The sequence below is a fragment of the Aquarana catesbeiana genome, linkage group LG13 (genome assembly GCF_042186555.1).
Source record: "Aquarana catesbeiana isolate 2022-GZ linkage group LG13, ASM4218655v1, whole genome shotgun sequence".
Lineage (NCBI taxonomy): Eukaryota > Metazoa > Chordata > Amphibia > Anura > Ranidae > Aquarana > Aquarana catesbeiana.
The window spans coordinates 216,156,211-216,228,299 of NC_133336.1; the positions used below are offsets into that span (position 1 = coordinate 216,156,211).

Genomic DNA, 72,089 nt, shown 5'->3' on the forward strand with positions numbered 1-72,089 from the left:
GTCGGTGCCTGGAGCTGGAAATGGCAGTCAGTGCCAGTCTGTGCCCGGTGCTGGTGATGGCGGTCGGTGCCAGTCTGTGCCCAGCGCTGGTGATGGCGAGCGGTGCAAATCTATGCCCAGTGCTGGTGATGGCGGTCGGTGCCAGTCTGTGCCTGGGGCTGGTGATGGTGGTCAGTGCCAGTCTGTGCCCGGTGCTGGTGATTGTGGTTGATGCCAGTCTGTGCCCAGGGCTTTTAATGGCGGTTGTTGCCAGTCTGTGCCCGGGGCTGGTGATAGTGGTCAGTACCAGTCTGTGCCTGGGGCTGGTAATGGCAGTCGGTGCCAGTCTGTGCCTGGGGCTGGTGATGGCGGTCAGTGCCAGTCTGTGCCTGGGGCTGGTGATGGCGGTCAGTGACAGTCTGTGCCAAGGGCTGGTAATGGTGGTCGGTGCCAGTCTGTGCCTGTGGCTTATGATGGCGGTCAGTGCCAGTCTTTGCCCGGTGCTGTGATGGTGGACAGTGCCAGTCTGTGCCCAGGGCTGGTAATAGCGGTTGTGCCAGTCTGTGCCAGGGGCTGGTGATGGTGGTCGGTGCCAGTCTGTAACCGGTGCTGGTGATGGTGGCCGTGCCAGTCTGTGCCCAGGGCTGATGATAGTGGTCAATACCAGTCTGTGCCTGGGGCTGGTAATGGCAGTCGGTGCCAGTCTGTGCCTGGGGCTGGTGATGGCGGTCGGTGCCAGTCTGTGCCTGGGCTGGTGATGGCGGTCAGTGCCAGTCTGTGCCCAAGGCTGTTAATGGCGGTCGGTGCCAGTCTGTGCCCGGGGCTGGTGATGGCGGTCAGTGCCAGTCTTTGCCCGGTGCTGGTGATGGTGGTCAGTGCCAGTCTGTGCCCAGGGCTGGTAATGGCGGTCGTGCCAGTCTGTGCCTGGGGCTGGTAATAGCGGTCGGTACCAGTCTGTGCCCGGGGCTGGTGATGGTGGTCAGTGCCAGTCTGTGCCCAGGACTTGTAATGGCGCTCTGTGCCAGTTGGGGGGGCTGGTGATGTCGGTTAGTGCTAGTCTTTGCCCGGTGCTGGTGATGGTGGTCGGTGCAAGTCTGGGACCGGTGCTGGTAATAGCGGTCGGTGCCAGTATGTGCCCAGGGCTGGTGATGGCGGTCTGTGCCAGTCTGTGCCTGGGGCTGGTGATGGCGGTCAGTGCTAGTCTTTGCCCGGTGCTGGTGATGGTGGTCGGTGCCAGTCTGTGCCCGGGGCTGGTGATGGTGGTCGGTGCCAGTCTGTGCCTGGGGCTGGTGATGGCGGTCAGTGCCAGTCTTTGCCCGGGGCTGGTGATGGTGGTCGGTGCCAGTCTGTGCCCGGGGCTGGTGATGGAGGTTGGTGCCAGTCTGTGCCCGGTGCTGGTGATGATGGTTGGTGCAAGTCTGTGCCCAGGGCTGGTGATGGCAGTCTGTGCCTGGCGCTGGTGATGATGGTCGGTGCCAGTCTGTGCTCAGCGCTGGTGATGGTGATCGGTGCCAGTCTGTGCCTTGGGCTGGTGATGGCGGTCAGTGCTAGTCTTTGCCCGGTGCTGGTGGTCGGTGCCAGTCTGGGCCCGGGGCTGGTGATGGTGGTCGGTGCCAGTCTGTGCCCGGGGCTGGCGGTTGGTGCCAATCTGTGCCCGGGGCTGGTGATGGCAGTCGGTGCTGGTCTGTGCTCGGTGCTGGTGATGGTGGTCGGTGCCAGTCTGTGCCTGGAGCTGGTGATGGCGGTCGGTGCCAATCTGTGCCCGGTGCTGGTGATGGCAGTCGGTGCCAATCTGTGCCGGTACTGGTGATGGCGGTCGGTGCCAATCTGTGCCCGGTGCTGGTGATGGCGGTCGGTACCAGTCTATGCCCGGGGCTAGTGATGGCGGTCAGTGCCAATCTGTGCCCGGTGCTGGTGATGGCAGTCGGTGCCAGTCTTTGCCCGGTGCTGGTGATGGCGGTCGGTGCCAGTCTGCGCCAGTGCTGATGATGGCGGTCATGCTAGTCTGTGCCTGGTGCTGGTGAAGGCGGTCAGTGCCAGTCTGTGCCCAGGGCTTGTGATGGCAGTCAGTGGCAGTCTTTGCCCAGTGATGGTGGTCAGTGCCAGTCTGTGCCCAGGGCTGGTAATGGTGGTCGGTGCCAGTCTGTGCCCGGGGGTGGTAATAGTGGTCGGTGCCAGTCTGTGCCCAGGGATGGTGATGGCGTTCGGTGCCGGTCTGTACTCAGTGCTGGTGATGGCGGACGCTGCAAGTCTGTGCCTGGGGCTGGTGATGGCGGTCAGTGCCAGTCTTTTCCCGGTGCTGGTGATGGTGGTTGGTGCCAGTCTGTGCCTGGGGCTGGTAATAGCGGTCGGTGCCAGTCTGTGCCCGGGACTGGTGATGGTGGTCGGTGCCAGTCTGTGCCTGGGGCTGGTGATGGCGGTCAGTGCCAGTCTGTGCCCAGGGCTGGTGATGGCAGTCGGTGCCTGGAGCTGGAAATGGCAGTCAGTGCCAGTCTGTGCCCGGTGCTGGTGATGGCGGTCGGTGCCAGTCTGTGCCCAGCGCTGGTGATGGCGATCGGTGCAAATCTATGCCCAGTGCTGGTGATGGCGGTCGGTGCCAGTCTGTGCCTGGGGCTGGTGATGGTGGTCAGTGCCAGTCTGTGCCCGGTGCTGGTGATTGTGGTTGATGCCAGTCTGTGCCCAGGGATTTTAATGGCGGTTGTTGCCAGTCTGTGCCCGGGGCTGGTGATAGTGGTCAGTACCAGTCTGTGCCTGGGGCTGGTAATGGCAGTCGGTGCCAGTCTGTGCCTTGGGCTGGTGATTGCGGTCGGTGCCAGTCTGTGCCTGGGGCTGGTGATGGCAGTCAGTGCCAGTCTTTGCCCAGGGCTGGTGATGGTGGTCAGTGCCAGTCTGTGCCAAGGGCTGGTAATGGCGGTCGGTGCCAGTCTGTGCCTGTGGCTTATGATGGCGGTCAGTGCCAGTCTTTGCCCGGTGCTGTGATGGTGGACAGTGCCAGTCTGTGCCCAGGGCTGGTAATAGCGGTTGTGCCAGTGTGTGCCAGGGGCTGGTGATGGTAGTCGGTGCCAGTCTGTAACCGGTGCTGGTGATGGTGGCCGTGCCAGTCTGTGCCCAGGGCTGGTGATAGTGGTCAATACCAGTCTGTGCCTGGGGCTGGTAATGGCAGTCAGTGCCAGTCTGTGCCTGGGGCTGGTGATGGCGGTCGGTGCCAGTCTGTGCCTGGGCTGGTGATGGCGGTCAGTGCCAGTCTGTGCCCAGGGCTGGTAATGGCGGTCAGTGCCAGTCTGTGCCTGGGGCTGGTGATGGCGGTCAGTGCCAGTCTTTGCCCGGTGCTGGTGATGGTGGTCAGTGCCAGTCTGTGCCCAGGGCTGGTAATGGCGGTCATGCCAGTCTGTGCCTGGGGCTGGTAATTGCGGTCGGTACCAGTCTGTGCCCGGGGCTGGTGATGGTGGTCAGTGCCAGTCTGTGCCCAGGACTGGTAATGGTGGTCTGTGCCAGTCGGGGGGCTGGTGATGGCGGTTAGTGCTAGTTTTTGCCCGGTGCTGGTGATGGTGGTCAGTGCAAGTCTGGGACCGGTGCTGGTAATAGCGGTCGGTGCCAGTCTGTGCCCAGGGCTGGTGATGGCGGTCTGTGCCAGTCTGTGCCTGGGGCTGGTGATGGCAGTCAGTGCTAGTCTTTGCCCGGTGCTGGTGATGGTGGTCGGTGCCAGTCTGTGCCAAGGGCTGGTGATGGTGGTCGGTGCCAGTCTGTGCCCAGGACTTGTAATGGCGCTCTGTGCCAGTTGGGGGGCTGGTGATGTCGGTTAGTGCTAGTCTTTGCCCGGTGCTGGTGATGGTGGTCGGTGCAAGTCTGGGACCGGTGCTGGTAATAGCGGTCGGTGCCAGTATGTGCCCAGGGCTGGTGATGGCGGTCTGTGCCAGTCTGTGCCTGGGGCTGGTGATGGCGGTCAGTGCTAGTCTTTGCCCGGTGCTGGTGACGGTGGTCGGTGCCAGTCTGTGCCCGGGGCTGGTGATGGTGGTCGGTGCCAGTCTGTGCCTGGGGCTGGTGATGGCGGTCAGTGCCAGTCTTTGCCCGGGGCTGGTGATGGTGGTCGGTGCCATTCTGTGCCCGGGGCTGGTGATGGAGGTTGGTGCCAGTCTGTGCCCAGGGCTGGTGATGGCAGTCGGTGCCTGGAGCTGGAAATGGCAGTCAGTGCCAGTCTGTGCCCGGTGCTGGTGATGGCGGTCGGTGCCAGTCTGTGCCCAGCGCTGGTGATGGCGAGCGGTGCAAATCTATGCCCAGTGCTGGTGATGGCGGTCGGTGCCAGTCTGTGCCTGGGGCTGGTGATGGTGGTCAGTGCCAGTCTGTGCCCGGTGCTGGTGATTGTGGTTGATGCCAGTCTGTGCCCAGGGCTTTTAATGGCGGTTGTTGCCAGTCTGTGCCCGGGGCTGGTGATAGTGGTCAGTACCAGTCTGTGCCTGGGGCTGGTAATGGCAGTCGGTGCCAGTCTGTGCCTGGGGCTGGTGATGGTGGTCAGTGCCAGTCTGTGCCTGGTGCTGGTGATTGTGGTTGATGCCAGTCTGTGCCCAGGGCTTTTAATGGCGGTTGTTGCCAGTCTGTGCCCGGGGCTGGTGATAGTGGTCAGTACCAGTCTGTGCCTGGGGCTGGTAATGGCAGTCGTGCCAGTCTGTGCCTGGGGCTGGTGATGGCGGTCAGTGCCAGTCTGTGCCTGGGGCTGGTGATGGCGGTCAGTGACAGTCTGTGCCAAGGGCTGGTAATGGTGGTCGGTGCCAGTCTGTGCCTGTGGCTTATGATGGCGGTCAGTGCCAGACTTTGCCCGGTGCTGTGATGGTGGACAGTGCCAGTCTGTGCCCAGGGCTGGTAATAGCGGTTGTGCCAGTTTGTGCCAGGGGCTGGTGATGGTGGTCGGTGCCAGTCTGTAACAGGTGCTGGTGATGGTGGCCGTGCCAGTCTGTGCCCAGGGCTGATGATAGTGGTCAATACCAGTCTGTGCCTGGGGTTGGTAATGGCAGTCGGTGCCAGTCTGTGCCTGGGGCTGGTGATGGCGGTCGGTGCCAGTCTGTGCCTGGGCTGGTGATGGCGGTCAGTGCCAGTCTGTGCCCAGGGCTGTTAATGGCGGTCGGTGCCAGTCTGTGCCCGAGGCTGGTGATGGCGGTCAGTGCCAGTCTTTGCCCGGTGCTGGTGATGGTGGTCAGTGCCAGTCTGTGCCCAGGGCTGGTAATGGCCGTCGTGCCAGTCTGTGCCTGGGGCTGGTAATAGCGGTCGGTACCAGTCTGTGCCCGGGGCTGGTGATGGTGGTCAGTGCCAGTCTGTGCCCAGGACTTGTAATGGCGCTCTGTGCCAGTTGGGGGGGCTGGTGATGTCGGTTAGTGCTAGTCTTTGCCCGGTGCTGGTGATGGTGGTCGGTGCAAGTCTGGGACCGGTGCTGGTAATAGCGGTCGGTGCCAGTATGTGCCCAGGGCTGGTGATGGCGGTCTGTGCCAGTCTGTGCCTGGGGCTGGTGATGGCGGTCAGTGCTAGTCTTTGCCCGGTGCTGGTGATGGTGGTCGGTGCCAGTCTGTGCCCGGGGCTGGTGATGGTGGTCGGTGCCAGTCTGTGCCTGGGGCTGGTGATGGCGGTCAGTGCCAGTCTTTGCCCGGGGCTGGTGATGGTGGTCGGTGCCAGTCTGTGCCCGGGGCTGGTGATGGAGGTTGGTGCCAGTCTGTGCCCGGTGCTGGTGATGATGGTTGGTGCAAGTCTGTGCCCAGGGCTGGTGATGGCAGTCTGTGCCTGGCGCTGGTGATGATGGTCGGTGCCAGTCTGTGCTCAGCGCTGGTGATGGTGATCGGTGCCAGTCTGTGCCTTGGGCTGGTGATGGCGGTCAGTGCTAGTCTTTGCCCGGTGCTGGTGATGGTGGTCGGTGCCAGTCTGGGCCCGGGGCTGGTGATGGTGGTCAGTGCCAATCTGTGCCCGGTGCTGGTGATGGCGGTCGGTACCAGTCTATGCCCGGGGCTAGTGATGGCGGTTAGTGCCAATCTGTGCCCGGTGCTGGTGATGGCAGTCGGTGCCAGTCTTTGCCCGGTGCTGGTGATGGCGTTCGGTGCCAGTCTGCGCCAGTGCTGATGATGGCGTTCATGCTAGTCTGTGCCTGGTGCTGGTGAAGGCGGTCAGTGCCAGTCTGTGCCCAGGGCTTGTGATGGCAGTCAGTGGCAGTCTTTGCCCAGTGATGGTGGTCAGTGCCAGTCTGTGCCCAGGGCTGGTAATGGTGGTCGGTGCCAGTCTGTGCCCGGGGGTGGTAATAGTGGTCGATGCCAGTCTGTGCCCAGGGATGGTGATGGCGTTCGGTGCCGGTCTGTACTCAGTGCTGGTGATGGCGGACGCTGCAAGTCTGTGCCCGGGGCTGGTGATGGCGGTCAGTGCAAGTCTTTTCCCAGGGCTGGTGATGGTGGTTGGTGCCAGTCTGTGCCTGGGGCTGGTAATAGCGGTCGGTGCCAGTCTGTGCCCGGGACTGGGGATGGTGGTCGGTGCCAGTCTGTGCCTGGGGCTGGTGATGGCAGTCAGTGCCAGTCTGTGCCCAGGGCTGGTGATGGCAGTCGGTGCCTGGAGCTTGAAATGGCAGTCAGTGCCAGTCTGTGCCCGGTGCTGGTGATGGCGGTCGGTGCCAGTCTGTGCCCAGCGCTGGTGATGGCGATCGGTGCAAATCTATGCCCAGTGCTGGTGATGGCGGTCGGTGCCAGTCTGTGCCTGGGGCTGGTGATGGTGGTCAGTGCCAGTCTGTGCCCGGTGCTGGTGATTGTGGTTGATGCCAGTCTGTGCCCAGGGATTTTAATGGCGGTTGTTGCCAGTCTGTGCCCGGGGCTGGTGATAGTGGTCAGTACCAGTCTGTGCCTGGGGCTGGTAATGGCAGTCGGTGCCAGTCTGTGCCTTGGGCTGGTGATTGCGGTCGGTGCCAGTCTGTGCCTGGGGCTGGTGATGGCAGTCAGTGCCAGTCTTTGCCCAGGGCTGGTGATGGTGGTCATTGCCAGTCTGTGCCAAGGACTGGTAATGGCAGTCGGTGCCAGTCTGTGCCTGTGGCTTATGATGGCGGTCAGTGCCAGTCTTTGCCCGGTGCTGTGATGGTGGACAGTGCCAGTCTGTGCCCAGGGCTGGTAATAGCGGTTTTGCCAGTCTGTGCCAGGGGCTGGTGATGGTAGTCGGTGCCAGTCTGTAACCGGTGCTGGTGATGGTGGCCGTGCCAGTCTGTGCCCAGGGCTGGTGATAGTGGTCAATACCAGTCTGTGCCTGGGGCTGGTAATGGCAGTCAGTGCCAGTCTGTGCCTGGGGCTGGTGATGGCGGTCGGTGCCAGTCTGTGCCTGGGCTGGTGATGGCGGTCAGTGCAAGTCTGTGCCCAGGGCTGGTAATGGCGGTCGGTGCCAGTCTGTGCCCGGGGCTGGTGATGGCGGTCAGTGCCAGTCTTTGCCCGGTGCTGGTGATGGTGGTCAGTGCCAGTCTGTGCCCAGGGCTGGTAATGGCGGTCATGCCAGTCTGTGCCTGGGGCTGGTAATTGCGGTCGGTACCAGTCTGTGCCCAGGGCTGGTGATGGTGGTCAGTGCCAGTCTGTGCCCAGGACTGGTAATGGTGGTCTGTGCCAGTCGGGGGGCTGGTGATGGCGGTTAGTGCTAGTCTTTGCCCGGTGCTGGTGATGGTGGTCGGTGCAAGTCTGGGACCGGTGCTGGTAATAGCGGTCAGTGCCAGTCTGTGCCCAGGGCTGGTGATGGCGGTCTGTGCCAGTCTGTGCCTGGGGCTGGTGATGGCGGTCAGTGCTAGTCTTTGCCCGGTGCTGGTGATGGTGGTCGGTGCCAGTCTGTGCCCTGGGCTGGTGATGGTGGTCGGTGCCAGTCTGTGCCTGGGGCTGGTGATGGCGGTCAGTGCCAGTTTTTGCCCGGGGCTGGTGATGGTGGTCGGTGCCAGTCTTGGCCCGGGGCTGGTGATGGCGGTCGGTGCCAGTCTGTGCCCGGGGCTGGTGATGGAGGTTGGTGCCAGTCTGTGTCCTGTGCTGGTGATGATGGTTGGTGCAAGTCTGTGCCCAGGGCTGATGATGGCAGTCTGTGCCTGGCGCTGGTGATGATGGTCGGTGCCAGTCTGTGCTCAGCGCTGGTGATGGTGATCGGTGCCAGTCTGTGCCTGGAGCTGGAAATGGCAGTCAGTGCCAGTCTGTGCCCGGTGCTGGTGATGGCGGTCGGTGCCAGTCTGTGCCCAGCGCTGGTGATGGCGATCGGTGCAAATCTATGCCCAGTGCTGGTGATGGCGGTCGGTGCCAGTCTGTGCCTGGGGCTGGTGATGGTGGTCAGTGCCAGTCTGTGCCCGATGCTGGTGATTGTGGTTGATGCCAGTCTGTGCCCAGGGATTTTAATGGCGGTTGTTGCCAGTCTGTGCCCGGGGCTGGTGATAGTGGTCAGTACCAGTCTGTGCCTGGGGCTGGTAATGGCAGTCGGTGCCAGTCTGTGCCTTGGGCTGGTGATTGCGGTCGGTGCCAGTCTGTGCCTGGGGCTGGTGATGGCAGTCAGTGCCAGTCTTTGCCCAGGGCTGGTGATGGTGGTCAGTGCCAGTCTGTGCCAAGGACTGGTAATGGCGGTCGGTGCCAGTCTGTGCCTGTGGCTTATGATGGCGGTCAGTGCCAGTCTTTGCCCGGTGCTGTGATGGTGGACAGTGCCAGTCTGTGCCCAGGGCTGGTAATAGCGGTTGTGCCAGTCTGTGCCAGGGGCTGGTGATGGTAGTCGGTGCCAGTCTGTAACCGGTGCTGGTGATGGTGGCCGTGCCAGTCTGTGCCCAGGGCTGGTGATAGTGGTGAATACCAGTCTGTGCCTGGGGCTGGTAATGGCAGTCAGTGCCAGTCTGTGCCTGGGGCTGGTGATGGCGGTCGGTGCCAGTCTGTGCCTGGGCTGGTGATGGTGGTCAGTGCCAGTCTGTGCCCAGGGCTGGTAATGGCGGTCGGTGCCAGTCTGTGCCCGGGGCTGGTGATGGCGGTCAGTGCCAGTCTTTGCCCGGTGCTGGTGATGGTGGTCAGTGCCAGTCTGTGCCCAGGGCTGGTAATGGCGGTCATGCCAGTCTGTGCCTGGGGCTGGTAATTGCGGTCGGTACCAGTCTGTGCCTGGGACTGGTGATGGTGGTCAGTGCCAGTCTGTGCCCAGGACTGGTAATGGTGGTCTGTGCCAGTCGGGGGGCTGGTGATGGCGGTTAGTGCTAGTCTTTGCCCGGTGCTGGTGATGGTGGTCGGTGCAAGTCTGGGACCGGTGCTGGTAATAGCGGTCGGTGCCAGTCTGTGCCCAGGGCTGGTGATGGCGGTCTGTGCCAGTCTGTGCCTGGGGCTGGTGATGGCGGTCAGTGCTAGTCTTTGCCCGGTGCTGGTGATGGTGGTCGGTGCCAGTCTGTGCCCGGGGCTGGTGATGGTGGTCGGTGCCAGTCTGTGCCTGGGGCTGGTGATGGCGGTCAGTGCCAGTCTTTGCCCGGGGCTGGTGATGGTGGTCGGTGCCAGTCTTGGCCCGGGGCTGGTGATGGCGGTCGGTGCCAGTCTGTGCCCGGGGCTGGTGATGGAGGTTGGTGACAGTCTGTGCCCTGTGCTGGTGATGATGGTTGGTGCAAGTCTGTGCCCAGGGCTGATGATGGCAGTCTGTGCCTGGCGCTGGTGATGATGGTCGGTGCCAGTCTGTGCTCAGCGCTGGTGATGGTGATCGGTGCCAGTCTGTGCCTGGGGCTGGTGATGGCGGTCAGTGCTAGTCTTTGCCCGGTGCTGCTGATGGTGGTCGGTGCCAGTCTGTGCCCGGGGCTGGTGATGCTGATCGGTGCCAGTCTGTGCCTGGGGCTGGTGATGGCGGTCGGTGCCAGTCTGTGCCCGGGGCTGGTGATGGCGGTTGGTGCCAGTCTGTGCCCGGTGCTGGTGATGATGGTTGGTGCAAGTCTGTGCCCAGGGTTGGTGATGGCAGTCTGTGCCCGGTGCTGGTGATAGCGGTCGGTGCCAGTCTGAGCCTTGGGCTGGTTATCATGGTCAGTGCCAGTCTTTGCCTGGTGCTGGTGATTGTGGTCAGTACCAGTCTGTGCCTTGGGCTGGTAATGGCAGTCGGTGCCAGTCTGTGCCAGGGCTGGTGATGGTGGTCAGTGCCAGTGTGTACCCAGGGCTGGTAATGGAGGTCAGTGCCAGTGTGTACCCAGGGCTGGTAATGACGGTTGGTGCCAGTCTGTGCCCGGGGCTGGTGATGGTGGTCAGTGCCAGTCTTTGCCCGCTGCTGGTGATGGTGGTCAGTGCCAGTCTGTGCCCAGGGCTGGTAATAGCGAATGTGCCAGTCTGTGCCTGGGGCTGGTAATAGCGGTCGGTACCAGTCTGTGCCCAGAGCTGGTGATGGTGGTCAGTGCCAGTCTGTGCCCAGGGCTGGTAATGGCGGTCTGTGCCAGTCGGGGGCTGGTAATGGTGGTTAGTGCTAGTCTTTGCCCGGTGCTGGTGATGGTGGTCGGTGCAAGTCTGGGACCGGTGCTGGTAATAGCAGTCAGTGCCAGTCTGTGCCTGGGACTGGTGATGGCGGTCTGTACCAGTCTGTGCCTGGGGCTGGTGATGGCGGTCAGTGCTAGTCTTTTCCTGGTGCTGGTGATGGTGGTCGGTGCCAGTCTGGGCCCGGGGCTGGTGGTCTGTGCCAGTCTGTGCCCGGGGCTGGTGATGGCGGTCAGTGCCAGTCCTTGCTCGGTGCTGGTGATGATGGTTGGTGCCAGTCTGTGCCCAGGGCTGGTGATGGCAGTCTGTGGCAGTCTGTGCCCGGCGCTGGTGATGGTGGTCGGTGCCAGTCTGTGCTCAGCACTGGTGATGGCGATCGGTGCAAATCTGTGCCCGGTGCTGGTGATAGCGGTCGGTGCCAGTCTGAGCCTTGGGCTGGTTATCGTGGTCAGTGCCAGTCTTTGCCTGGTGCTGGTAATTGTGGATGATGCCAGTCTTTGCCCAGGGCTTTTAATGGCGGTCGGTGCCAGTCTGTGCCCATGGCTGGTGATAGTGGTCAGTACCAGTCTGTGCCTTGGGCTGGTAATGGCAGTCGGTGCCAGTCTGTGCCGGGGCTGGTGATGGCAGTCGGTGCCAGTCTGTGCCTGGGGCTGGTGATGGCGGTCAGTGCTATTCTTTGCCCAGGGCTGGTGATGGTGATCAGTGCCAGTCTGTGCCCAGGGCTGGTAATGATGGTCGGTGCCAGTCTGTGCCCGGGGCTGGTGATGGTGGCCAGTGCCAGTCTTTGCCCGCTGCTGGTGATGGTGGTCAGTGCCAGTCTGTGCCCAGGGCTGGTAATAGCGGTCGTGCCAGTCTGTGCCTGGGGCTGGTAATAGCGGTCGGTACCAGTCTGTGCCCAGGGCTGGTGATGGTGGTCAGTGCCAGTCTGTGCCCAGGACTGGTAATGGCGGTCTGTGCCACTCGGGGGCTGGTGATGGTGGTTAGTGCTAGTCTTTGCCCGGTGCTGGTGATGGTGGTCGGTGCAAGTCTGGGACCGGTGCTGGTAATAGCAGTCAGTGCCAGTCTGTGCCCGGGGCTGGTGATGGCGATCTGTGCCAGTCTGTGCCTGGGGCTGGTGATGGTGGTCAGTGCTAGTCTTGTGCTGGTGATGGTGGTCGGTGGCAGTCTGTGCCCGGGGCTTGTGATGGCGGTCGGTGCCAGTCTGTGCCTGGGGCTGGTGATGGCGGTCAGTACCACTCTTTGCCCGGGGCTGGTGATGGTGATCGGTGCCAGTCTGGGCCCGGTGCTGGTGATGGTAGTCGGTGCCAGTCTGTGCCCAGGGCTGGTGATGGCAGTCGGTGCCAGTCTGTGCCCGGTGCTGGTGATGATGGTTGGTGCCAGTCTGTGCCCAGGGCTGGTGATGGCAGTCTGTGGCAGTCTGTGCCCAGCACTGGTGATGGTGGTCGGTGCCAGTCTGTGCTCAGCGCTGGTGATGGCGATCGGTGCAAATCTGTGCCCGGTGCTGGTGATAGTGGTCGGTGCCAGTCTGAGCCTTTGGCTGGTTATCGTGGTCAGTGCCAGTCTTTGCCTGGTGCTGGTGTTTGTGGATGATGCCAGTCTTTGCCCAGGGCTTTTAATGGTGGTCGGTGCCAGTCTGTGCCCGTGGCTGGTGATAGTGGTCAGTACCAGTCTGTGCCTTGGGCTGGTAATGTCAGTCGGTGCCAGTCTGTACCGGGGCTGGTGATGGCAGTCAGTGCCAGTCTGTGCCTGGGGCTGGTGATTGCGGTCAGTGCCATTCTTTGCCCAGGGCTGGTGATGGTGGTCAGTGCCAGTCTGTACCCAGGGCTGGTAATGGTGGTCGGTGCCAGTCTGTGCCCAGGGCTGGTAATGACGGTCGGTGGCAGTCTGTGCCCGGGGCTGGTGATGGTGGTCAGTGCCAGTCTTTGCCCGCTGCTGGTAATGGCGGTCGGTGCCAGTCTGTCCCTGGGGCTGGTGATGGCAGTCGGTGCCAGTCTTTGCCCGGTGCTGGTGATGGTGGTCGGTGCCAGTCTGTGCCCGGTGCTGGTTATCATGGTCAGTGCCAGTCTTTGCCTGGTGCTGGTGATTGTGGATGATGCCAGTCTTTGCCTGGTGCTGTTGATTGTGGATGATGCCAGTCTTTGCCCAGGGCTTTTAATGGCGGTCGGTGCCAGTCTGTGCCCGTGGCTGGTGATAGTGATCAGTACCAGTCTGTGCCTTGGGCTGGTAATGGTAGTCGATGCCAGTCTGTGCCGGCTGGTGATGGCGGTCAGTGCCATTCTTTGCCCAGGGCTGGTGATGGTGGTCAGTGCCAGTCTGTAAACAGGGCTGGTAATGGTGGTCGGTGCCAGTCTGTGCCCAGGACTGGTAATGACGGTCGGTGGCAGTCTGTGCCCGGGGCTGGTGATGGTGGTCAGTGCCAGTCTTTGCCCGCTGCTGGTAATGGCGGTCGGTGCCAGTCTGTCCCTGGGGCTGGTGATGGCAGTCGGTGCCAGTCTTTGCCCGGTGCTGGTGATGGTGGTCGGTGCCAGTCTGTGCCCGGTGCTGGTTATCATGGTCAGTGCCAGTCTTTGCCTGGTGCTGGTGATTGTGGATGATGCCAGTCTTTGCCTGGTGCTGGTGATTGTGGATGATGCCAGTCTTTGCCCAGGGCTTTTAATGGCGGTCGGTGCCAGTCTGTGCCTGTGGCTGGTGATAGTGATCAGTACCAGTCTGTGCCTTGGGCTGGTAATGGTAGTCGATGCCAGTCTGTGCCGGGCTGGTGATGGCGGTCAGTGCCATTCTTTGCCCAGGGCTGGTGATGGTGGTCAGTGCCAGTCTGTAAACAGGGCTGGTAATGGTGGTCGGTGCCAGTCTGTGCCTGGGGCTGGTAATAGCGGTCGGTACCAGTCTGTGCCCAGGGCTGGTGATGGTGGTCAGTGCCAGTCTGTGCCCAGGACTGGTAATGGCGGTCTGTGCCAGTCGGGGGCTGGTGATGGTGGTTAGTGCTAGTCTTTGCCCGGTGCTGGTGATGGTAGTCGGTGCAAGTCTGGGACCAGTGCTGGTAATAGCAGTCAGTGCCAGTCTGTGCCCGGGGCTGGTGATGGCGGTCTGTGCAAGTCTGTGCCTGGGGCTGGTGATGGCGGTCAGTGCTAGTCTTTGCCCGGTGCTGGTGGTCGGTGCCAGTCTGTGCCCGGGGCTGGTGATGGCAGACGGTGCCAGTCTGTGCCTGGGGCTGGTGATGGTGGTCAGTGCCAGTCTTTGCCCGGGGCTGGTGATGGTGGTCGGTGCCAGTCTGGGCCCGGGGCTGGTGATGGCGGTCGGTGCCAGTCTGTGCCCAGGGCTGGTGATGGCGGTCGGTGCCAGTCTGTGCCTGGGGCTGGTGATGGCGGTCAGTGCCAGTCTTTGCCTGGGGCTGGTGATGGTGGTCGGTGCCAGTCTGGGCCCGGGGCTGGTGATGGTGGTCGGTGCCAGTCTGTGCCCGGGGCTGGTGCTGGCGGTCGGTGCCAGTCTGTGCCCGTTGCTGGTGATGATGGTTGGTGCCAGTCTGTGCCCAGGGCTAGTGATGATGGTTGGTGCCAGTCTGTGCCCAGGGCTAGTGATGGCAGTCTGTGGCAGTCTGTGCCCGGCGCTGGTGATGGTGGTCGGTGCTAGTCTGTGCTCAGCGCTGGTGATGGCGATCGGTGCAAATCTGTGCCCGGTGCTGGTGATAGCGGTCGGTACCAGTCTGAGCCTTGGGCTGGTTATCATGGTCAGTGCCAGTCTTTGCCTGGTGCTGGTGATTGTGGATGATGCCAGTCTTTGCCCAGGGCTTTTAATGGCGGTCGGTGCCAGTCTGTGCCTGTGGCTGGTGATAGTGGTCTGTACCAGTCTGTGCCTTGGGCTGGTAATGTCAGTCGGTGCCAGTCTGTGCCAGGGCTGGTGATGGCAGTCGGTGCCAGTCTGTGCCTAGGGCTGGTGATTGCAGTCTGTGCCATTCTTTGCCCAGGGCTGGTGATGGTGGTCAGTGCCAGTCTGTACCCAGGGCTGGTAATGGTGGTCGGTGCCAGTCTTTGCCCAGGGCTGGTAATGACGGTCGGTGCCAGTCTGTGCCCGGGACTGGTGATGGTGGTCAGTGCCAGTCTTTGCCCGCTGCTGGTGATGGTGGTCGGTGCCAGTCTGTGCCCAGGGCTGGTAATAGCGGTCATGCCAATCTTTGCCTGGGCCTGGTAATAGCGGTCGGTGCCAGTCTGTGCCCGGGGCTGGTGATGTGGTCAGTGCCAGTCTGTGCCCAGGGCTGGTAATAGCGGTCATGGCAGTCTTTGCCTGGGGCTGGTGATGGCGGTCGGTGCCAGTCTGTGCCCGGTGCTGGTGGTCGGTGCCAGTCTGTGCCCAGGGCTGGTAATAGCGGTCATGGCAGTCTTTGCCTGGGGCTGGTGATGGCGGTCGGTGCCAGTCTTTGCCCGGGGCTGGTGATGGTGGTCAGTTCCAGTCTTTGCCCGGGCTGGTAATAGTGGTAAGTACCAGTCTGTGCCTGTGGCTGGTGATGGCAGTCGGTGTCAGTCTGTGCCTGGGGCTGGTGATGGCGGTCAGTGCCAGTCTTTGCCCAGGGCTGGTAATGGCGGTCGGTGCTAGTCTGTGCCTGGGGCTGGTGATGGTGGTCAGTGCCACCCTTTGCCCGGTGCTAGTCATGGTGGTCGGTGCCAGTCTGTGTCCAGGGCTGGTAATAGCGGTCATGCCAGTCTGTGCCTGGGGCTGGTAAGAGTGGTAGGTGCCAGTCTGTGCCTGGGGCTGGTGATGGTGGTCAGTGCCAGTCTGTGCCCAGGACTGGTAATGGCAGTTGGTGCCAGTCTGTGCCTGGGGCTGGTGATGGCAGTCAGTGCCAGTCTTTGCCCGGTGCTGGTGATTGTGGTTGGTGCCAGTCTGTGCCCGGGGCTGGTAATAGCGGTCAGTGCCAGTCTGTGCCCGGGGCTGGTGATGGTGGTCGGTGCCAGTCTGTGCCCGGGGCTGGTAATAGCGGTCAGTGCCAGTCTGTGCCCGGGGCTGGTGATGGTGGTCGGTGCCAGTCTGTGCCCGGGGCTGGTAATAGTGGTCAGTGCCAGTCTGTGCCTGGGGCTGGTGATGGCGGTCAGTGCCAGTCTTTGCCCGGGGCTGGTGATATTGGTCAGTGCCAGTCTGGGCCCAGGGCTGGTAATGGCTGTCAGTGCCACTCTGTGCCCAGGGCTGGTGATGGTGGTCGGTGCCAATCTGTGCACGGTGCTGGTGATGGTCAGTGCCAGTCTGTGCCCAGGGCTGGTGATGGCAGTCAGTGTTTGGGGCTGGAGATGGCAGTCAGTGCCAGTCTGTGCCCGATGCTGGTGATGGCGGTAGGTGCCATTCTTTGCCCGGGGTTGGTGATGGTGGTCAGTGCCAGTCTTTTCCCTGGGCTGGTGATGGTGGTCTGTGCCAGTCTGTGCCTGGTGCTGGTGATGATGGTCGTGCCAGTCTGTGCCCAGGGCTGGTGATGGCATTCAGTGCCCGGGGCTGGAGATGGCAGTCAGTGCCAGACTGTGCCTGGCACTGGTGATGGCGGTTGGTGCCAGTCTGTGCCCAGCGCTAGTGATGGCGATTGGTGCAAATCTGTGCCTGGTGCTGGTGATGGCGGTCGGTGCCAATCTGTGCCGGTGCTGGTGATGGCGATCGGTGCAAATCTGTGCCTGGTGCTGGTGATGGCGGTTGGCGCCAGTCTGTGCCTGGTGCTGGAGATTGTGCTCAATGCCAGTCTGTTCCCAGGGCTTTTAATGGCGGCCAGTGCCAGTCTGTGCCCAGGGTTGGTAATGGTGGTCGGTGCCAGTCATTGCCTGGGGCTGGTGATGTTGGTCACTACCAGTCTTTGCCCGGTGCTGGTGATGGTGGTCGGTGCCAGTCCGTGCCCGGGGCTGTTAATAGCGGTCGGTGCCAGTCTGTGCCCGGGGCTGGTGGTCAGTGCCAGTCTGTTCCCAGCCTGGTAATGATGGTCGGTGCCAGTCTGTGCCTGGGGCTGGTGATGGCAGTCTGTGCCAGTCTTTGCCCGGTGCTGGTGATGGTGGTCGGTGCCAGTCCGTGCCCAGGGCTGGTGATGGCGGTCACTGCCAGTCTGTGCCTGGGGCTGGTGATGGCGGTCAGTGCCAGTCTTTGCTCGGGACTGCTGATGGTGGTCGGTGCCAGTCTGTGCCCGGTGCTGGTGATGATGGTCAGTGCCAGTCTGTGCCCAGGGCTGGTGATGGCGGTCGGTGCAATTCTGTGCCCGGTGCTGGTGATGGCGTTAGGTGCAAGTCTTTGCTCGGGGTTGGTGATGGTGGTCAGTGCCAGTCTTTGCCCTGGGCTGGTGATGGCGGTCAGTGCCAGTCTGTGCCCGGTGCTGGTAATGATGGTCGGTGCCAGTCTGTGCCCAGGGCTGGTGATGGCAGTCAGTTCCAGGGGGCTAGAGATGGCAGTCAGTGCCAGACTGTGCCTGGCACTGGTGATGGCGGTCGGTGCCAGTCTGTGCCCAGCGCTGGTGATGGCGATCGGTGCAAATCTGTGCCTGGTGCTGGTAATGGCAGTCGGTGCCAGTCTGTGCCCGGTGCTGGTGATGGCGATTGGTGCAAATCTGTGCCTGGTGCTGGTTATGGCGGTCAGTGCCAGTCTGTGCCTGGGGCTGGTGATCGTGGTCAGTGCCAGTCTTTGCCCGGTGCTGAGGATTGTGCTCAATGCCAGTCTGTGCCCAGGGCTTTTAATGGCAGCCAGTGCCAGTCTGTGCCCAGGGCTGGTAATGGTGGTCGGTGCCAGTCATTGCCTGGGGCTGGTGATGGTGGTCAGTACCAGTCTTTGCCCGGTGCTGGTGATGGTGGTCGGTGCCAGTCCGTGCCCAGGGCTGGTAATAGCGGTCGTGCCAGTCTGTGCCCGGGGCTGGTGGTCAGTTCCAGTCTGTTCCCAGCCTGGCAATGGTGGTCGGTGCCAGTCTGTTCCTGGGGCTGGTGATGGCAGTCAGTGCCAGTCTTTGCCCGGTGCTGGTGATGGTGGTCGGTGCCAGTCTGTGCCTGGGGCTAGTAATAGCGGTCGTGCCAGTCTGTGCCCGGGGCTGGTGATGGCGGTCAGTGCCATTCTGTGCCCAGTGCTGGTAATGGTGGTTGGTGCCAGTCTGTGCCCGGGACTGGTGATGGCGGTCAGTGCCAGTCTTTGCCTGGGTCTGGTGATGGTGGTCAGTGCCAGCCTGTGCCTGGGGCTGGTCATGGTGGTCGGTGCCAGTCTGTGCCCAGGGCTGGTGATGGCAGTCGGTGCCCTGGGCTGGAGATTGCAGTCAGTGCCAGTCTGTGCCCGACGCTGGCGATGGTGGTCGGTGCAAATATGTGCCCGGCACAGGTGATCGCGTTCGGTGCCAGTCTGTGCCCAGGGCTGGTGATGGCGGTCTGTTTTAGTCTATGGCCGGGGCTGGTTATGGCAGTCAGTGCAAGTCTGTGCCAGTGCTGGTGATGGAGGTTGGTGCCAGTCTGTGCCCGGTGATGGTGGTCAGTGCCAGTCTGTGCCCGGGGCTGGTGATGGCGGATGGTGCCAGTCTGTGCCCGGCGCTAAAAGTGTGGATGGGCCCTGCAGGACGTCGGCAGCGGGGAGTGGGCAGTGCAGGCGCCAGGCTGCCCTCCTTATCTCCTGGGGAAGTCTGCGACTAGGTAAACAGAGGGAAGGAAGTCAGAGAACAGATACCAGGACTGGACGTGGGACGTAACCCCTTGTGAGCCGACCGCCATCTTTCTGGAGTCCGACCGCCACTCATCGTCATTCCTCACCGATCTATCATCATTCTCGTTATCTGTTCTTATTCTGTATGTATGGACTCTGCTCAGTACTACTTCTCTTGTCCTGTATGTCGGTGTAATTCTCAGTATCTATTCTTATTCTGTATGTATGGACTCTGCACAGTACTACTTCTCTTGTCCTGTATGTCGGGTGTAATTCTCGGTATCTGTTCTTATTCTGTATGTATGGACTCTGCACAGTACTACTTCTCTTGTCCTGTATGTCGGGTGTAATTCTCAGTATCTGTTCTTATTCTGTATGTATGGACTCTGCACAGTACTACTTCTCTTATCCTGTACATCAGGTGTAATTCTCGGTATCTGTTCTTATTCTGTATGTATGGACTCCGCACAGTACCACTTCTCTTGTCCTGTATGTCGGGTGTAATTCTCTTTATCTGTTCTTATTCTGAATGTATGGACTCTGCACAGTACTACTTCTCTTGTCCTGTATGTCGGGTGTAATTCTCAGTATCTGTTCTTATTCTGTATGTATGGACTCTGCACAGTACTACTTCTCTTGTCCTGTATGTCAGGTGTAATTCTCGGTATCTGTTCTTATTCTGTATGTATGGACTCTGCACAGTACCACTTCTCTTGTCCTGTATGTCGGGTGTAATTCTCAGTATCTGTTCTTATTCTGTATGTATGGACTCTGCACAGTACTACTTCTCTTGTCCTGTATGTCGGGTGTAATTCTCAGTATCTGTTCTTATTCTGTATGTATGGACTCTGCTCAGTACCACTTCTCTTGTCCTGTATGTCGGGTGTAATTCTCGGTATCTGTTCTTATTCTGTATGTATGGACTCTGCACAGTACTACTTCTCTTGTCCTGTATGTCGGGTGTAATTCTCGGTATCTGTTCTTATTCTGTATGTATGGACTCTGCACAGTACTACTTCTCTTGTCCTGTATGTCGGGTGTAATTCTCGGTATCTGTTCTTATTCTGTATGTATGGACTCTGCACAGTACTACTTCTCTTGTCCTGTATGTCGGGTGTAATTCTCGGTATCTGTTCTTATTCTGTATGTATGGACTCTGCACAGTACTACTTCTCTTGTCCTGTATGTCGGGTGTAATTCTCAGTATCTGTTCTTATTCTGTATGTATGGACTCTGCACAGTACTACTTCTCTTGTCCTGTATGTCGGGTGTAATTCTCGGTATCTGTATGGACTTCCCCTGTATTCTCGGTATCTGGAGGTGGGAATGGGGGGGGAGGGGGCGGTGGGCGGTGAGGGGGACGGACAGGAAGACGGGGGGGTCTCGGTGGATGTCTCTCGGCTCTCTCGGTCACAGGACATTAGGAGTCGGGGGACGGAGGACGCGGTGCTGGTGGTAGGTGACGTCCTGCAGACTCGGGGGGTCAGTATGGGGAGATTTGGGGGTTCTGTATAGGGGGGGACGGGGGGGGTTATATTTCTGCTTCTTTTATTTCTGTATATCTCTTACTGGCTGCAGACACCCCACATACTCCACCACTGTACCCCAATAATATGTATAGATTTATGCTGACCCCTTTACACCCCGTACATCAGTGTACCCCTCTATTATATAACCTGTACCCCATTAACACTGACCCTCCACTCCAGTGTACCCCTATATTATGTAACCTGTACCCCATTAACACTGACCCACCACTCCAGTGTACCCCTCTATTATATAACCTGTACCCCATTAACAATGACCCACCACTCCAGTGTACCCCTCTATTATGTATAACCTGTACCCCATTAACACTGACCCACCACTCCAGTGTACCCCTCTATTATATAACCTGTACCCCATTAACAATGACCCACCACTCCAGTGTACCCCTATATTATATAACCTGTACCCCATTAACACTGACCCACCACTCCAGTGTACCCCTCTATTATATAACCTGTACCCCATTAACACTGACCCCTTCACTCCAGTGTACCCCTCTATTATATATAACCTGTACCCCATTAACACTGACCCTCCACTCCAATGTACCCCTCTATTATATATAACCTGTACCCCACTAACACTGACCCTCCACTCCAGTGTACCCCTCTATTATATAACCTGTACCCCATTAACACTGACCCTCCACTCCAGTGTACCCCTCTATTATATAACCTGTACCCCACTAACACTGACCCTCCACTCCAGTGTACCCCTCTATTATATATAACCTGTACCCCATTAACACTGACCCTCCACTCCAGTGTACCCCTATATTATGTAACCTGTACCCCATTAACACTGACCCTCCACTCCAGTGTACCCCTCTATTATATATAACCTGTACCCCATTAACACTGACCCACCACTCCAGTGTACCCCTCTATTATATAACCTGTACCCCATTAACACTGACCCTCCACTCCAGTGTACCCCTCTATTATATAACCTGTACCCCATTAACACTGACCCTCCACTCCAGTGTACCCCTCTATTATATAACCTGTACCCCACTAACACTGACCCTCCACTCCAGTGTACCCCTCTATTATATATAACCTGTACCCCATTAACACTGACCCTCCACTCCAGTGTACCCCTATATTATGTAACCTGTACCCCATTAACACTGACCCTCCACTCCAGTGTACCCCTATATTATATATAACCTGTACCCCATTAACACTGACCCTCCACTCCAGTGTACCCCTCTATTATATAACCTGTACCCCATTAACACTGACCCTCCACTCCAGTGTACCCCTATATTATGTAACCTGTACCCCATTAACACTGACCCACCACTCCAGTGTACCCCTATATTATGTAACCTGTACCCCATTAACACTGACCCTCCACTCCAGTGTACCCCTCTATTATATAACCTGTACCCCACTAACACTGACCCTCCACTCCAGTGTACCCCTCTATTATATATAACCTGTACCCCATTAACACTGACCCTCCACTCCAATGTACCCCTCTATTATATATAACCTGTACCCCACTAACACTGACCCTCCACTCCAGTGTACCCCTCTATTATATAACCTGTACCCCACTAACACTGACCCTCCACTCCAGTGTACCCCTCTATTATATAACCTGTACCCCATTAACACTGACCCTCCACTCCAGTGTACCCCTCTATTATATATAACCTGTACCCCACTAACACTGACCTCTGTACCCACTGTGTTCCTGTGTACTTTAGCATTATATGTAAGCTGCACCTCATTAACACTGATCACCGCACTATGATGTACCCCACTATAATATTTAACTTGTACCCCAATAATACTGACTCTTTCCCCTCCCTAGACCTCTATGTACCTCAGTTTTCTATATAACCTGTACCCCAATAACGCGGATCCCTTTATCTCCTTGTACTGCATTGTGCCCCGTTATTATATATAATGTGTGTTCTAATATTACTTATAACTTGTACCCCAATAAGAGTGACCCCTCTATGCCCCAGTGCTCTAATGTACCCCAATACATCAAATATTCTACATCCCCGTACTCTGATGTACCCCACTATTCTATGTAAGCTGTACCCCAATAGAACTAATTCTACCTTTCTATGTACTCTGATGTACCCCATTATTATTTTTAACCAGTACCCCAAATTAAATCCTGTACTCTAATGCACCCCATTATTATATATAACATGTACCCCAATAACACCAAATCCTCTACTCTGATGTACCCCAATAAAATAACCTCTCTAACCTCCCTGTACTCCTGTGTATCCCACTATTTTGTATAACCTGAACCCCAATAACTCTGATCCCTCTATTCCCTGTACTCCAGTGTGCCCCTATAATTTTATATAAAGTGTACCCCAATATTATATGTATTCTATTCCCCAATAGCACCCTGTACTCTGGTGTACCCCACTATAATATTTATTTTGTACTCCAATAACAGTGTCCCCTCTACACCTCTATATTTTAGTGTACCCCCTATTATATAACTTGAACCCCAATAACACTGACCCCTCTGTGCCCTTATACACCAGTGTACCCCATTATCTTATATAACCTGTACCCCTTTAACTGTCACCTTCCCATGTCTGTAGCTGCCGCCATCGCTGTGGGGCTGGTTATCTCTATTGGGAGAGTTAGGGGTGCCCCTATGTCTGGGTATATTCGAGGGGGGGGGTGATAAGGGTGAACTGGTAATGAACCCTGTGAGCTCTGTAGGGAACTTTTCTTTATTTACCCCCCAAAAAATCCCAGAAATACAAAGTATTACATCATAAGTGAGTTTTGGGGTGCTGCACCCCTTCTTCTTGCATTGTACAGGAATCCTTATTACTGGACACACACTGTACAATCTCTTCATTCCTGACCTTTCCTTCGCTCTTCCTCTCTGCCGCTCGTCTATAGAAATCTGACCCCCCCACACAGCACATACCAACCCCCCCACACATGGCACACACCAACCCCCCCCCACACACATAGCGACCCCTACACACGGCACATACCGACCCCCCCACACACATGCTACAGACCGACCCCCCCACACATAGCCTAGACCGACCCCCCCACACATGACACAGACCAACCCCCCGACACACGGCACATACCGACCCCCCCACACACATGCTACAGACCGACCCCCCCACACATAGCCTAGACTGACCCCCCCACACGTGGCACATACCGACCCCCCCACACATGGTACAGATCGACCCCCCCCACACACATGGCACACACCGGCCCCCCCCCCACACACATAGCGACCACTACACACGGCACATACCGACCCCCCCACACACGGCACACACCGACCCCCCACACACATGCTACAGACCGACCCCCCCACACATAGCCTAGACTGACCCCCCCACACGTGGCACATACCGACCCCCCCACACATGGTACAGATCGACCCCCCCCCACACACATGGCACACACCGACCCCCCCCCACACACATAGCGACCCCTACACACGGCACATACCGACCCCCCCACACACATGCTACAGACCGACCCCCCCACACACGGCACACACCGACCCCCACACACATGCTACATACCGACCCCCCCACACATGCTACAGACCGACCCCCCCACACATAGCCTAGACCGACCCCCCCACACATTGCACAGACCAACCCCCCCACACATAGCCTAGACTGACCCCCCCCACACGTGGCACATACCGACCCCCCCACACATGGTACAGATCGACCCCCCCCACACACATGGCACACACCGGCCCCCCCACACACACATAGCGACCCCTACACACGGCACATACCGACCCCCCCACACACGGCACACACCGACCCCCCACACACATGCTACAGACCGACCCCCCACACATGGCACACACCGACCCCCCACACACACATAGCGAACGATACACACGGCACATACCGACCCCCCCACACATGGTACAGATCGACCCCCCCCACACATACACGGCACACACCGACCCCCCCACACACATGCTACAGACCAACCCCCCCACACATGGTACAGACCGACCCCCCACACACACACGGCACACACCGACCCCCCCCCACACACATGCTACAGACCAACCCCCCCACACATGGTACAGACCGACCCCCCCACACATGGCACAGACCAACCCCCCCACACATAGCCTAGACCGACCCCCCCACACATGGCACAGACCGACCCCCCCACACATGGCAAAGACCAACCCCCCCACACATAGCCTAGACCGACCCCCCCACACGTGGCACAGACCGACCCTCCCCACACATAGCCTAGACCGACCCCCCCACACATGGCAAAGACCAACCCCCCCACACATAGCCTAGACCGACCCCCCCACACATGGCACAGACCGACCCCCCACACATGGCACAGACCGACCCCCCACACATAGCCTAGACCGACCCCCCCACACATGGCACAGACCGACCCCCCCACACATGGCACAGACCAACCCCCCCACATCATAGCCTAGACCGACCCCCCCACACATGGCAAAGACCAACCCCCCCACACATAGCTAGACCGACCCCCCCACACATGGCACAGACCGACCCCCCACACATGGCACAGACCGACCCCCCACACATGGCACAGACCAACCCCCCCACACATAGCCTATACCGACCCCCCCACACATGGCACAGACCGACCCCCCACACATGGCACAGACCAACCCCCCACACATAGCCTATACCGACCCCCCACACATGGCACAGACCGACCCCCCCACACACATGGCACAGACCGACCCCCCCACACACATGGCACAGACCGACCCCCACACACACATGGCACAGACCAACCCCCCCACACATGGCACAGATCAACCCCCCCCACACATAGCCTAGACTGACCCCCCCCACACGTGGCATAGACCGACCCCCCCCCCACACATAGCCTAGAATGACCCCCCCACACGTGGCACAGACCGACCCCCCCACACATAGCCTAGACCGACCCCCCCACACATGGCACAGACCGACCCCCCCACACATGGCACAGACCGACCCCCCCACACATGGCACAGACCAACCCCCCCACACATAGCCTAGACCGACCCCCCACACATGGCACAGACCGACCCCCCCACACATGGCACAGACCAACCCCCCACACATAGCCTAGACCGAACCCCCACACATGGCACAGACCGACTCCCCCACACATGGCACAGACCGACTCCCCCACACATGGCCTAGACCGACCCCCCACACATGGCACAGACCGACCCCCCACACATGGCACAGACCAACCCCCCACACATAGCCTAGACCGAACCCCCCACACATGGCACAGACCGACCCCCCCACACATGGCACAGACCAACCCCCCCACACATAGCCTATACCGACCCCCCCACACATGGCACAGACCAACCCCCCCACACTTGGCCTAGACCAACCCCCCCACACATGGCACAGACCGACCCCCCCACACATGGCACAGACCGACCCCCCCCACACATGGCACAGACCGACCCCCCCACACATGGCACAGACCAACCCCTACACACTTGGCACAGACCAACCCCCCCACACACTTGGCACAGACCAACCCCCCCCACACATGGCACAGACCGACCCCCCACACAAGGCACAAACCGACCCCCCCCACACATGGCACAGACCGACACCCCCCACACATGGCACAGACCGACCCCCCCCACACATGGCACAGACTGACCCCCCACACACTTGGCACAGACCAACCCCCCCACACATGGCACAGACCGACCCCCCCACACAAGGCACAGACTGACCCCCCCACACAAGGCACAGACTGACCCCCCACACATGGCACAGACGACCCCCCCACACATAGCCTAGACCAACCCCCCCACACATAGCCTAGACCGACTCCCCACACATGGCACAGACTGACCCCCACACACATGGCACAGACCGACCCTCCCACACATGGCACAGACCGACCCCCCCACACATGGCACAGACCGACCCCCCCACACAAGGCACAGACTGACCCCCCCACACAAGGCACAGACTGACCCCCCCACACATGGCACAGACCGACCCCCCCACACATAGCCTAGACCAACCCCCCCACACATAGCCTAGACCGACTCCCCCACACATGGCACAGACTGACCCCCCACACACATGGCACAGACCGACCCTCCCACACATGGCACAGACCGACCCCCCCACACATGGCCTAGACCAACCCCCCCACATGGCACAGACCGACCACCCACACACACACTGCACAGACTGACCACCCCCACACATAGCCTAGACCGACCCCCCCACACATCCCAATCAGAGTTCTCCCTTACATCAGGGTCCCCATCACATTCCCCCTTACATCAGGGTCCCCATCAGAGTTCCCCCTTACATCAGGGTCCCCATCAGAGTTCTCCCTTACATCAGGGTCACCATCAGACTCCCTCTTACATCAGGGTCCCCATCAGAGTTCCCCCTTACATCAGGGTCCCCATCACATTCCCCCTTACATCAGGGTCCCCATCAGAGTTCCCCCTTACATCAGGGTCCCCATCAGAGTTCTCCCTTACATCAGGGTCACCATCAGACTCCCTCTTACATCAGGGTCCCCATCAGAGTTCCCCCTTACATCAGGGTCCCCATCAGAGTTCTCCCTTACATCAGGGTCTCCATCAGACTCCCTCTTACATCAGGGTCCCCATCAGAGTTCCCCCTTACATCAGGGTCCCCATCAGAGTTCTCCCTTACATCAGGGTCCTCATCAGATCTCCCCTTACATCAGGGTCCCCATCAGAGTTCCTCCTTACATCAGGAACCCCATCAGAGTTCTCCCTTACATCAGGGTCCCCATCAGTGTTCCCCCTTACATCAGGGTCCCCATCAGAGTTCCCCCTTACATCAGGGTACCCATCAGAGTCCCCCTTACATCAGGGTCCCCATCAGAGTTCCCCCTTACATCAGGGTCCCCATCAGAGTTCCCCCTTACATCAGGGTACCCATCAGAGTCCCCCTTACATCAGGGTCCCCATCAGACTTCTCCTTTACATCAGGGTCCCCATCAGAGTTCCCCCTTACATCAGGGTACCCATCAGAGTCCCCCTTACATCAGGGTCCCCATCAGAGTTCTCCTTTACATCAGGGTCCCCATCAAAGTTCCCCCTTACATCAGGGTCCTCATCAGAGTCCCCCTTACATCAGGATCCCCATCAGAGTCCCCCTTACATCAGGGTACCCATCAAAGTTCCCCCTTACATCAGGGTCCTCATCAGAGTCCCCCTTACATCAGGGTCCCCATCAGCGTTCCCCCTTACATCAGGGTCCCCATCAGAGTTCCCTTTTACATCAGGGTCACCATCACAGTTCCCCCTTACATCAGGGTCCCCATCAGAGTTCCCCCTTATATCAGGGACTCCATCAGAGTCCCCCTTACATCAGGGTTCCCATCAGAGTTCTCCCTTACATCAGGGTCCCCATCAGAGTTCCCCTTACATCAGGGTCCCCATCAGAGTTCTCCCTTACATCAGGGTCCCCATCAGAGTCCCCCTTACATCAGGGTCCCCATCAGAGTCCCCCTTACATCAGGGTTCCCATCAGAGTTGTCCCTTACATCAGGGTCCCCATCAGAGTTCCCCTTACATCAGGGTCCCCATCAGAGTTCTCCCTTACATCAGGGTCCCCATCAGAGTCCCCCTTACATCAGGGTCTCCATCAGAGTTACCCCTTACATCAGGGTACCCATCAAAGTTCCCCCTTATATCAGGGTCCCCATCAGAGTTCCCCCTTACATCAGGGTCTCCATCAAATTTTCCCCTTATATCAGGGTCCCCATCAGAGTTCCCACTTACATCAGGGTCCCCATCAGAGTTCCCCCTTATATCAGGGTCTCCATCAGAGTTACCCCTTACATCAGGGTACCCATCAATGTCCCCCCTTATATCAGGGTCCCCATCAGAGTTCCCACTTACATCAGGGTCACCATCAGAGTTACCCCTTACATCAGGGTCACTATCAGAGTTCCCCCTTACATCAGGGTCCCCATCAGAGTTCTCCCTTACATCAGGGTCCCCATCAGAGTTCTCCCTTACATCAGGGTCACCATCAGAGTTCCCCCTTACATCAGGGTCCCCATCAGATTCCCCCTTATATCAGGGTCCCCATCAGGTTCCCCCTTACATCAGGGTCCCCATCAGAGTTCCCCCTTACATCAGGGTCTCCATCAGCTTTCCCCCTTATATCAGGGTCTCCATCAGAGTTCCCCCTTATATCAGGGTCCCCATCAGAGTTCTCCTTTACATCAGGGTCCCCATCAGAGTTCCCCCTTACATTGGGGTCCCCATCGGAGTTCACCCTTAAATCAAGGGTCTCCATCAGAGTTCCCCCTTACATCAGGGTTCCCATCAGAGTTCTCCCTTACATCAGGGTCACCATCAGAGTTCCCCCTTACATCAGGGTCCCCATCAGAGTCCCCCCTTACATCAGGGTCACCATCAGAGTTCCCCCTTACATCAGGGTCCCCATCAGAGTCCCCCCTTACATCAGGGTCCCCATCAGAGTTCTCCTTTACATCAGGGTCCCCATCAGGTTCCCCCTTACATCAGGGTCACCATCAGAGTTCCCCCTTACATCAGGGTCCCCATCAGAGTTCTCCTTTACATCAGGGTCCCCATCAGGTTCCCCCTTACATCAGGGTCCCCATCAGAGTTCCCACTTACATCAGGGTCCCCATCAGAGTTCTCCTTTACATCAGGGCCCCCATCAGGTTCCCCCTTACATCAGGGTCCCCATCACAGTTCCCCCTTACATCAGGGTCCCCATCAGAGTTCTCCCTTACATCAGGGTCCCCATCAGAGTTCTCCCTTACATCAGGGTCCCCATCAGAGTTCTCCCTTACATCAGGGTCCCCATCAGAGTTCCCACTTACATCAGGGTCCCCATCAGAGTTCTCCTTTACATCAGGGCCCCCATCAGGTTCCCCCTTACATCAGGGTCCCCATCACAGTTCCCCCTTACATCAGGGTCCCCATCAGAGTTCTCCCTTACATCAGGGTCCCCATCAGAGTTCTCCCTTACATCAGGGTCCCCATCAGAGTTCTCCCTTACATCAGGGTCACCATCAGATTCCCCCTTACATCAGGGTCCCCATCAGAGTTCCCCCTTACATCAGGGTCCCCATCAGAGTTCTCCCTTACATCAGGGTCACCATCAGATTCCCCCTTACATCAGGGTCCCCATCAGATTCCCCCTTACATCAGGGTCCCCATCAGAGTTCCCCCTTACATCAGGGTCACCATCAGAGTTCCCCCTTACATCAGGGTCCCCATCAGAGGTCCCACTTACATCAGGGTCCCCATCAGAGTTCTCCCTTACATCAGGGTCCCCATCAGATTCCCCCTTATATCAGGGTCGCCACCAGGTTCCCCCTTACATCAGGGTCCCCATCAGAGTTCCCACTTACATCAGGGTCCCCATCAGAGTTCCCCCTTATATCAGGGTCTCCATCAGAGTTACCCCTTACATCAGGGTTCCCATCAGAGTTACCCCTTACATCAGGGTCCCCATCAGAGTCCCCCTTACATTGGGGTCCCCATCAGAGTTCCCCCTTACATCAGGGTCCCTATCAGATTGCCCCTTATATCAGGGTCTCCATCAGAGTTACCCCTTACATCAGGGTCCCTATCAGATTCCCCCTTATATCAGGGTCTCCATCAGAGTTACCCCTTACATCAGGGTCCCCATCAGAGTTCCCCCTTTTATCAGGATCTCCATCAGAGTTACCCCTTACATCAGGGTCCCCATCAGAGTCCCCCTTACATCGGGGTCCCCATCAGAGTTCCCCCTTACATCAGGGTCCCTATCAGATTCCCCCTTACATCAGGGTCCCCATCAGAGTTCTCTCTTACATCAGGGTCCCCATCAGAGTTCCTCCTTACATCAGGGTCCCCATCAAAGTTCTGCCTTACATAAGGGTCCCCATCAGTGTTCCCCCTTATATCAGGGTATCCATCAGACCTACCCCTTACATCAGGGTCCCCATCAGAGTTCTCCCTTACATCAGGGCCCCCATCAGAGTTCTCCCTTACATCAGGGTCCCCATCAGAGTTCCCCCTTACATCAGGGTCCCCATCAGATTCCCCCTTACATCAGGGTCCCCATCAGAGTTCCCACTTACATCAGGGTCCCCATCAGAGTTCCTCCTTATATCAGGGTCTCCATCAGAGTTCCCCCTTACATCAGGGTCTCCATCAGCGTTCCCCCCTTATATCAGGATCTCCATCAGAGTTCCCCCTTATATCAGGGTCCCCATCAGAGTTCTCCTTTACATCAGGGTCCCCATCAGAGTTCTCCTTTACATCAGGGTCCCCATCAGGTTCCCCCTTACATCAGGGTCCCCATCAGAGTTCCCACTTATATCAGGGTCCCCATCAGAGTTGGTCCCCATCAGAGTTCCCCCTTACATCGGGGTCCCCATCGGAGTTCACCCTTAAATCAAGGGTCTCCATCAGAGTTCCCCCTTACATCAGGGTTCCCATCAGAGTCCCCCCTTACATCAGGGTTCCCATCAGAGTTCTCCCTTACATCAGGGTCACCATCAGATTCCCCCTTACATCAGGGTCCCCATCAGAGTTCTCCTTTACATCACAGTCCCCATCAGGTTCCCCCTTACATCAGGGTCCCCATCAGAGTTCCCACTTACATCAGGGTCCCCATCAGAGTTCTCCCTTACATCAGGGTCCCCATCAGAGTTCTCCCTTACATCAGGGACCCCATCAGACTTCTCCCTTACATCAGGGTCACCATCAGAGTTCCCCCTTACATCAGGGTCACCATCAGAGTTCCCCCTTACATCAGGGTCCCCATCAGAGTTCCCCCTTTTATCAGGGTCCCCATCAGAGTCCCCCTTACATCGGGGTCCCCATCAGAGTTCCCCCTTACATCAGGGTCCCTATCAGATTCCCCGTTTTATCAGGGTCTCCATCAGAGTTACCCCTTACATCAGGGCCCCCATCAGAGTTCCTCCTTACATCAAGGTCCCCATCAAAGTTCTGCCTTACATAAGGGTCCCCATCAGTGTTCCCCCTTATATCAGGGTATCCATCAGACCTACCCCTTACATCAGGGCCCCCATCAGAGTTCTCCCTTACATCAGGGTCCCCATCAGAGTTCCCCCTTACATCAGGGTCCCCATCAGGTCCCCCCTTACATCAGGGTCCCCATCAGAGTCCCCCCTTACATCAGGGTCCCCATCAGCATTCCCCCTTACGTCAGGGTACCCATCAAAGTTTCCCCTTACATCAGGATCCCCATCAGAGTTCTCCCTTACATCGGGGTCCCCATCAGAGTTCCCCCTTACATCAGGGTCCCCATCAAAGTTCCCCCTTACATCAGGGTCTCCATCAAAGTTCCCCCTTATATCAGGGTCCCCATCAGAGTTCCCCCTTATATCAGGGTCTCCATCAGAGTTACCCCTTACATCAGGGTCCCCATCAGAGTTCTCCCTTACATCAGGGTCACCATCAGAGTTCTCCCTTACATCAGGGTCACCATCAGATTCCCCCTTACATCAGGGTCCCCATCAGATTCCCCCTTATATCAGGGTCCCCATCAGGTTCCCCCTTACATCAGGGTCCCCATCAGGTTCCCCCTTACATCAGGGTCCCCATCAGAGGTCCCACTTACATCAGGGTCCCCATCAGAGTTCTCCCTTACATCAGGGTCCCCATCAGATTCCCCCTTATATCAGGGTCGCCACCAGGTTCCCCCTTACATCAGGGTCCCCATCAGAGTTCCCACTTACATCAGGGTCCCCATCAGAGTTCCCCCTTACATCAGGGTCCCCATCAGAGTTCCCCCTTATATCAGGGTCTCCATCAGAGTTACCCCTTACATCAGGGTTCCCATCAGAGTTCTCCCTTACATCAGGGTCACCATCAGAGTTCTCCCTTACATCAGGGACCCCATCAGACTTCTCCCTTACATCAGGGTCACCATCAGAGTTCTCCCTTACATCAGGGACCCCATCAGACTTCTCCCTTACATCAGGGACCCCATCAGACTTCTCCTTTACATCAGGGTCCCCATCAGAGTTCCCCCTTACATCAGGGTCCCCATCAGAGTTCTCCTTTACATCAGGGTCCCCATCAGAGTTCTCCTTTACATCAGGGTCCCCATCACAGTTCCCCCTTACATCAGGGTCCCCATCAGAGTTCCCCCTTACATCAGGGTCACCATCAGATTCCCCCTTACATCAGGGTCCCCATCAGATTCCCCCTTACATCAGGGCCCCCTTAAGAGTTCCCACTTACATCAGGGTCCCCATCAGAGTTCCCCCTTACATTGGGGTCCCCATCAGAGTTCCCCCTTATATCAGGGTCTCCATCAGAGTTACCCCTTACATCAGGGTCCCCATCAGAGTTCTCCCTTACATCAGGGTCCCCATCAGAGTTCTCCCTTACATCAGGGTCCCCATCAGATTCCCCCTTACATCAGGGTCCCCATCAGGTTCCCCCTTTCATCAGGGCCCCCTTAAGAGTTCCCACTTACATCAGGGTCCCCATCAGAGTCCCCCTTACATCAGGGTCCCCATCAGAGTTCCCCCTTACATCAGTGTCTCTATCAGATTCCCCCTTATATCAGGGTCTCCATCAGAGTTACCCCTTACATCGGGGTCCCCATCAGAGTTCTCTCTTACATCAGGGTCCCCATCAGAGTTCCTCCTTACATCAGGGTCCCCATCAGAGTTATCCCTTACATCAGTGTCTCTATCAGATTCCCCCTTATATCAGGGTCTCCATCAGAGTTACCCCTTACATCGGGGTCCCCATCAGAGTTCTCTCTTACATCAGGGTCCCCATCAGAGTTCCTCCTTACATCAGGGTCCCCATCAGAGTTCCCCCTTACATCAGTGTCTCTATCAGATTCCCCCTTATATCAGGGTATCCATCAGACCTACCCCTTACATCAGGGCCCCCATCAGCGTTATCCCTTACATCAGGGTCCCCATCAGAGTTCCCCCTTACATCAGGGTCCCCATCAGAGTCCCCCCATACATCAGGGTCTCCATCAGAGTTCTCCCTTACATCAGGGTCCCCATCAGAGTTCTCCCTTACATCAGGGTCCCCATCAGAGTTCTTCCTTACATCAGGGTCCCCATCAGAGTTCTTCCTTACATCAGGGTCCCCATCAGAGTTCTCCCTTACATCAGGGTCACCATCAGATTCCCCCTTACATCAGGGTCCCCATCAGATTCCCCCTTATATCAGGGTCCCAACCAGGTTCCCCCTTACATCAAGGTCCCCATCAGAGTTCCCACTTACATCAGGGTCCCCATCAGAGTTCCCCCTTACATCAGGGTCCCCATCAGAGTTCCCACTTACATCAGGGTCCCCATCAGAGTTCCCACTTACATCAGGGTCACCATCAGAGTTACCCCTTACATCAGGGTCACTATCAGAGTTCCCCCTTACATCAGGGTCCCCATCAGAGTTCTCCCTTACATCAGGGTCCCCATCAGAGTTCTCCCTTACATCAGGGTCACCATCAGAGTTCCCCCTTACATCAGGGTCCCCATCAGATTCCCCCTTATATCAGGGTCCCCATCAGGTTCCCCCTTACATCAGGGTCCCCATCAGAGTTCCCCCTTACATCAGGGTCTCCATCAGCTTTCCCCCTTATATCAGGGTCTCCATCAGAGTTCCCCCTTATATCAGGGTCCCCATCAGAGTTCTCCTTTACATCAGGGTCCCCATCAGAGTTCCCCCTTACATTGGGGTCCCCATCGGAGTTCACCCTTAAATCAAGGGTCTCCATCAGAGTTCCCCCTTACATCAGGGTTCCCATCAGAGTTCTCCCTTACATCAGGGTCACCATCAGAGTTCCCCCTTACATCAGGGTCCCCATCAGAGTCCCCCCTTACATCAGGGTCACCATCAGAGTTCCCCCTTACATCAGGGTCCCCATCAGAGTCCCCCCTTACATCAGGGTCCCCATCAGAGTTCTCCTTTACATCAGGGTCCCCATCAGGTTCCCCCTTACATCAGGGTCACCATCAGAGTTCCCCCTTACATCAGGGTCCCCATCAGAGTTCTCCTTTACATCAGGGTCCCCATCAGGTTCCCCCTTACATCAGGGTCCCCATCAGAGTTCCCACTTACATCAGGGTCCCCATCAGAGTTCTCCTTTACATCAGGGCCCCCATCAGGTTCCCCCTTACATCAGGGTCCCCATCACAGTTCCCCCTTACATCAGGGTCCCCATCAGAGTTCTCCCTTACATCAGGGTCCCCATCAGAGTTCTCCCTTACATCAGGGTCCCCATCAGAGTTCTCCCTTACATCAGGGTCCCCATCAGAGTTCCCACTTACATCAGGGTCCCCATCAGAGTTCTCCTTTACATCAGGGCCCCCATCAGGTTCCCCCTTACATCAGGGTCCCCATCACAGTTCCCCCTTACATCAGGGTCCCCATCAGAGTTCTCCCTTACATCAGGGTCCCCATCAGAGTTCTCCCTTACATCAGGGTCCCCATCAGAGTTCTCCCTTACATCAGGGTCACCATCAGATTCCCCCTTACATCAGGGTCCCCATCAGAGTTCCCCCTTACATCAGGGTCCCCATCAGAGTTCTCCCTTACATCAGGGTCACCATCAGATTCCCCCTTACATCAGGGTCCCCATCAGATTCCCCCTTACATCAGGGTCCCCATCAGAGTTCCCCCTTACATCAGGGTCACCATCAGAGTTCCCCCTTACATCAGGGTCCCCATCAGAGGTCCCACTTACATCAGGGTCCCCATCAGAGTTCTCCCTTACATCAGGGTCCCCATCAGATTCCCCCTTATATCAGGGTCGCCACCAGGTTCCCCCTTACATCAGGGTCCCCATCAGAGTTCCCACTTACATCAGGGTCCCCATCAGAGTTCCCCCTTACATCAGGGTCCCCATCAGAGTTCCCCCTTATATCAGGGTCTCCATCAGAGTTACCCCTTACATCAGGGTTCCCATCAGAGTTACCCCTTACATCAGGGTCCCCATCAGAGTCCCCCTTACATTGGGGTCCCCATCAGAGTTCCCCCTTACATCAGGGTCCCTATCAGATTCCCCCTTACATCAGGGTCTCCATCAGAGTTACCCCTTACATCAGGGTCCCTATCAGATTCCCCCTTATATCAGGGTCTCCATCAGAGTTACCCCTTACATCAGGGTCCCCATCAGAGTTCCCCCTTTTATCAGGATCTCCATCAGAGTTACCCCTTACATCAGGGTCCCCATCAGAGTCCCCCTTACATCGGGGTCCCCATCAGAGTTCCCCCTTACATCAGGGTCCCTATCAGATTCCCCCTTACATCAGGGTCCCCATCAGAGTTCTCTCTTACATCAGGGTCCCCATCAGAGTTCCTCCTTACATCAGGGTCCCCATCAAAGTTCTGCCTTACATAAGGGTCCCCATCAGTGTTCCCCCTTATATCAGGGTATCCATCAGACCTACCCCTTACATCAGGGTCCCCATCAGAGTTCTCCCTTACATCAGGGCCCCCATCAGAGTTCTCCCTTACATCAGGGTCCCCATCAGAGTTCCCCCTTACATCAGGGTCCCCATCAGATTCCCCCTTACATCAGGGTCCCCATCAGAGTTCCCCCTTACATTAGGGTCCCCATCAGAGTTCCCCCTTACATCAGGGTCTCCATCAAATTTCCCCCTTATATCAGGGTCCCCATCAGAGTTCCCACTTACATCAGGGTCCCCATCAGAGTTCCTCCTTATATCAGGGTCTCCATCAGAGTTACCCCTTACATCAGGGTACCCATCAATGTCCCCCCTTATATCAGGGTCCCCAATCAGAGTTCCCCCTTACATCAGGGTCCCCATCAGATTCCCCCTTATATCAGGGTCCCCATCAGGTTCCCCCTTACATCAGGGTCCCCATCAGAGTTCCCCCTTACATCAGGGTCTCCATCAGCGTTCCCCCCTTATATCAGGATCTCCATCAGAGTTCCCCCTTATATCAGGGTCCCCATCAGAGTTCTCCTTTACATCAGGGTCCCCATCAGAGTTCTCCTTTACATCAGGGTCCCCATCAGGTTCCCCCTTACATCAGGGTCCCCATCAGAGTTCCCACTTATATCAGGGTCCCCATCAGAGTTCCCCCTTACATCGGGGTCCCCATCGGAGTTCACCCTTAAATCAAGGGTCTCCATCAGAGTTCCCCCTTACATCAGGGTTCCCATCAGAGTCCCCCCTTACATCAGGGTTCCCATCAGAGTTCTCCCTTACATCAGGGTCACCATCAGATTCCCCCTTACATCAGGGTCCCCATCAGAGTTCTCCTTTACATCACAGTCCCCATCAGGTTCCCCCTTACATCAGGGTCCCCATCAGAGTTCCCACTTACATCAGGGTCCCCATCAGAGTTCTCCCTTACATCAGGGTCCCCATCAGAGTTCTCCCTTACATCAGGGACCCCATCAGACTTCTCCCTTACATCAGGGTCACCATCAGAGTTCCCCCTTACATCAGGGTCACCATCAGAGTTCCCCCTTACATCAGGGTCCCCATCAGAGTTCCCCCTTTTATCAGGGTCCCCATCAGAGTCCCCCTTACATCGGGGTCCCCATCAGAGTTCCCCCTTACATCAGGGTCCCTATCAGATTCCCCGTTTTATCAGGGTCTCCATCAGAGTTACCCCTTACATCAGGGCCCCCATCAGAGTTCCTCCTTACATCAAGGTCCCCATCAAAGTTCTGCCTTACATAAGGGTCCCCATCAGTGTTCCCCCTTATATCAGGGTATCCATCAGACCTACCCCTTACATCAGGGCCCCCATCAGAGTTCTCCCTTACATCAGGGTCCCCATCAGAGTTCCCCCTTACATCAGGGTCCCCATCAGATCCCCCCTTACATCAGGGTCCCCATCAGAGTCCCCCCTTACATCAGGGTCCCCATCAGCATTCCCCCTTACGTCAGGGTACCCATCAGAGTTCCCCCTTACATTAGGGTCCCCATCAGAGTCCCCCCTTACATCAGGGTCCCCATCAGCATTCCCCCTTACGTCAGGGTCCCCATCAGAGTCCCCCCTTACATCAGGGTCCCCATCAGCATTCCCCCTTACATCAGGGCCCCCATCAGAGTTCTCCCTTACATCAGGATCCCCATCAGAGTTCTCCCTTACATCGGGGTCCCCATCAGAGTTCCCCCTTACATCAGGGTCCCCATCAAAGTTCCCCCTTACATCAGGGTCTCCATCAAAGTTCCCCCTTATATCAGGGTCCCCATCAGAGTTCCCCCTTATATCAGGGTCTCCATCAGAGTTACCCCTTACATCAGGGTCCCCATCAGAGTTCTCCCTTACATCAGGGTCACCATCAGAGTTCTCCCTTACATCAGGGTCACCATCAGATTCCCCCTTACATCAGGGTCCCCATCAGATTCCCCCTTATATCAGGGTCCCCATCAGGTTCCCCCTTACATCAGGGTCCCCATCAGGTTCCCCCTTACATCAGGGTCCCCATCAGAGGTCCCACTTACATCAGGGTCCCCATCAGAGTTCTCCCTTACATCAGGGTCCCCATCAGATTCCCCCTTATATCAGGGTCGCCACCAGGTTCCCCCTTACATCAGGGTCCCCATCAGAGTTCCCACTTACATCAGGGTCCCCATCAGAGTTCCCCCTTACATCAGGGTCCCCATCAGAGTTCCCCCTTATATCAGGGTCTCCATCAGAGTTACCCCTTACATCAGGGTTCCCATCAGAGTTCTCCCTTACATCAGGGTCACCATCAGAGTTCTCCCTTACATCAGGGACCCCATCAGACTTCTCCCTTACATCAGGGTCACCATCAGAGTTCTCCCTTACATCAGGGACCCCATCAGACTTCTCCCTTACATCAGGGACCCCATCAGACTTCTCCTTTACATCAGGGTCCCCATCAGAGTTCCCCCTTACATCAGGGTCCCCATCAGAGTTCTCCTTTACATCAGGGTCCCCATCAGAGTTCTCCTTTACATCAGGGTCCCCATCACAGTTCCCCCTTACATCAGGGTCCCCATCAGAGTTCCCCCTTACATCAGGGTCACCATCAGATTCCCCCTTACATCAGGGTCCCCATCAGATTCCCCCTTACATCAGGGCCCCCTTAAGAGTTCCCACTTACATCAGGGTCCCCATCAGAGTTCCCCCTTACATTGGGGTCCCCATCAGAGTTCCCCCTTATATCAGGGTCTCCATCAGAGTTACCCCTTACATCAGGGTCCCCATCAGAGTTCTCCCTTACATCAGGGTCCCCATCAGAGTTCTCCCTTACATCAGGGTCCCCATCAGATTCCCCCTTACATCAGGGTCCCCATCAGGTTCCCCCTTTCATCAGGGCCCCCTTAAGAGTTCCCACTTACATCAGGGTCCCCATCAGAGTCCCCCTTACATCAGGGTCCCCATCAGAGTTCCCCCTTACATCAGTGTCTCTATCAGATTCCCCCTTATATCAGGGTCTCCATCAGAGTTACCCCTTACATCGGGGTCCCCATCAGAGTTCTCTCTTACATCAGGGTCCCCATCAGAGTTCCTCCTTACATCAGGGTCCCCATCAGAGTTATCCCTTACATCAGTGTCTCTATCAGATTCCCCCTTATATCAGGGTCTCCATCAGAGTTACCCCTTACATCGGGGTCCCCATCAGAGTTCTCTCTTACATCAGGGTCCCCATCAGAGTTCCTCCTTACATCAGGGTCCCCATCAGAGTTCCCCCTTACATCAGTGTCTCTATCAGATTCCCCCTTATATCAGGGTATCCATCAGACCTACCCCTTACATCAGGGCCCCCATCAGCGTTATCCCTTACATCAGGGTCCCCATCAGAGTTCCCCCTTACATCAGGGTCCCCATCAGAGTCCCCCCATACATCAGGGTCTCCATCAGAGTTCTCCCTTACATCAGGGTCCCCATCAGAGTTCTCCCTTACATCAGGGTCCCCATCAGAGTTCTTCCTTACATCAGGGTCCCCATCAGAGTTCTTCCTTACATCAGGGTCCCCATCAGAGTTCTCCCTTACATCAGGGTCACCATCAGATTCCCCCTTACATCAGGGTCCCCATCAGATTCCCCCTTATATCAGGGTCCCAACCAGGTTCCCCCTTACATCAAGGTCCCCATCAGAGTTCCCACTTACATCAGGGTCCCCATCAGAGTTCCCCCTTACATCAGGGTCCCCATCAGAGTTCCCCCTTATATCAGGGTCTCCATCAGAGTTACCCCTTACATCAGGGTCCCCATCAGAGTTCTCCCTTACATCAGGGTCCCCATCAGAGTTCTCCTTTACATCAGGGTCCCCATCAGAGTTCTCCCTTACATCAGGGTCCCCATCAGAGTTCTCCTTTACATCAGGGTCCCCATCACAGTTCCCCCTTACATCAGGGTCCCCATCAGAGTTCCCCCTTACATCAGGGTCACCATCAGATTCCCCCTTACATCAGGGTCTCCATCAGAGTTACCCCTTACATCAGGGTACTCATCAGAGTTCTCCCTTACATCAGGGTCCCCATCAGAGTTCTCCCTTACATCAGGGTCACCATCAGATTCCCCCTTACATCAGGGTCCCCATCAGAGTTCCCACTTACATCAGGGTCCCCATCAGAGTTCTCCCTTACATCAGGGTCCCCATCAGATTCCCCCTTACATCAGGGTCCCCATCAGAGTTCCCACTTACATCAGGGTCCCCATCAGAGTCCCCCATACATCAGGGTCTCCATCAGAGTTCTCCCTTACATCAGGGTCCCCATCAGAGTTCTCCCTTACATCAGGGTCCCCATCAGAGTTCTCCTTTACATCAGGGTCCCCATCAGAGTTCTCCCTTACATCAGGGTCCCCATCAGAGTTCTCCTTTACATCAGGGTCCCCATCACAGTTCCCCCTTACATCAGGGTCCCCATCAGAGTTCCCCCTTACATCAGGGTCACCATCAGATTCCCCCTTACATCAGGGTCTCCATCAGAGTTACCCCTTACATCAGGGTACTCATCAGAGTTCTCCCTTACATCAGGGTCCCCATCAGAGTTCTCCCTTACATCAGGGTCACCATCAGATTCCCCCTTACATCAGGGTCCCCATCAGAGTTCCCACTTACATCAGGGTCCCCATCAGAGTTCTCCCTTACATCAGGGTCCCCATCAGATTCCCCCTTACATCAGGGTCCCCATCAGAGTTCCCACTTACATCAGGGTCCCCATCAGAGTCCCCCATACATCAGGGTCTCCATCAGAGTTCTCCCTTACATCAGGGTCCCCATCAGAGTTCTCCCTTACATCAGGGTCCCCATCAGAGTTCTTCCTTACATCAGGGTCCCCATCAGAGTTCTCCCTTACATCAGGGTCCCCATCAGAATTCTCCCTTACATCAGGGTCACCATCAGATTCCCCCTTACATCAAGGTCCCCATCAGGTTCCCCCTTACATCAGGGTCCCCATCAGAGTTCCCACTTACATCAGGGTCCCCATCAGAGTTCCCCCTTATATCAGGGTCTCCATCAGAGTTACCCCTTACATCAGGGTTCCCATCAGAGTTGTCCCTTACATCAGGGTCCCCATCAGAGTTCCCCCTTACATCAGGGTCCCCATCAGAATTCTCCCTTACATCAGAGTCCCCATCAGAGTTCTCCTTTACATCAGGGTCCCCATCAGATTCCTCCTTACATCAGGGTCCCCATCAGAGTTCCCCCTTACATCAGGGTCTCCATCAGAGTTCTCCCTTACATCAGGGTCCCCATCACAGTTCTTTCTTACATCAGGGTCCCCATCAGAGTTTTCCCTTTAATCAGGGTCTCCATCAGAATTCTCCCTTACATCAGGGTCACCATCAGATTCCCCATTACATCAGGGTCCCCATCAGGTTCCCCCTTACATCAGGGTCCCCATCAGGTTCCCCCTTACATCAGGGTCCCCATCAGAGTTCCCACTTACATCAGGGTCCCCATCAGAATTCTCCCTTACATCAGGGTCCCCATCAGATTCCCCCTTATATCAGGGTCCCCATCAGAGTTCTCCCTTACATCAGGGTCCCCATCAGAGTTCCCCCTTACATCAGGGTCCCCATCAGAGTTCTCCCTTACATCAGGGTCCCCATCAGAGTTCTCCTTTACATCAGGGTCCCCATCAGATTCCCCCTTACATCAGGGTCCCCATCAGAGTTCCCCCTTACATCAGGGTCCCCATCAGAGTTCCCCCTTACATCAGGGTCTCCATCAGAGTTACCCCTTACATCAGGGTCTCCATCAGAGTTACCCCTTACATCAGGGTCACCATCAGATTCCCCCTTACATCAGGGTCCCCATCAGATTCCCCCTTACATCAGGGTCCCCATCAGAGTTATCCCTTACATCAGGGTCTCCATCAGAGTTACCCCTTACATCAGGGTCACCATCAGATTCCCCCTTATATCAGTGTCCCCATCAGATTCCCCCTTACATCAGGGTCCCCATCAGAGTTCCCCCTTACATCAGGGTCCCCATCAGATTCCCCCTTACATCAGGATCTCCATCAGAGTTACCCCTTACATCAGGGTCCCCATCAGAGTTCTCCTTTACATCAGAGTCCCCACAGAGTCCCCCTTACATCAGGGTCCCCATCAGAGTTCTCCCTTACATCAGGGTCACCATCAGATTCCCCCTTACATCAGGGTCCCCATCAGATTCCCCCTTATATCAGAGTCCCCATCAGATTCCCCCTTATATCAGGGTCCCCATCAGGTTCCTCCTTACATCAGGGTCTCCATCAGAGTTCCCCCTTACATCAGGGTCCCCATCAGATTCCCCTTTACATCAGGGTCCCCATCAGAGTCCCCCCCCTTACATCAGGGTCCCCATCAGAGTTCCCCCATATATCAGGGTCTCCATCAGAGTTCTCCCTTACATCAGGGTCCCCATCACAGTTCTTCCTTACATCAGGGTCCCCATCACAGTTCCCCCTTACATCAGGGTCCCCATCAGAGTTCTCCCTTACATCAGGGTCCCCATCAGAGTTCTCCCTTACATCAGGGTCCCCATCAGAGTTCTCCATAGTCATCCCCAGTCATTGGCTCCAACTGCAGGTAAGATCTTGTAGTGGTGGTGGGGGGGGGGGGGTAGTATGGAGCCCCACAGCTTAGTGCTGGGGGGGATGGTCAGGACCTCTAACCCCTGCTTTGTGTTTTGAGACCTCCATGTTGGGTTACATGACCCCCAACCCCCACTTTGTGTTTTGAGACCTCCATGATCATGGGTCACGTGACCCCTAACCCCTACTTTGTGTTTTGAGACCTCCATGATGGGTCACGTGACCCCTAACCCCCACTTTGTGTTCAGAGACCTCCATGATGGGTCACCTGACCTCTAACCCCTGCTTTGTGTTTTGAGACCTCCATGATAGGTCACGTGACCGATAACCCCCCGCTTAAATGTTTTGAGACATCCATGATGGGTCACGTGACCCCTAACCCCTACTTTGTGTTTTGAGACCTCCATGATGGGTCATGGGACCCCTAATCTACGCTTTAATGTTTTGAGACCTCCTTGATGGGTCACATGACCTCTAAACCCTGCTTTGTGTTTTGGGACCTCCATGTTGGGTCACATGACCTCTAACCTCCGCTTTGTGTTTTGTGTTGCAGGACCCAGTGAAGGTTCCTTGAAGATGGCAGATTTATATAATTGCTCGTATAACGCCTGACTAACGAGGTAATTGCCCCAGTTTGGGTGTAGAGATGCCACAAGAGGTGTAGCGCAGTACAATCATCTTTCATTGTCCATTGTCCTCCTCTCCGCAGGTTCTCTTGGCCGGTTCTACATACTGATCGCCTCCGTCTTATGTTCCGGTCTCGCCGCTCTCTCTCTGCGCGGCAACTTTGGAGACATCGCTGCACCACGCCAGGCCGGGGTCAGGGGGAAGGGGCGCCCCCCAGCCCCGAGGAGCTTCACCATGCCCTGCGACCGGCCGCCCTACAACTCTTCAAAAAGCTGAAAGATGAGCAGCTGTGGCAGTTGGCGGAAGCGGTGGAGAGCAAGGGGCGCTGGGACTGCGGCTGCGTCTGGTTCCCGCTGGAGCTGAGGTCGGCCAAGCAAACCTTAGCGCCCTTCGTCCTCCTTTGTAAGCTCTACCGTTGGCCGGACCTGCGCAGCACCTCCGAACTGAAGAGGCTCATCCACTGCGAGAATTACTGGAGGAAGGGTGGAGAGGGGACATCCATCTGCTGCAATCCCTATCACTTCAGTCGACTAGCAGCACCAGGTACGCCGAGGGCGAGACACGATGCCAGAATCTGCCAGAGGTCACCCCCAAAAATGATATCAGACTAAATACACCTCTGCTGGTAGAGAGACCCTGACCCCAGGAGCATGCAGTCTAATGAGACTTTGACCCCCAGGAGCTTACAGTCTAATGAGACCATGACCCCAGGAGCTTACAGTCTAATGAGACCCTACCCCAGGAGCTTACAGTCTAATGAGACCCTACCCCAGGAGCTTATAGTCTATTGAGACCTTGACCCCAGGAGCTTACAGTCTAATGAGACCCTGCCCCAGGAGCTTACAATCTAATGAGACTCTGTCCCCAGGAGCTTACAGTCTAGGGGTATAATGAGACCCTGTCCCCAGGAGCTTACAGTCTAGAGGTATAATGAGACCTTGACCCCAGGAGCTTACAGTCTAATGAGACTCTGTCCCCAGGAGCTTACAGTCTAATAAGACCTTTACCCTGGGAGCTTAAAGACTAGCACTGATATATCCTTCATATGCTTCAGCATGGCCTCTAATAAGGTCTTCTGCTCCTGGAGTCTTCCTTATTAGTATTTTCTAGTTGGAACCACAAATTCTGGAGACATTAAATTCCAGAGAGACAGATTTGGGGACACAAACGTATTTAAAATCTAGAAAATAGTAAAATCTTTGCTCTAAACATACCAACAAAATCATCCCCATCTTCTTATTTACAGAAGCATCTGCTGCATCGTCCTACAAGACCAGAGATACCCTTCAACCCGCATTGTCCAAGCCGCTCCACTCCATCACCAACCAGGAGACCACCTACTGCAATGTCCGCGGGATACATGGTGAGTGTCTGACCCACCTATAATGAGACCCTTTCCCCAGGAGCTTACAGTCTAGAGGTATAATGAGACCCTGACCCCAGGAGCTTACAGTCTAGAGGTATAATGAGACCATCCCCAGGAGCTTACAGTCTAGAGGTATAATGAGACCCTGACCCCAGGAGCTTACAGTCTAGGGGTATAATGAGACCCTGACCCCAGGAGCTTACAGTCTAGAGGTATAATGAGATCCTGACCCCAGGAGCTTACAGTCTAGAGGTATAATGAGACCCTGTCCCCAGGAGCTTACAGTCTAGAGGTATAATGAGACCCTGACCCCAGGAGCTTACAGTCTAGAGGTATAATGAGACCCTGTCCCAGGAGCTTACAGTCTAGGGGTATAATGAGACCCTGTCCCCAGGAGCTTACAGTCTAGGGGTATAATGAGACCCTGTCCCCAGGAGCTTACAGTCTAGCAGTGTAATATTATAATACATTGTATGACTCTCCTCTTCTCTCTGCAGACACGACACTCTCTAGAGGGTCACACAAAGATGGCCACTGGTGTAAACTGGCGTACTGGGAGCACCGGACCCGCGTAGGACGCCTCTACAATGTCACAGAACCTTTCATACAGATTTTCCATGACCTGCCCAAAGGCAGCGGCTTCTGCTTGGGCTTCCTGGGCTCCGAGGCCCGCAATGAGATGGTGAGACGTACAAGGAAGAAGATTGGCCAGGGCCTGATCTTGAGCCATGAGCAGGAGGAGGTGTGGGTGTACAACCGCAGCGAACACCCCGTTTTCATCAACTCGCCCACCCTGGCCCCAGTGAATGCCCGTGGGCAGTCTGTACACAAGCTGTTACCCGGTTATTCCATCAAAGTGTTTGACCCTCAGCAAGCGGAAAGAATCTCGAGGTGCTCCGTGCTGGGGGAGGGGCCCTCCGACCTTCATAGTGTCCGGATCAGCTTTGCCAAGGGCTGGGGCGGCTGCTACTCTCGCCAGTTCATCACATCTTGTCCTTGTTGGCTGGAGATTCTCCTCAGCACCCCAAAATGAGGGGCCAGAGCTGGGGTGAGGGGGTGGGGGCACAGTCTGTGTGACACCAGAGGAGCTGTGGGTATATGACCTGAGGTCCTCAGAATCCTTCAATCCTTAATCTGCACCTCTATATCCCCCTAAATTTCCTCTATGACGACTGTGGTCTGGCCTTTATAATCTGCCTCTCCCTGACCAGCTCGCCACCCATGGGCTCCATCAACCGTTGGCCACATACTGCGCCATTTTGGAAGATTTTGATTTATTGGATGGAGATTGAACTGTCCTCAGGGACTTGCTGCCTACAGTATGACTTCCGATTCCAGTGATTAAAAGATTCACATTGGTCGGAAAGTGATGAAAGGTGTCCTCTGGCTGGCAGTACATTTGTGGTCGATCAAACCTGGAAATCAGTAAAGCTGGGAGATTCTGTTCCTTTCATGTTATTGTATGGCCAACATTACCAGCAGGCTCACTGGAGAGTCTCACCGGCTCTATAACAACCAAATGATGGTCTCCTTTCACAACCAGCCACCACAACCTGTGTCTACTGCCGATAGACATCATCTGTTCCTCTTCCTGATCTAGGATCTTTTACAATACACCGTAAAGTCTCACTGATTTCAGCTCCATCACTTCTGTTGTGCCTCCAAGACAGAGGCCAGTCATCCAGCCCAACCCTACATGAGCTCTATCACCTCTGTTGTACCTCCAAGAAGGAGCCCGGTCATAAAAAACCAACCCTATGTGAACTCCATTACCTCTGTTGTTCCTTTAACATAGAGCCAACTCCACCATCCCAACCTTACATGATCTTCATCATCTCTGTTGTGCCTTTGATTTGGAGCCAACTCCACCATCCCAACGCTACATAACATCCATCACCACTGTTTTGCCTTTCCCATGGCACCAATTCTACCATCCCAACTCTGTATGACCTCCATCGCCTCTGTTGTACCATTCTCATGGAGGCAACTTCACCATCCCATCCCTACACAACCTCTATCACCTCTGTTGTGCCTTTCCCATGGAGCCACCTCCACCATTCGTATCCTACATGACCTCCATCACCTCTATTGTGTCTTTCCCATGGAGCCAACTCTACCAACCCAATCTTACTTGACCTCCTCCACCACCTCTGTTCTGCCTTTTTCATGGAGCCAACTCCACCATCTTAACTCTATCTTCTCTGTTGTGTCTGTCTCATAGGGCCATCTCCACCATCATAATCCTACACGACCTCCATCACCACTGTTGTGTCTTTCTAATGAAGCCAACTTCAGCATTCAAATCTTACTTGACCCTCATCACCTTTGTCATGCCTTTTTCTTGGAGCCCACTCTACTATCCCAACTTTGTATGATCTTCATAATCTCTGTTGTGCCTTTGTTATGACCTCAATTACCTCTGTTGAACCTTCCAGATAGAACAGGCTCCACCATCCCAGTCATACGTGACCTCCATCACCTCTGTTGAACCTTCCAAATTAAACTGGCTCTACCATTCCAGTCCTACATGACCTCCATCACCTCTGTTGACCCTTCCAGATGGCATTGGCTTTATCATCCCAGTCCTACATTACTTCTATCACCTTTGTTGAACCTTCCAGATGGAACTGGCTTTACCATCCCAGTCCTACATGACCTCCATCACCTATGTTAAACCTTTAAGATAGAACTGGCTCCATCATCCCAGTCCTACATGACCTCCATTACCTTAATTGAACCTCCATTACCTATGTTGAACCTTCCAGATGGAACTGGCTCCACCATCTCAGTCCTACCTAACCTCCATCACCTTTGTTGAACCTTCCAGATGGAATTACCTCTACCATCCCAGTCCTACATGACCTCTGTTAACTCTAATTCCAGATGGAACTGGCTCCACCATTCCAGTCCTACATGACCTCCATTACTTTTGTTGTACCTTCCAGATGGAACTGGCTCCACCATCTTGGTCCTACATGACCTCCATCACCTCTTTTGAATCTTCCAGCTGGAGTTGCCTCCACCATCCAGTCCTACATGACCTCCATCACCTCTGTTGTACCTTCCAGATGGAACTGGCTCCACCATCCCAGTCCTACGTGATCTTCAGCACCCCTGCTTCCAGCTCGCCATAGCATCCTCAGGAACATTATGGAGACAGTTCCTTCTCTAGTAACTCAGAAGTCTCCTACAGCTTGGTAATATCTGGACTCCATCACTCTCAACAGCCTGGATCTGCCTGTGAGATGATGAGATTGGCCTCCATCTGTCTGGCACTACCACCTCCAATGTCTAGGAATCTTATGGATCCCAACAAATTATGAAGTGTATCTCTGTCATCTGTGGGGTGTCTTTAGCAACGTTAATGCATGTGTATGAGGTACTGATGTCCTGTGCCTCTTCCTGATCTAGGATCTCTTACAATACACCGTAAAGTCTCACTGATTTCAGCTCCATCACTTCTGTTGTACCTCCAAGATAGAGGCCAGTCATCCAACCCAACCCTATGTGAGCTCCATCACCTCTGTTGTACCTCCAAGAAGGAGCCCGGTCGTAAAAACCAGCCCTATGTGAGCTCCATCACCTCTGTTGTGCATTTAACATGGAGCCAACTCCACCATCCTGACCTTACATGATCTTCCTTATCTCTGGTGTGCCTTTGATATAGAGCCAACTTCACCATCCCAACCCTACATAACATCCATCACCACATTTTTGCCTTTCCCATCACACCAATTCTACCATCCGAACTTTGTATGACCTCCATCACCTCTGTTGTGCCATTCTGATGGAGCCAACTTCACCATCCTATCCCATGGGGGTCAGGGAGGTGGTATCTAACATTACGGAGTCATAGACATGCAGCGGGTACATCTCCATCTCCATTCACTGAGACCCATCTAAAAAGACCACCAAGATAATTGACTCTCATTGTAATACACGTCCTTCTGAGGAACGTAAACCCACAGTTACAGATCTCTTCCCCAAAAAAAGTATAAAAATGTAAAACTGGAAAACAAAATTCCAGATCTCAAGAAAAGTCTCCTTTCCCATTTCCCTGCAGATGAAGGATGATGCCTGATCTGGAGTGGAGTCACTTTTCAGAGGAACTGTGATTTTAAAAAGTCTCTACAGATTGGCTGATTGTGTGAAAACAGATTTTGTCCCCTTTGGGGAAGCTTGGGGAGAAGGAGGCAAGAAATGACTCAGGACATCCGGGTGAAGCTGCAGGATGATTGTATATTCAGCTTCTCTCTGCTGGGAATTTCCATGATGGAACTCTACTGCCATCTTCTGGGCATTAGTGTAACAGCATCACCAAGATACTGTAGTTGTAGCTTCATTGGATTTTTTTATACTAAGTTCCACTGCAAAGTGGGGGTCAGGTAGGGAATGTAGGGAATGCCAGGATAGCGTGTGTGTGTGTGTGTGTGTGTGTGTGTGTGTGTGTGTGTGGGGGTCAGGGAGGGAATGCCAGGATAGTGGGGGTCAGGGAGGGAATCCCAGGGTAGTGGGGGTAAGGGAGGGAATGCCAGGGTTGTGGTGGGTCAGGGAGGGAATGCCAGGGTAGAGGGGGTCAGGGAGGGAATGCCAGGGTAGTGGGGGTAAGGGAGGGAATGCCAGGGTTGTGGCGGGTCAGATAGGGAATGCCAGGATAGTGGGGGTCAGGGAGGGAATGCCAGGGTAGTGGGGGTAAGGGAGGGAATGCCAGGGTTGTGGTGGGTCAGGGAGGGAATGCCAGGGTAGAGGGGGGTCAGGGAGGGAATGCCAGGGTAGTTGAGGGTCAGGGAGGGAATGCCAGGGTAGAGGGGGGTCAGAGAGGGAATGCCAGGGTAGAGGGGGGTCAGGGAGGGTACACCAGGGTAGTGGGGGGTCAGGGAGGGAACGGCAGCATAGTGGGGTGTCAGGAAGGGAACGCCAGGGTAGTGGGGGGTCAGGGTATTGGGGGGGGGGGTCAGGGTAGTGGGGGGATCAAGGAGGGAATGCCAGGGTAGTGGGGGGGGGGGTCAGGGTAGTGGGGGGGGGTCAGGGAGGGAACGCCAGGGTAGTGGGGGGTCAGGGAGGGAACACCAGGATAGTGGGGGTCAGTATTGTGAAACTGAAGCTGCACCTTAAATCCTGTACAAGTCCGACACTTTATAAAGCAGTGTATGTAATCTGATCTCCCTGCCAGTCTTGCCATTTTTGTATTTTGTATATGCTGGAAATTGTTGGTGGTCACATGACCCAGCTAAAGCTCAGCTGATGTGGCCCCCCAGTGGTTGTTTAGGGGGGGGCGGTAAGTACAGAAGGATGCAGAGTAAGCGCCCCCTCAGTAAAGTGCAGGAAAGGAAGGTGAATGTCGCTCAGACAGATTGTTGGTTCGGTGATGAAGATAATCAGAGCGAGTTTTGGGGGGTGACAGGCGGGTGTGAGGCCCAATGATCGGGAATAGGGGTCATACTGGTCCAGTTTGTACTGGTAATGATGGGATGTGTAAGTGGTAAGGTTGTAGAGAAGGTGAGTGTACGTCCCTGTATGGGGGATCCCGATAAGGTGAAGAAAGTGGGAGCAGGAGGTGGAGAAGGGGGAGAGGAGAGAGAAAGAGAGATTAAAGGGGGGGGGGATGAGAGGGGGTATAGAGGAGGAGAGGGAAAGAGATCTGGGTGGTATAGGGGGAAGAGATCAGGGGGGGAGAGATCTGGGAGGTATAGGGGGAAGAGATCAGGGGGGAAGAGATCTGGGAGGGAGATCTGGGAGGTATAGGGGGAAGAGATCAGGGGGGGAGAGATCTGGGAGGTATAGGGGAAGAGATCTGGGGGTTATAGGGGGAAGAGATCTGGGAGGGGGGGGGGATCTGGGTGGTATAGGGGTAAGAGATCAGGGGGGGAGAGATCTGGGAGGTATAGGGGGAAGAGATCAGGGGGGAAGAGATCTGGGAGGTATAGGGGGGAGAGATCTGGGGGTTATAGGGGAAGAGATCTGGGAGGGAGATCTGGGAGGTATAGGGGGGAGAGATCTGGGGGTTATAGGGGGAAGAGATCTGGGAGGGGGGGATCTGGGGGTTATAGGGGGAAGTGATTTGGGGGGGGGAGATCTGGGAGGTATAGGGGAAGAAGTCTGGGAGGTATAGGGGGAAGAGATCTGGGAGGGGGGAGAGATCTGGTAGGTATAGGGGGAAGTGATCTGGGGGGAGAGATCTGGCATGTATAGGGGGTGAGATCTGGGAGGTATGGGGGGAAGAGATCTGGGGGGGAGAGATCTGAGAGGTATAGGGGGAAGAGATTTGGGGGGGAGGAGAGGGGAAATGATCGGGGGGGAAGAGAAGCAGAGGGGAGTAAAGGAGGAGAGGGGGAAGAGATATATGGGGTGTAGGGGGGAGAGATCTGGGGGATATAGGGGGAAAAGATGGGGGGGGGGATCTGGGAGGTATAGGGGGAAGAGATCTGGGGGGGGGGGGTGAAGGAGAGGGGAAATGATCTGGGGGGAAGAGATCTGGGAGGTATAGGGGGAAGAGATATGGGGGGGGAGGTTAAATGATCTGGGGGGAAGAGGAGGAGAGGGGGAAGAGATTTATGGGGTGTAGGGGGAAGAGATCTGGGGGGGGGGGAGATCTGGGAGGTATAGGGGGAAGAGATATGGGGGGGAGGTCAAATGATCTGGGGAGAAGAGGAGGAGAGGGGGAATAGATTTATGGGGTATAGGGGGAAGAGATCTGGGGGGGGATCTGGGAGGTATAGGGGAAGAGATCCGGGGGGGAAGGAGAGGGGAAATGATCTGGGGGGAAGGGAAGCGGGGGGGTAGAGGAGGAGAGGGGGAAGAGATCTATGGGGTATAGGGGGGGGGGATCTGGGGGGGGTGGAGAAGGAGAGGAGGAGGCGATATGGGTTAGAGATAGATATAAAAAGTTTCCCTTTAAAACAAAGGCGTGCGGTCGGTGGTTGCCGGCGGCGATGACGTTGGAAGTGGACCTGTCATGTGAACACAATAAAGGCTCGATTTGGTGAGAGTCCCACCCGCAGCGGCAGCGGTGTCATACTCATTTCTGGCCACAAGGTGGTGGAGTGGAGCTGCTCACTTTCACTCTCTAGTCTATACAGTAATAGAATCCTTATTATGGGCGGAGTTATGTCTTATATCTGCATTATTATTATTATTATTACTATTTATATCATTTTATGGGGGGAATGAAATACAGAACATATTTGATCTTTTTATAACGGAGAAATAATATTTAATATATATAAGCTTCCTATAAACCAAGACACAATGTCACCCGATGGCGAGAAAAGACCAAATCGGAGCGGAAATATTTATTCTCACCACCGCGTTTCACGTCATGTGACCTTTATAACTCATATCAACAATGCTAACATTTGTTTCTATTTTTTTTATGTAATTTCTAATCCTTTAAGTTTTGTAATTGTGTATTATTTTGTAGCCAAAAATTGTGTTTTTCTGAGAAATTGTAGCGTGGCGTTAATCATGTGACCTCTCATGTGGCCTCTCATGTGACCTCTCATGTGGCCTCTCATGTGACCTCCCACGTGCCCTCCCATGTGGCCTCTCATGTGACCTCCCATGTGACCTCTCATGTGGTCTCCTAGGTGGCCTCTCATGTGACCTCTCATGTGACCTCTCATGTGGCCTCTCATGTGACCTCCCACGTGCCCTCCCATGTGGCCTCTCATGTGACCTCCCATGTGACCTCTCATGTGGTCTCCTAGGTGGCCTCTCATGTGACCTCTCATGTGACCTCTCATGTGGCCTCTCATGTGACCTCCCACGTGCCCTCCCATGTGGCCTCTCATGTGACCTCTCATGTGGTCTCCTAGGTGGCCTCTCATGTGACCTCTCATGTGACCTATGTGACCTCCCATGTGACCTCTCATGTGACCTCCCATGTGACCTCCCATGTGCCCTCCCATGTGACCTCTCATGTGACCTCTCATGTGACCTCTCATGTGACCTCCCATGTGACCTCTCATGTGACCTCTCATGTGACCTCTCATGTGACCTTACATGTGCCCTCCCATGTGACCTCTCATGTGACCTTTCATGTGGCCTCTCATGTGACCTCTCATGTGCCCTCCCATTTGACCTCTCATGTGACCTCCCATGTGCCCTCCCATGTGACCTCTCATGTGGCCTCCTAGGTGGCCTCTCATGTGACCTCTCATGTGACCTATGTGACCTCCCATGTGACCTCTCAGGTGGCCTTTCATGTGACCTCTCATGTGGCCTCCTAGGTGGCCTCTCATGTGACCTCCCATGTGACCTCTCAGGTGGCCTTTCATGTGGCCTCTCATGTTACCTCCCATGTGGCCTCCCAGGTGGCCTCTCATGTTACCTCCCATGTGGCCTCCCAGGTGGCCTCTCATGTGACCTCTTATGTGGCCTCCCAGGTGGCCTCTCATGTGACCTCCCATGTGGCCTCTCATGTGACCTCCCATGTGGCCTCTCAGATGACTTCCCATGTGATCTCTCATGTGACCTCCCATGTGACCTCTCATGTGACCTTTCATGTGACCTCCCAGGTGACCTCTCATGTGACCTCCCATGTGGCCTCTCATGTGACCTCCCATGTGGCCTCTCATATGACTTCCCATGTGACCTCTCATGTGACCTTTCATGTGACCTCCCAGGTGACCTCTCATGTAACCTCCCATGTGACCTCTCATGTGACCTCCCATGTGACCTCTCATGTGGCCTCTCATGTGACCTCCCATGTGACCTCCATGTGGCCTCTCATGTTACCTCCCATGTGGCCTCCCAGGTGGCCTCTCATGTGACCGCCATGTGGCCTCTCATATGACCTTCCATGTGACCTCCAAGGTGGCCTCTCATGTGACCTCCATGTGGCGCTCTGCTGACATTTCTATTAAATTATTATATTATACTCAGAGTTTGTGTGTGATTCTTGGGGGAAGGGGGGTTCCTAAAAAACACAAATGGGGCGTCGGCCTGTCCTCTGACTCCTCCTCCTCTTATGTGGATTTTGGAACCTATCCAGAAAAAAAGATTCTTATTTATGATTATATCTGATATGGTGTATACGATTCTTCACTGATGAATGAAGGAGGAGGGCCTGGAGCACAAGAGCTTACAATCTAGAACATTTGTTTGGGTGAATGGAGGAGGGGGGAGGAGGCACAACTGTCTACAACCAGAGGTGGCCACAGACAGGCCAAGCGATGCAGCAGATCTGAAGCCGGGTCTTGTTTGATGGGGCCCCATAGCAAAACCACTAAGGGCCCCCCATCATCCCCTAATTTATAAGGCCCCCCATCATCCCCTAATTTATAAGGCCCCCCATCATCCCCTAATTTATAAGGCCCCCCATCATCCCCTAATTTATAAGGTCCCCCATCATCCCCTAATTTATAAGGTCCCCCCATCATCCCCTAATTTATAAGGCCCCCCATCCCCTAATTTATAAGGTCCCCCCATCATCCCCTAATTTATAAGGCCTCCCCCATCATCCCCTAATTTATAAGCCCCTCCCCCATCATCCCCTAATTTATAAGGCCCCCCCCATCATCCCCTAATTTATAAGCCCCTCCCCCATCATCCCCTAATTTATAAGCCCCTCCCCCATCATCCCCTAATTTATAAGGCCCCCCCATCATCCCCTAATTTATAAGGCCCCCCATCATACCCTAATTTATAAGGCCCCCCATCATACCCTAGTTTATACTCTTATGGGGCAATATAAATATTATATACTCTTACGGGGCAATATAAATATTATATACTCTTACGGGGCAATATAAATATTATATACTCTTATGGGGCGATATAAATATTATATACTCTTATGGGGTGATATAAATATTATATACTCTTATGGGGTGATATAAATATTATATACTCTTACGGGGCGATATAAATATTATATACTCTTACGGGGCGATATGAATATTGGACACTCTTATGGGGTGATATGAACGTTGCATAGCCTTGTGGGGCATTATAGGTATCGTCACCCATGTCATGGTGGTGTGCCCATTATCCTGACTCTTCTTTAATAGGCTGTCAATGAGGAGAGGCGGGGCATGTATTCATTCTAGCGGAGACTGGGAGGGGCCTGCGCCCCAATATACATGAACAGGCGGACTGGTGAAGTGTAGGGATTATCGGCTGACCTCGTCCATCTACAGGGGGGGATTTTTGGAAGCTCAGAAATGACGGTGTAATAATTTGGTGACAATATCCTGCAATGGGGCGATTGTGGCGGTTGTCAGGCGGCTCGGCGTGTGCAATGCTCAGCAGGAAGCAGAGATTTCACAATCTGCGGCCTCCTCCATGTCAGCTGAAATTCCCGGAGGGGTGAAAGGAGACCTAAAAACACACAGAGGGCCAGTGCCGGCCTCCTGATGAAAATGCTCATTTCCTGGCACAGCGATGGAGGCGACATAAACTGCTGGTACTTCCAGTGAATGTTGGATAAATGTCGGGTTCCCAGCTCCGCCCCCTGAGTCACCAACCCAATAAAACGATGTATATCCGGAGTCCACGAAATACAACAAAATCTCCATTTTATACCAAACCATAAAAGTATTTCTGGTGTACAGAAGTCACATGACCATGAGGTTCAAGGAGGAGCTCAAATGCTGAGCAATGAAAGCCAAGGACCCAACATTTCCAGAAACAATAGAGACCCTTTTCTCAAGGAGAACCTTGTGTACCCCAAAACGTTGGGTCCTCGGCCCTCATTCCTCACTTCACGAGTACTCACAGGGGCCTTAGTACACCTCAGGAATCACAGGGTTCCCTTCACTCCTTAATACTCACAATGTACTCAGTACTCCTCAGTACTCACAGAGCTCTCAGTACTCCTCGGTACTCACAACGCTCTCAGTACTCCTCGGTACTCACATCTCTCTCAGTACTCCTCGGTACTCACAGAGCTCTCAGTACTCCTCGGTACTCACAGAGCTCTCAGTACTCCTCGGTACTCACAACGCTCTCAGTACTCCTCGGTACTCACATCTCTCTCAGTACTCCTCGGTACTCACAGAGCTCTCAGTACTCCTCGGTACTCACAGAGCTCTCAGTACTCCTCAGTACTCACAGAGCTCTCAGTACTCCTCGGTACTCACAGAGCTCTCAGTACTCCTCTGTACTCAAAGCGCTCTCAGTACTCCTCTGTACTCACAGAGCTCTCAGTACTCCTCGGTACTCACAGAGCTCTCAGTACTCCTCGGTACTCACAACGCTCTCAGTACTCCTCGGTACTCACATCTCTCTCAATACTCCTCGGTACTCACAGAGCTCTCAGTACTCCTCGGTACTCACAGAGCTCTCAGTACTCCTCGGTACTCACAACGCTCTCAGTACTCCTCGGTACTCACATCTCTCTCAGTACTCCTCGGTACTCACAGAGCTCTCAGTACTCCTCGGTACTCACAGAGCTCTCAGTACTCCTCAGTACTCACAGAGCTCTCAGTACTCCTCGGTTCTCACAGAGCTCTCAGTACTCCTCTGTACTCAAAGCGCTCTCAGTACTCCTCTGTACTCACAGAGCTCTCAGTACTCCTCGGTACTCACAGAGCTCTCAGTACTCCTCGGTACTCACAACGCTCTCAGTACTCCTCGGTACTCACATCTCTCTCAGTACTCCTCTGTACTCACAGAGCTCTCAGTACTCCTCGGTACTCACAATGCTCTCAGTACTTCTCGGTACTCACAGAGCTCTCAGTACTCCTCAGTACTCACAGAGCTCTCAGTACTCCTCGGTACTCACAGAGCTCTCAGTACTCCTCAGTACTCACAGAGCTCTCAGTACTCCTCAGTACTCACAGAGCTCTCAGTACTCCTCGGTACTCAAAGCGCTCTCAGTACTCCTCGGTACTCACAACGCTGTCAGTACTCCTCGGTACTCACAGTGCTCTTAGTACTCCTCGGTACTCACATCTCTCTCAGTACTCCTCGGTACTCACAGAGGTCTCAGTACTCCTCGGTATTCACATCTCTCTCAGTACTCCTCGGTACTCACATCTCTCTCAGTACTCCTCGGTACTCACAGAGCTCTCAGTACTCCTCGGTACTCACAGAGCTCTCAGTACTCCTCGGTACTCACAGAGCTCTCAGTACTCCTCGGTACTCACAGAGCTCTCAGTACTCCTCTGTACTCAAAGCGCTCTCAGTACTCCTCTGTACTCACAGAGCTCTCAGTACTCCTCGGTACTCACAGAGCTCTCAGTACTCCTCGGTACTCACAGAGCTCTCAGTACTCCTCGGTACTCACAGAGCTCTCAGTACTCCTCGGTACTCACAGAGCTCTCAGTACTCCTCTGTACTCAAAGCGCTCTTAGTACTCCTCTGTACTCACAGAGCTCTCAGTACTCCTCAGTACTCACAGAGCTCTCAGTACTCCTCGGTACTCACAACGCTCTCAGTACTCCTCGGTACTCACATCTCTCTCAGTACTCCTCGGTACTCACAGAGCTCTCAGTACTCCTCGGTACTCACAGAGCTCTCAGTACTCCTCGGTACTCACAACGCTCTCAGTACTCCTCGGTACTCACATCTCTCTCAGTACTCCTCGGTACTCACAGAGCTCTCAGTACTCCTCGGTACTCACAGAGCTCTCAGTACTCCTCAGTACTCACAGAGCTCTCAGTACTCCTCGGTACTCACAGAGCTCTCAGTACTCCTCTGTACTCAAAGCGCTCTCAGTACTCCTCTGTACTCACAGAGCTCTCAGTACTCCTCGGTACTCACAGAGCTCTCAGTACTCCTCGGTACTCACAACGCTCTCAGTACTCCTCGGTACTCACATCTCTCTCAATACTCCTCGGTACTCACAGAGCTCTCAGTACTCCTCGGTACTCACAGAGCTCTCAGTACTCCTCGGTACTCACAACGCTCTCAGTACTCCTCGGTACTCACATCTCTCTCAGTACTCCTCGGTACTCACAGAGCTCTCAGTACTCCTCGGTACTCACAGAGCTCTCAGTACTCCTCAGTACTCACAGAGCTCTCAGTACTCCTCGGTTCTCACAGAGCTCTCAGTACTCCTCTGTACTCAAAGCGCTCTCAGTACTCCTCTGTACTCACAGAGCTCTCAGTACTCCTCGGTACTCACAGAGCTCTCAGTACTCCTCGGTACTCACAACGCTCTCAGTACTCCTCGGTACTCACATCTCTCTCAGTACTCCTCTGTACTCACAGAGCTCTCAGTACTCCTCGGTACTCACAATGCTCTCAGTACTTCTCGGTACTCACAGAGCTCTCAGTACTCCTCAGTACTCACAGAGCTCTCAGTACTCCTCGGTACTCACAGAGCTCTCAGTACTCCTCAGTACTCACAGAGCTCTCAGTACTCCTCAGTACTCACAGAGCTCTCAGTACTCCTCGGTACTCAAAGCGCTCTCAGTACTCCTCGGTACTCACAACGCTGTCAGTACTCCTCGGTACTCACAGTGCTCTTAGTACTCCTCGGTACTCACATCTCTCTCAGTACTCCTCGGTACTCACAGAGGTCTCAGTACTCCTCGGTATTCACATCTCTCTCAGTACTCCTCGGTACTCACATCTCTCTCAGTACTCCTCGGTACTCACAGAGCTCTCAGTACTCCTCGGTACTCACAGAGCTCTCAGTACTCCTCGGTACTCACAGAGCTCTCAGTACTCCTCGGTACTCACAGAGCTCTCAGTACTCCTCTGTACTCAAAGCGCTCTCAGTACTCCTCTGTACTCACAGAGCTCTCAGTACTCCTCGGTACTCACAGAGCTCTCAGTACTCCTCGGTACTCACAGAGCTCTCAGTACTCCTCGGTACTCACAGAGCTCTCAGTACTCCTCGGTACTCACAGAGCTCTCAGTACTCCTCTGTACTCAAAGCGCTCTTAGTACTCCTCTGTACTCACAGAGCTCTCAGTACTCCTCGGTACTCACAGAGCTCTCAGTACTCCTCGGTACTCACAACGCTCTCAGTACTCCTCGGTACTCACATCTCTCTCAGTACTCCTCGGTACTCACAGAGCTCTCAGTACTCCTCGGTACTCACAATGCTCTCAGTACTCCTCGGTACTCACAGAGCTCTCAGTACTCCTCAGTACTCACAGAGCTCTCAGTACTCCTCGATACTCACAGAGCTCTCAGTACTCCTCAGTACTCACAGAGCTCTCAGTACTCCTCGGTACTCAAAGCGCTCTCAGTACTCCTCGGTACTCACAACGCTGTCAGTACTCCTCGGTACTCACATCTCTCTCAGTACTCCTCGGTACTCACAGAGCTCTCAGTACTCCTCGGTACTCACAGAGCTCTCAGTACTCCTCGGTACTCACAGAGCTCTCAGTACTCCTCGGTACTCACAGAGCTCTCAGTACTCCTCTGTACTCAAAGCGCTCTCAGTACTCCTCTGTACTCACAGAGCTCTCAGTACTCCTCGGTACTCACAGAGCTCTCAGTACTCCTCGGTACTCACAACGCTCTCAGTACTCCTCGGTACTCACATCTCTCTCAGTACTCCTCTGTACTCACAGAGCTCTCAGTACTCCTCAGTACTCACAATGCTCTCAGTACTCCTCGGTACTCACAGAGCTCTCAGTACTCCTCAGTACTCACAGAGCTCTCAGTACTCCTCAGTACTCACAGAGCTCTCAGTACTCCTCAGTACTCACAGAGCTCTCAGTACTCCTCGGTACTCACAGAGCTCTCAGTACTCCTCAGTACTCACAGAGCTCTCAGTACTCCTCAGTACTCACAGAGCTCTCAGTACTCCTCGGTACTCAAAGCGCTCTCAGTACTCCTCGGTACTCACAACGCTGTCAGTACTCCTCGGTACTCACATCTCTCTCAGTACTCCTCGGTACTCACAGAGCTCTCAGTACTCCTCGGTACTCACAGAGCTCTCAGTACTCCTCGGTACTCACAGAGCTCTCAGTACTCCTCAGTACTCAAAGCGCTCTCAGTACTCCTTGGTACTCACATCTCTCTCAGTACTCCTCAGTACTCACAGTGCTCTTAGTACTCCTCGGTACTCACATCTCTCTCAGTACTCCTCGGTACTCACAGAGGTCTCAGTACTCCTCGGTATTCACATCTCTCTCAGTACTCCTCGGTACTCACATCTCTCTCAGTACTCCTCGGTACTCACATCTCTCTCAGTACTCCTCGGTACTCACAGAGCTCTCAGTACTCCTCGGTACTCACAGAGCTCTCAGTACTCCTCGGTACTCACAGAGCTCTCAGTACTCCTCGGTACTCACAGAGCTCTCAGTACTCCTCTGTACTCAAAGCGCTCTCAGTACTCCTCTGTACTCACAGAGCTCTCAGTACTCCTCGGTACTCACAGAGCTCTCAGTACTCCTCGGTACTCACAACGCTCTCAGTACTCCTCGGTACTCACAACGCTCTCAGTACTCCTGGGTACTCACATCTCTCTCAGTACTCCTCTGTACTCACAGAGCTCTCAGTACTCCTCGGTACTCACAACGCTCTCAGTACTCCTCGGTACTCACAGAGCTCTCAGTACTCCTCAGTACTCACAGAGCTCTCAGTACTCCTCGGTACTCACAGAGCTCTCAGTACTCCTCAGTACTCACAGAGCTCTCAGTACTCCTCAGTACTCACAGAGCTCTCAGTACTCCTCGGTACTCACAGAGCTCTCAGTACTCCTCAGTACTCACAGAGCTCTCAGTACTCCTCAGTACTCACAGAGCTCTCAGTACTCCTCGGTACTCAAAGCGCTCTCAGTACTCCTCAGTACTCACAACGCTCTCAGTACTCCTCGGTACTCACATCTCTCTCAGTACTCCTCGGTACTCACAGAGCTCTCAGTACTCCTCGATACTCACAGAGCTCTCAGTACTCCTCGGTACTCACAGAGCTCTCAGTACTCCTCAGTACTCAAAGCGCTCTCAGTACTCCTCGGTACTCACATCTCTCTCAGTACTCCTCGGTACTCACAGTGCTCTTAGTACTCCTCGGTACTCACATCTCTCTCAGTACTCCTCGGTACTCACAGAGGTCTCAGTACTCCTCGGTATTCACATCTCTCTCAGTACTCCTCGGTATTCACATCTCTCTCAGTATTCCTTGGTACTCACAGAGCTCTCAGTACTCCTCGGTACTCACATCTCTCTCAGTACTCCTCGGTACTCACATCTCTCTCAGTACTCCTCGGTACTCACATCTCTCTCAGTACTCCTCGGTACTCACATCTCTCTCAGTACTCCTCGGTACTCACATCTCTCTCAGTACTCCTTGGTACTCACATCTCTCTCTGTACTCCTCGGTACTCACATCTCGCTCAGTACTCCTCGATACTCACATCCCTCAGTACTCCTCGGTACTCACATCTCTCTCAGTACTCCTCGGTACTCACATCTCATAGTACTCTTCGGTACTCACATCTCTCTCAATACTCCTTGGTACTCACATCTCTCTCAGTACTCCTCGGTACTCACATCTCTCTCAGTACTCCTTGGTACTCACATTTCTCTCAGTACTCCTCGGTACTCACATCTCTCTCAGTACTCCTCGGTACTCACTTCGCTCTCAGTACTCCTCTGTACTCACAGCGATCTCAATACTCCTCTGTACTCACATCTCTCTCAGTATTCCTCGGTACTCACATCTCTCTCAGTACTCCTCGGTACTCACATCTCTCTCAGTAATCCTCGGTACTCACAGAGCTCTCAGTACTCCTCGGTACTCACAGTGCTCTCAGTACTCCTCGATACTCACATCTCTCTCAGTACTCCTCGGTACTCACATCTCTCTCAGTACTCCTCTGTACTCATAGATCTCTCAGTACTCCTCGGTACTCACATCTCTCTCAGTACTCCTCGGAACTCACATCTCTCTCAGTACTCCTCGGTACTCACATCTCTCTCATTACTCCTCGGTACTCACATCTCTCTCAGTACTCCTCGGTACTCACACCTCTCTCAGTACTCCTCGGTACTCACATCTCTCTCAGTACTCCTCGGTACTCACAACGCTCTCAGTACTCTTCGGTACTCACATCGCTCTCAGTACTCCTCGGTACCCACAGCGCTCTCAGTACTCCTCGGTACTCACAACGCTCTCAGTACTCTTCGGTACTCACAGCGCTCTCAGTACTCCTCGGTACTCACATCTCTCTCAGTACTCCTCGGTACTCACATCTCTCTCAGTACTCCTCGGTACTCACATCTCTCTCAGTACTCCTCGGTACTCACATCTCTCTCAGTAATCCTCGGTACTCACATCTCTCTCAGTACTCCTTGGTACTCACATCTCTCTCAGTACTCCTCGGTACTCACATCTCTCTCAGTACTCCTCGGTACTCACATCTCTCTCTGTACTCTTCGGTACTCACATCTCTCTCAGTACTCCTCGATACTCACATCCCTCAGTACTCCTCGGTACTCACATCTCTCTCAGTACTCCTCGATACTCACATCCCTCAGTACTCCTCGGTACTCACATCTCTCTCAGTACTCCTCGGTACTCACATCTCATAGTACTCTTCGGTACTCACATCTCTCTCAATACTCCTCGGTACTCACATCTCTCTCAGTACTCCTTGGTACTCACATCTCTCTCAGTACTCCTTGGTACTCACATCTCTCTCAGTACTCCTCGGTACTCACATCTCTCTCAGTACTCCTCGGTACTCACATCTCTCTCAGTACTCCTCGGTACTCACTTCGCTCTCAGTACTTCTCTGTACTCACAGCGATCTCAATACTCCTCTGTACTCACATCTCTCTCAGTACTCCTCGGTACTCACATCTCTCTCAGTACTCCTCGGTACTCACATCTCTCTTAGTAATCCTCGGTACTCACAGAGCTCTCAGTACTCCTCGGTACTCACAGTGCTCTCAGTACTCCTCGATACTCACATCTCTCTCAGTACTCCTCGGTACTCACATCTCTCTCAGTACTCTTCGGTACTCACAGAGCTCTCAGTACTCCTCGGTACTCACATCTCTCTCAGTACTCCTCGGCACTTACATCTCTCTCAGTACTCCTCGGTACTCACATCTCTCTCAGTACTCCTCGGTACTCACATCTCTCTCAGTAATCCTCGGTACTCACACCTCTCTCAGTACTCCTCGGTACTCACATCTCTCTCAGTACTCCTCTGTACTCACAACGCTCTCAGTACTCTTCGGTACTCACAGCGCTCTCAGTCCTCCTCGGTACCCACAGCGCTCTCAGTACTCCTCGGTACTCACAACGCTCTCAGTACTCTTCGGTACTCACAGCGCTCTCAGTACTCCTCGGTACTCACAGCACTCTCAGTACTCCTCGGTACTCACAGCGATCTCAATACTCCTCTGTACTCACAGCTCTCAGTACTCCTCGGTACTCACAGCGCTCTCAGTACTCCTCGATACTCACATCTCTCTCAGTACTCCTCGGTACTCACATCTTTCTTAGTACTCCTCGGTACTCATAGCGCTCTCAGTACTCCTCGGTACTCACAGCGCTCTCAGTACTCCTCGGTACTCACATCTCTCTCAGTACTCCTCGGTACTCACTTCGCTCTCAGTACTCCTCTGTACTCACAGCGATCTCAATACTCCTCTGTACTCACATCTCTCTCAGTATTCCTCGGTACTCACAGCGATCTCAATACTCCTCTGTACTCACAGCTCTCAGTACTCCTCGGTACTCACAGCGCTCTCAGTACTCCTCGGTACTCACAGCGCTCTCAGTACTCCTCGATACTCACATCCCTCAGTACTCCTCGGTACTCACATCTCTCTCAGTACTCCTCGGTACTCACATCTCATAGTACTCTTCGGTACTCACATCTCTCTCAATACTCCTCGGTACTCACATCTCTCTCAGTACTCCTTGGTACTCACATCTCTCTCAGTACTCCTCGGTACTCACATCTCTCTCAGTACTCCTCGGTACTCACATCTCTCTCAGTACTCCTTGGTACTCACATCTCTCTCAGTACTCCTCGGTACTCACTTCGCTCTCAGTACTCCTCTGTACTCACAGCGATCTCAATACTCCTCTGTACTCACATCTCTCTCAGTATTCCTCGGTACTCACATCTCTCTCCGTAATCCTCGGTACTCACAGAGCTCTCAGTACTCCTCGGTACTCACAGTGCTCTCAGTACTCCTCGATACTCACATCTCTCTCAGTACTCCTCGGTACTCACATCTCTCTCAGTACTCCTCGGTACTCACATCTCTCTCAGTACTCCTCGGCACTCACATCTCTCTCAGTACTCCTCGGTACTCACATCTCTCTCAGTACTCCTCGGTACTCACATCTCTCTCAGTAGTCCTCGGTACGCACAACGCTCTCAGTACTCTTCGGTACTCACAACGCTCTCAGTACTCCTCGGTACCCACAGCGCTCTCAGTACTCCTCGGTACTCACAACGCTCTCAGTACTCCTCGGTACTCACAGCGATCTCAATACTCCTCTGTACTCACAGCTCTCAGTACTCCTCGGTACTCACAGCGCTCTCAGTACTCCTCGATACTCACATCTCTCTCAGTACTCCTCGGTACTCACATCTTTCTTAGTACTCCTCGGTACTCATAGCGCTCTCAGTACTCCTCGGTACTCACAGCGCTCTCAGTACTCCTCGGTACTCACATCTCTCTCAGTACTCCTCGGTACTCACTTCGCTCTCAGTACTCCTCTGTACTCACAGCGATCTCAATACTCCTCTGTACTCACATCTCTCTCAGTATTCCTCGGTACTCACAGCGATCTCAATACTCCTCTGTACTCACAGCTCTCAGTACTCCTCGGTACTCACAGCGCTCTCAGTACTCCTCGATACTCACATCCCTCAGTACTCCTCGGTACTCACATCTCTCTCAGTACTCCTCGGTACTCACATCTCATAGTACTCTTCGGTACTCACATCTCTCTCAATACTCCTCGGTACTCACATCTCTCTCAGTACTCCTTGGTACTCACATCTCTCTCAGTACTCCTCGGTACTCACATCTCTCTCAGTACTCCTCGGTACTCACATCTCTCTCAGTACTCCTTGGTACTCACATCTCTCTCAGTACTCCTCGGTACTCACTTCGCTCTCAGTACTCCTCTGTACTCACAGCGATCTCAATACTCCTCTGTACTCACATCTCTCTCAGTATTCCTCGGTACTCACATCTCTCTCCGTAATCCTCGGTACTCACAGAGCTCTCAGTACTCCTCGGTACTCACAGTGCTCTCAGTACTCCTCGATACTCACATCTCTCTCAGTACTCCTCGGTACTCACATCTCTCTCAGTACTCCTCGGTACTCACAGAGCTCTCAGTACTCCTCGGTACTCACATCTCTCTCAGTACTCCTCGGCACTCACATCTCTCTCAGTACTCCTCGGTACTCACATCTCTCTCAGTACTCCTCGGTACTCACATCTCTCTCAGTACTCCTCGGTACTCACACCTCTCTCAGTACTCCTCGGTACTCACATCTCTCTCAGTAGTCCTCGGTACGCACAACGCTCTCAGTACTCTTCGGTACTCACAACGCTCTCAGTACTCCTCGGTACCCATAGCGCTCTCAGTACTCCTCGGTACTCACAACGCTCTCAGTACTCTTCGGTACTCACAGCGCTCTCAGTACTCCTCAGTACTCACAGCACTCTCAGTACTCCTCGGTACTCACAGCGATCTCAATACTCTTCTGTACTCACAGCTCTCAGTACTCCTCGGTACTCACAGCGCTCTCAGTACTCCTCGATACTCACATCTCTCTCAGTACTCCTCGGTACTCACATCTCTCTTAGTACTCCTCGGTACTCATAGTGCTCTCAGTACTCCTCGGTACTCACAGCGCTCTCAGTACTCCTCGGTACTCACATCTCTCTCAGTACTCCTCGGTACTCACATCTCTCTCAGTACTCCTCGGTACTCACTTCGCTCTCAGTACTCCTCTGTACTCACAGCGATCTCAATACTCCTCTGTACTCACATCTCTCTCAGTATTCCTCGGTACTCACATCTCTCTCAGTACTCCTCGGTACTCACATCTCTCTCAGTACTCCTTGGTACTCACATCTCTCTCAGTACTCCTCGGTACTCACATCTCTCTCAGTACTCCTCAGTACTCACATCTCTCTCAGTACTCCTCGGTACTCACATCTCTCTCAGTATTCCTCGGTACTCACAGAGCTCTCAGTACTCCTCGGTACTCACATCTCTCTCAGTACTCCTCGGTACTCACATCTCTCTCAGTACTCCTTGGTACTCACATCTCTCTCAGTACTCCTTGGTACTCACATCCCTCAGTACTCCTCGATACTCACATCTCTCTCAGTACTCCTTGTTACTCACATCTCTCTCAGTACTCCTCAGTACTCACATCTCTCTCAGTACTCCTTGGTACTCACATCTCTCTCAGTACTCCTCGATACTCACATCCCTCAATACTCCTCGGTACTCACATCTCTCTCAGTACTCCTCGGTACTCACATCTCTCTCAGTACTCCTCGGTACTCACATCTCTCTCAGTACTCCTCGGTACTCACATCCCTCAGTACTCCTTGATACTCACATCTCTCTCAGTACTCCTCGATACTCACATCCCTCAATACTCCTCGGTACTCACATCTCTCTCAGTACTCCTCGGTACTCACATCTCTCTCAGTACTCCTCGGTACTCACATCTCTCAGTACTCCTCGGTACTCACATCTCTCTCAGTACTCCTCGATACTCACATCCCTCAATACTCCTCGGTACTCCCATCTCTCTCAGTACTCCTCGGTACTCACATCCCTCAGTACCCCTCGGTACTCACATCTCTCTCAGTACTCCTCGGTACTCACATCTCTCTCAGTACTCCTCGGTACTCACATCTCTCTCAGTACTCCTCGGTACTCACATCTCTCTCAGTACTCCTCGGTACTCACATCTCTCTCAGTACTCCTCGGTACTCACATCTCTCTCAGTACTCCTCGGTAATCACATCTCTCTCAGTACTCCTCGGTACTCACATCTCTCTCAGTACTCCTCGGTACTCACATCTCTCTCAGTACTCCTCGGTACTCACATCTCTCTCAGTACTCCTCGGTACTCACATCTCTCTCAGTACTCCTCGGTACTCACATCTCTCTCAGTACTCTTCGGTACTCACATCTCTCTCAGTACTCTTCGGTACTCACATCTCTCTCAGTACTCCTCGGTACTCACATCTCTCTCAGTACTCCTCGGTACTCACATCTCTCTCAGTACTCCTTGGTACTCACATCTCTCTCAGTACTCCTCGGTACTCACATCTCTCTCAGTACTCCTCGGTACTCACATCTCTCTCAGTACTCCTCGGTACTCACAGCGCTCTCAGTACTCCTCGATACTCACATCTCTCTCAGTACTCCTCGGTACTCACATCTCTCTCAGTACTCCTCGGTACTCACATCTCTCTCAGTACTCCTCGGTACTCACATCTCTCTCAGTACTCCTCGGTACTCACATCTCTCTCAGTACTCCTCGGTACTCACATCCCTCAGTACTCCTCGATACATCTCTCTCAGTACTCCTTGGTACTCACATCCCTCAGTACTCCTCGGTACTCACATCTCTCTCAGTACTCCTCGGTACTCACATCTCTCTCAGTACTCCTCGATACTCACATCCCTCAATACTCCTCGGTACTCACATCTCTCTCAGTACTCCTCGGTACTCACATCCCTCAGTACCCCTCGGTACTCACATCTCTCTCAGTACTCCTCGGTACTCACATCTCTCTCAGTACTCCTCGGTACTCACATCTCTCTCAGTACTCCTTGGTACTCACATCTCTCTCAGTACTCTTCGGTACTCACATCTCTCTCAGTACTCCTCTGTACTCACATCTCTCTCAGTACTCCTTGGTACTCACATCTCTCTCAGTACTCCTCTGTACTCACATCTCTCTCAGTACTCCTTGGTACTCACATCTCTCTCAGTACTCCTCGGTACTCACATCTCTTTCAGTACTCCTCGATACTCACATCTCTCTCAGTACTCCTCGGTACTCACATCTCTCTCAGTACTCCTCTGTACTCACATCTCTCTCAGTACTCCTCGGTACTCACATCTCTCTCAGTACTCCTCGGTACTCACATCTCTCTCAGTACTCCTCGGTACTCACATCTCTCTCAGTACTCCTCGGTACTCACATCTCTCTCAGTACTCCTCGGTACTCACATCTCTTTCAGTACTCCTCGATACTCACATCTCTCTCAGTACTCCTCGGTACTCCTCAGGCCCTCCCCCTTCTCTGCTATTGGTGAGTCTCTGGTACACACATTGTATCTGACTATCTGATGGGATACTTTGTTGCGTTGTGTGATAGTCATGTGACAGAGCGGAGATCGCTGTCAGGACTGATATCTGTAGAATATTGATCTGTAGAATGTCGGGGAGATGTTCTGATTTGGGGTGAGATGGCGGTACGGTTTGGAAGGTCACCCCCCCCCCCCAGACTTTGCTGGGTTCACATATCTGGAATGGGGGATGGGGAACCGACCATTCCTATAACCCGTCATGGCAGCCACCATTGAGCAGCGAGCGTCAGCCCATGTAGGCGCCATGCCGGCGAAGTGACGTTCTGAGATCTCCTCCACATCGAGGAACGATATTTTTAGATGTTTTATGTTCGTATTTCAGGTATGGCAGCGCCGTGACGGGTGGCGTTCTGCAGACGGATCAGCAGCCTTCTGTCAGTTTCCTGAACACCCCCCCATCAATCTCAGCCTGCCTCTGCGCCCTGTCATGTGGGGGTCCTGCGGTCTGCGCTCCTCACATCACACAGGTAGCTCTATATTTAGCTGGGCTCCGGCGGAAGCTGCACTGACGGGGGTTGGCTCTGCTCCTGTTTGGTGGTCGCGGCGGTGAGAACATCTGGGTTTCCAAGGGGAAGTGAAGCGCCTGTGATGTTGGGTGCAGCATGGAGCTGTGGTCGGGGACCCTGAGGGTGGGGGGTGTGCGGGGGCGCTCTCTGCATCCAACCGCGTCATGTCTATAATTGTCCCCCCGCCACCAGGAGGAAAAATCACAACCCGCTGAGGAGCACTGATTTATACACGACAACCCAAAACTGTGCGATTTATACACGACAACCCAAAACTGTGTGATTTATACACAACACCCCAAAACTGTGTGATTTATACACGACAACCCAAAACTGTGTGATTTATACACGACAACCCAAAACTGTGTGATTTATACACGACAACCCAAAACTGTGTGATTTATACACGACAACCCAAAACTGTGTGATTTATACACGACAACCCAAAACTGTGCGATTTACACATGACACCCCAAAACTGTGTGATTTATACACGACAACCCAAAACTGTGTGATTTATACACGACAACCCAAAACTGTGTGATTTATACACGACAACCCAAAACTGTGCGATTTACACATGACACCCCAAAACTGTGCGATTTATACACGACAAACCAAAACTGTGTGATTTATACACGACAACCCAAAACTGTGATTTATACACGACAACCCAAAACTGTGCGATTTATACACGACAACCCAAAACTGTGTGATTTATACACGACAACCCAAAACTGTGCGATTTATACACGACACCCCGAAACTGTGCGATTTACACATGACACCCCAAAACTGTGCGATTTACACATGACACCCCGAAACTGTGCGATTTATACACGACAACCCAAAACTGTGTGATTTATACACGACAACCCAAAACTGTGTGATTTATACACGACAACCCAAAACTGTGCGATTTATACACGACAACCCAAAACTGTGTGATTTATACACGACAACCCAAAACTGTGCGATTTATACACGACAACCCAAAACTGTGCGATTTACACATGACACCCCAAAACTGTGTGATTTATACACAACACCCCAAAACTGTGTGATTTACACATGACACCCCAAAACTGTGTGATTTATACACGACAACCCAAAACTGTGCGATTTATACACGACAACCCAAAACTGTGTGATTTACACACGACAACCCAAAACTGTGTGATTTATACACGACAACCCAAAACTGTGCGATTTATACACGACAACCCAAAACTGTGTGATTTATACACGACAACCCAAAACTGTGCGATTTATACACGACAACCCAAAACTGTGCGATTTACACATGACACCCCAAAACTGTGTGATTTATACACGACACCCCAAAACTGTGTGATTTACACATGACACCCCAAAACTGTGTGATTTATACACGACAACCCAAAACTGTGCGATTTATACACGACAACCCAAAACTGTGTGATTTACACATGACACCCTGAAACTATCCCAAAACTGTGATTCATACATGACACCCCAAAACTGTGCGATTTACACACGACACCCCAAAACTGTATAATTCATACATGACAACCTGAAACTATCCCAAAACTGTGTGATTCATACATGACACCCCAAAACTGTGTGATTTATACATGACACCCCGAAACTGTGCGAATTACACATGACACCCTGAAACTATCCCAAAACTGTTCGATTCATACATGACACCCCAAAACTGTGCGATTCATACATGACACCCCAAAACTGTGCGATTTACACACGACACCCCAAAACTGTATAATTCATACATGACAACCTGAAACTATCCCAAAACTGTGTGATTCATACATGACACCCCAAAACTGTGTGATTTATACATGACACCCCGAAACTGTGCGAATTACACATGACACCCTGAAACTATCCCAAAACTGTTCGATTCATACATGACACCCCAAAACTGTGCACTTCATACATGGCACCCCAAAACTATCCCAAAACTGTGTGATTTATACATGACACCCTAAAACTGTGTGATTCATACATGACACCCCAAAACTGTATAATTCATACATGACAACCTGAAACTGTGTGATTTATACACGACACCCCAAAACTGTATAATTCATACATGACAACCTGAAACTATCCCAAAACTGTGTGATTCATACATGACACCCCAAAACTGTGTGATTTATACACGACACCCCAAAACTGTGTGATTTATACACGACAACCCAAAACTGTGTGATTTATACACGACACCCCAAAACTGTATAATTCATACATGACACCCTGAAACTATCCCAAAACTGTGTGATTCATACATGACACCCCAAAACTGTGTGATTCACAAATGACACCCCGAAACTGTGTGATTTATACACGACACCCCAAAACTGTATAATTCATACATGACACCCTGAAACTATCCCAAAACTGTGTGATTCATACATGACACCCCAAAACTGTGTGATTTCCCAAAACTAGCCTGAAACTGTGTGATTTATATATTTATATCTGACACCCTGAAACTGTTTGACTTACACCTTACACCCCAAAATCATCTCATCTATACTGTAAACCCCGAAACTGTATGATTTATACTTGACACCCCAAAACTATGTGATTCATACATGACACTCCAAAACTGCGATTTATATCTGACCCCCCGAAACTGTGTGACTTACACCTGACACCCCAAAATGGTCTCATCTATACTGTACACCCCAAAACTGTGTGATTTACACACCTTACACCCCAAAATCATCACATTTATATTGTACACACCGAAAGTACGGTCCTGGCTGTTCTCTGGGGGGAAGATGGTTATAATAATACACATTCTTGGGGTGACACAATGTGTTGGGGTGATACATTGTATGATATGATGAGGTGATAATTGTATACATTTTGGGGTGACACATTGTATGGTGTACACACTTTTTTGGGGTGACACATTGTATGGTGTATACATTTTGGCGTGACACATTGGTGTATATATTTCAGGGTGACACATTGTATGGTGTACACATTTTGGGGTGACACATTGTATGGTGTACACATTTCGGGGTGACACGTTGTCTGATGTATACATTTTGGGGTGACACATTGTGTGGTGTACAAATTTCGGGGTGACACATTGTCTGGTGTATATATTTTGGGGTGACACATTGCATTGTGTATACATTTCAGGGTGACACATTGCATGGTGTACACATTTCGGGGTAACACATTGCATGGTGTACACATTTTGGGGTGACACATTGCATGGTGTACACATTTTGGGGTAACACATTGCATGGTGTACACATTTTGGGGTGACACATTGTCTGGTGTACACATTTCGGGGTGACACATTGTCTGGTGTACACATTTCGGGGTGACACATTGTCTGGTGTACACATTTTGGGGTAACACATTGCATTGTGTACACATTTTGGGGTGACACGTTGTCTGGTGTACACATTTCGGGGTGACACATTGTCTGGTGTATACATTTCGGGGTGACACAGTGGATTGTGTATACATTTCAGGGTGACACATTGCATGGTGTACACATTTCGGGGTGACACATTGCATGGTGTACACATTTTGGGGTGACACATTGCATGGTGTACACATTTCGGGGTGACACATTGTCTGGTGTATACATTTCGGGGTGACACATTGCATGGTGTACACATTTTGGGGTGACACATTGTGTGGTGTACACATTTCGGGGTGACACATTGTCTGGTGTATACATTTCGGGGTGACACATTGCATGGTGTACACATTTTGGGGTGACACATTGTCTGGTGTACACATTTCGGGGTGACACATTGTCTGGTGTATACATTTCGGGGTGACACATTGTCTGGTGTATACATTTCGGGGTGACACATTGCATGGTGTATACATTTCGGGGTGACACATTGGTGTATACATTTCGGGGTGACACATTTTCTGGTGTATACATTTCGGGGTGACACATTTCGGGGGGGTGACACATTGTATTAGGGTGACACATTTCGGGGGGGTGACACATTATGTTAGGGTGATACATTTCGGGGGGGTGACACATTGTATTAGGGTGACACATTTCGGGGGGGGTGACACATTATGTTAGGGTGACACATTTCGGGGGGGGTGACACATTGTATTAGGGTGACACATTTCGGGGGGGTGACACATTGTATTAGGGTGACACATTTCGGGGGGGGTGACACATTTCAGGGGGGTGACACATTGTATTAGGGTGACACATTTCAGGGGGGTGACACATTGTATTAGGGTGACACATTTCGGGGGGGTGACACATTGTATTAGGGTGACACATTTCGGGGGGGGTGACACATTATGTTAGGGTGACACATTTCGGGGGGGTGACACATTATGTTAGGGTGACACATTTCGGGGGGGTGACACATTGTATTAGGGTGACACATTTCGGGGGGGTGACACATTTCAGGGGGGTGACACATTGTATTAGGGTGACACATTTCAGGGGGGTGACACATTGTATTAGGGTGACACATTTCGGGGGGGTGACACATTGTATTAGGGTGACACATTTCGGGGGGGTGACACATTATGTTAGGGTGACACATTTCGGGGGGGTGACACATTGTATTAGGGTGACACATTTCGGGGGGGTGACACATTGTATTAGGGTGACACATTTCGGGGGGGGTGACACATTGTATTAGGGTGACACATTTCGGGGGGGTGACACATTGTATTAGGGTGACACATTTCGGGGGGGTGACACATTATGTTAGGGTGACACATTTCGGGGGGGTGA

General features: G+C 53.9%; 1 protein-coding gene across 3 annotated transcripts; it reads left to right on the forward strand.

Annotated features, from left to right (window-relative positions):
- The first annotated feature begins 18,079 nt into the window (after window positions 1-18,079).
- On the forward strand, window positions 18,080-48,049 carry LOC141116431 (mothers against decapentaplegic homolog 6-like). Of its 3 annotated transcripts, none has more exons than XM_073608704.1 (5): window positions 18,080-18,193; window positions 42,162-42,228; window positions 42,318-42,778; window positions 43,482-43,598; window positions 44,099-48,049. In XM_073608704.1, exons 3-5 carry the CDS (start codon window positions 42,358-42,360, stop codon window positions 44,632-44,634), a joined length of 1,074 nt encoding a protein of 357 aa, XP_073464805.1. In that variant the 5' UTR covers window positions 18,080-18,193; window positions 42,162-42,228; window positions 42,318-42,357; the 3' UTR covers window positions 44,635-48,049. The 3 variants fall into 3 exon arrangements, with proteins under 3 accessions (XP_073464805.1, XP_073464803.1, XP_073464804.1); XM_073608702.1 differs by lacking the exon at window positions 18,080-18,193 and adding an exon at window positions 19,416-19,505; XM_073608703.1 differs by lacking the exon at window positions 18,080-18,193 and adding an exon at window positions 19,445-19,532.
- The last annotated feature ends 24,040 nt before the right edge of the window (window positions 48,050-72,089 follow it).

Coding starts and splice junctions, on each gene's coding strand:
- LOC141116431 (XM_073608704.1), top strand. CDS start 42,358: ATGTTCCGGTCTCGCCGCTCTCTCTCTGCGCGGCAACTTTGGAGACAT. Junction 42,779..43,481: donor CAGTCGACTAGCAGCACCAG/GTACGCCGAGGG, acceptor TCTTATTTACAG/AAGCATCTGCTGCATCGTCC. Junction 43,599..44,098: donor CAATGTCCGCGGGATACATG/GTGAGTGTCTGA, acceptor TTCTCTCTGCAG/ACACGACACTCTCTAGAGGG.